At 38.4% G+C, this 67,567-nt stretch overlaps 1 protein-coding gene and 1 pseudogene across 2 annotated transcripts; both read left to right on the top strand.

Annotated features, from left to right (window-relative positions):
• Positions 1-27,514: 27,514 nt before the first annotated feature.
• Positions 27,515-40,244, top strand: LOC129519783 (guanylate-binding protein 7-like; annotated as a pseudogene).
• Positions 40,245-54,867: 14,623 nt separating this feature from the next.
• LOC129519056 (guanylate-binding protein 4-like) lies at positions 54,868-65,944 on the top strand. 2 transcript variants are annotated; one of them, XM_055339199.1, is made up of 6 exons: positions 54,868-54,946; positions 60,315-60,403; positions 61,542-61,626; positions 61,989-62,179; positions 63,150-63,329; positions 64,898-65,944. In XM_055339199.1, exons 2-5 carry the CDS (start codon positions 60,329-60,331, stop codon positions 63,321-63,323), a joined length of 525 nt encoding a protein of 174 aa, XP_055195174.1. In that variant the 5' UTR covers positions 54,868-54,946; positions 60,315-60,328; the 3' UTR covers positions 63,324-63,329; positions 64,898-65,944. The 2 variants fall into 2 exon arrangements, with proteins under 2 accessions (XP_055195174.1, XP_055195173.1); XM_055339198.1 differs by having other exon boundaries at positions 60,315-60,531.
• The last annotated feature ends 1,623 nt before the right edge of the window (positions 65,945-67,567 follow it).

Raw genomic sequence — 67,567 nt, 5'->3', positions numbered from 1 at the left:
ATATAATGAAACTTTCCTCCCATGTTTTCTTCTAAGAGTTTATACAGTGTTAGCTTTTATATTTAGATCTTTAATGCATTTGAGTTGATTTTTGATTATGGTGGAAGTTAAAGTCCCAACTTCATTCTTCAGCATTGTGAATATCCTTTTCCCAGTACCATTTGTTGGAAAGACTGCCTTTTCTGCTGAACAGTATTGGTACTCTTGTCAAAAATAATTTTACCATATATGGGATGGTTTATTTCTAGACTCTCCATTCTATTCTATTTGTCTATATGTCTATCTTTAGGCTAGTACCACACTGTTTTGATTATTACTGCTTTGTAGTAAGTCTTAAAATCAGAAAGTATACTATCTCCAACTGTCTCAAGATTTTTTGCTCTATTTGTGATCCCTTGAAATTCTATATGCATTTTGGGATAAATTTTTCTATTCTGCAAAAAACATCATAGGGATTTTGATAGCGATTGCATTAAAAAGAGAATTATGCAAAACAAGAATAGACTTAGGGACCTCAGTGACTCCATCAAATGTAATAACATTTGTATTAAAGGAGAACCAGAAGAAGAGAGAGCAAGGGGGGCAGACAATTTATTTGAAAAATAATAGCTGAAAATTTCCCTAATCTGGAGAAGGAAACATATCTAGAGCCAAGAGACAAAGATTATCCCCAATAAAATCAACAAAAGCATATCCATACCAAAATATACCATAATTAAAATGACAAAACATAGGGATAAAGAAAAAATATTAAAGGCACCTGGTTGGCTAAATTGGTTAAGCATTTGACTTCAGCTCAGGTCATGATCTCATTATCCTGAGATTGAGCCCCGCATTGGATTCCATGCTCAGTGGGGAGTCTGCTTGTCTTTCTGTCCCTCTCCCCACTCGTAATCTCTCTCTCTCTCCCTCTATCTGTCTGTCTCAAATAAATAAATAAGATCTTTAAAAAATAAAAATATAAAAAATTTTATAAAATAAACAATATTAAAACAATAAGACAAAGAAGACAGTTACATACAAAGTAACCCCTCATAAGGCTATCAGTGGATTTTTCAGCAGAAACTTTCTAAGTCAGAAAGGAGTGGCATGATATATTCAAAGTGCTAAATGGGAAAAATCTGCAGCCAAGAATACTCTATCCAGCAAGGCTATTATTCAAAATAGAAGGAGAGATAAAGAGTTTTCCAGACAAACAAAAACTAAAGTAGTTCATGACCACTAAACTAACCTTGCGTGAAATATTAAAAGGGACTCCTTGGGTGGAAAGGAAAGATCAAAAGTGGCAGTATAAAAGTATGAAACACAAATGCAGTAAAAAATGAATATTTCCGTAAAAAAAATCAGTCAAGAAACTCACAAAATAAAAGGTTGTATGATATGACACCATGTATCTAAAATTTGAGGAGGAAAGGAATAAAGAATGGATTGAAACTTAACCATAAACTTAATGTAGACTTCTATATGCAGGAGATGTTATATATAAACCTAATGGTAACCACAAGTCAAAAGCCACTAACAAATATGCAAAGAAAAAAGAGAAATAAATCCAAATAAATCACTAAAGAAAGCCAGCAAACCACGAAAGCAAGAAAGAAAAGAAAGGATCAGAGAAAAATCTTTAACCACAAAACAAGTAATAATATGGCAATAAACATTAATAACTATTTTGAATGTAAATGGATGAAATGCTCAAATCAAAAGCTATAGGGTGACAGAATGGATAAAAAAAAACAAGACTCATCTATATGGCGCCTACAAGAGACTCAGACCTAAAGACATCTCCAGATTGAAAGTGAGAGGATGGAGAAAGATTTATCATGCGAATGAATGTGAAAAGAAAGGTGGAGTAGTGATACTTATATCAGACAAAATAAACTTTAAAACAAAGAATGTAACAATAGACAAATAAGGACACTAAATAATTATGGGGACAATCCAATAAGCAGATTTAACAATTGTAAATATGCACCCAACTTGGGAGCACCCAAGTACATAAAGCAGCTAATAACAAACACAAAACAATAACAATGTGCTAATAGTAGGGGCCTTTAACATGACACTTATGACAATGGACATATCATCTAAACATAAAATCAACAAGGAAACAATGGCTTTGAATGACACACTGGACTAAATAGCTTTGACAGATATATTTAGGACATTCCATCCTAAAATAGAATATACATTATTTTCAAGTGCACATGGAATATTCTCCAGAATAGGATCACACATTAAGCCATAAAACAAGCCTCAACAAATGCAAGAAAATAAAAGTCATGTCTTGTATTTTTCTGGCCCAATGCCATGAAATTAGAAGTCAGTCACAAGAACAAATCTATAAAGAGCACAAATACATGGAGGTTAAATAACATGTTACTAACAATGAATGGGTCAACCAAGAAATAAAACAAGAAATAAAAACATCCAGGGACACAAATGAAAATGAAAACACTAGGGTTCAAGGCTTTTAGGATGTAAGTAAAAGTGGTTCTAAGAGGGAAGTGTATAGCAATACAGGCCTAATTCAAGAAGTAGAAACATCTTGCATAAACAACTTACATTTATACCTAAAGGAGCCAGAAAAAGAATAATGAACAAAACCTAAAACTAGTAGAAGGAAGAACAGAGAAAAGAATAAAGATTAGAGTGGAGGGATCCCTGGGTGGTGCAGCCGTTTAGCGCCTGCCTTTGGCCCAGGGCGCGATCCTGGAGACCCAGGATCGAATCCCACGTCAGGCTCCTGGTGAATGGAGCCTGCTTCTCCCTCTGCCTGTGTCTCTGCCTCTCCCTCTCTCTCTCTCTGTGACTATCATAAATAAATAAATTAATTAAAAAAAAGATTAGAGTGGAAATAAGTGAGAGACTAAAAAAAAAAAATCAATGAAACCAGGAGCTAATTCTTTGGAAAAAATCAATAAAATTGATAAATCTCTAGCCAGACTTGTCAAGAAAAAAAGAAAGAGCCCAAATAAATTCACAAATGACAGAGGAGAACTAACAACCAACACCACAGAAATACAAACAATTATAAAAGAATATTATGAAAAACTATGTGTCAACAAATTGGACAACCTAGAAGAAATGGATAAATTCCTAGAAACATATAAACTATCAAAAATGAAGCAGAAGAAATTGAAAAATTCTTAGAGAAAGAAATTACTTTTATTAGAAATCTCTTCAGTTAAATATCCAATTTGATTTATATTCTACAAAGTGCTAGAATGTGAACATAATTCAGTGAGATTTTCACTTTATGAAAAAGATTATCTTTCCTCCAGTTTCCAATAGCATGTTCCTCATCTCTGTCTGAGTTCTCACCAAAATCACCCTTTCAGTTCTCTTCACGGCAATATTGGCACTTTCTAGCAGATACGTCAAAACTCTTCCCGCCTCTATCCATTACCCAGTTCCAAAGCTGATATCACATTTTTAGGTATTTTTTAAAGTAGCACCTCCCTTTCTGATACCCAATTCTTTCTTGGGAGGACACAGCATTCAATCCATGCCATTAAGAGCAGGTGATGAGGAATCTTAACAAACTAACTTGGCAAGATTATTATTGAAGTTGGGATAGGGACATCTGGGTGGCTCAGTCAGTTGAGTGTCCCGATTCTTGATCTCAGTTCAGGTCTTGATTTCAGGGTCATGGGTTCATGCCTCCCATAACAGTTGGGCTAGGCAAGACTAGGACAAGGACCAAGGTCAAGGCCTGGTTGAGAAAAGGAGAGAGCTCAGAGAGACCCCACTATAGACTGGTGAAGAAAGAAGTCTTTGTCCTTGGGTAAAAACTACATGTATTTTCTACTCACCTTGGTTGTGAACCTAAAATTCATTTAAAAAATAGTCATAGGCAATTAAATTAAATTTTTTTTCAAAAAAATTTAAAACATGGGCAAAATTCTTGAACAGATGCTTTGCAAAAGAAAATATATGAATGGCTAACAAGAATATGAAAAAATATTCACATATTTATGTAAGTTAAACTACCATGAACTAGCATTATGTACCCAACAGAATGGCTAAAATTGGAAAGACTACCAAATGTTGGTGAGGTTGTGGGGCAATTAGAACTGTTATATACTGTTGGTAGAAGTGTAACATGCTATGTCTACTTGGAAAAAGTTATGACAGTTTCTTTTAAACTAAACATACATTTACCCTATAACTCAACAATTTAATTCATAGCTATTTACCCAAGAGAAATAAAAATATACATGCACAGAAAAAATATTATAAGGAAATAAGTTATTTTTTTAAGTGGGACTGGACAAGAGAACCAATATGCTCCTGGTAGAACCTGGCAAAATACTCATTAAGACTCAAAGAATTCCATAAGATATTGATATGGAAGAAAAGAAAGCAGCTCACAGCTAACATAACTAAGTGCACAATACAAAGATGTACCATGAATACAAAGAAGCAAAAACAGAAGAAATCAAGTAGAGACCTAGAATTATCAAAAGCATATTAAGAGTGCCTGGGTGGCTCAGTTAAGTGTCTGCCTTTACTCAGATTATGGTCCCAGGATCATGGGATCGAGCCCCACATCGGGCTTTCTGCTCAGCGGGAGCCTACTTCTCCCTCTCCTCCTGCCCCTCCCCCATTTTTGCACATGCTCTCTCTCTCAAATAAAATGAATAAAATCTTTTTTTAAAAAGTACATTAAAAAAACCTAAGTTCTCTATGCTTAAAGAAATAAAAGACAGGGGCACCTGAGTGGCTTGTCAGTTAAGTGTCTGACTCTTGATTTTGGTGCAGGTCATCATCTTGGGGCCGTGGGTTCCAGCCCTGGGTTGGGCTCCATGCTCAGAGGGCAGTCTGCTTGAGATTCTTTCTCTCTTTCCCCCTGCCCCACCCCCACTCTCTTTTGAATAAGTTTAAAGATCTTATAAAAAATGAAATAAAAGGCAAACTTTAAAATATCTGCAGGAAATGCTGAACTACAAGATTACATAATATATTTGAAAATTAGCTTATAGAAATTCCAAGGCAAAAATTAGAATAATTTTTCTGAAAAACTCAAAAGATGAGTTTAGAAGCAGATTAGACCCAAATGAAGAGAAACTGATTGAGCTGATGTATATATATATCAGGAAAAGCAATTTAGGAGTGAAAGACAGGTTGGTAATAGAGAGGACAGAGAAGGTGGTGTCATCAATACATAATCAGGAGTAGTATCTAAGGAAAGAGCAATGGGACAGAGGCAATATTTGAAGACATAATGTCAGAGAATTTTCCAGAAATTTAAGAACCAACCATGTGCAAATGAAGAATTGAATCAAGGTAGAAAAAAATAGTAAATCTACATCTGGGTATTCAGAGGAAAATTACAGTATACAAATGAGAATGTCTTAAAAACATCTACAGAGGAAATACCTGTTTATGGCAAAGAAGGACAGGGCAAAAGCACGGGAGAAAGTGCAAAGTAGAGAAATAATTATTAACCTAAATGTATGAAGAAAATATAATTTTCAAAAATGGCTGCAAAATTTATATTTGGAGAAGAGTTTACCGTTAGCAGATAGACTCTAAAGGAAGTTCTAAATATTTTACTTTAGGCAGAAGTAAAGAGATCCCAAACAGAAAGTCTGAAATGCAAAAGCAAACGAAAATCCAAGACTGCGGTAGATACATGAAATAATAAATACTGACTTCATAAAACATTTGTAATAATGCACTCTGGGATTGAAAAAGAGAAGATGGAAGTAAAAAATAACTCAGGAAGAGTGGGAATATAGATCAAGTGTTCTAAAATCTTTGAATATTTCTGGAGGAAAACAAAGGAGAATAATTTTGAGTGTGTTAATTTAAGTATGAATACTGTCATTTATAATGTAACCAATTAAAGAACTGAGAAAGTTTTAAATTTCCATAGTAGGAAATGTAAAAACAATTTAAACACATTTGAATAATTCAGAAAAAAGTAACAGACCAAAAACATCAGAGAATATTTTTAAAACATGATGAACAAATTTGATCTAATGAATTAATGTAGAACCCTGCACCTAACAACAGTAGACTACTCATTCTTTTGAGGCACACTGGGAACCTTCATTCAAAGGAGAATAATACTAAACCACATATACTAAACCACAAAGTAGGATTTGTAATGTCTTAAATCAAATTCCCTGGAAGGAGAACCTCAGAGAGATTCTTGTGCAAGTGATTTATTGAGGGAGTGCTTTCAGAATAAACAGACTGAGGGAAGGAGAGAGCAAGAAAATAGAAACTAGAACAGGCTGCAGTGTCAGGTGGAAATTAGCTCTGAGATCTCTACAGCACAAACAATGCCAGGGTTGGTCCCTCCTTGAAGCAAAGGGTCAGACATCTGTGGGCCATCCATCGTGGGCAGAGCAGTTCCCATCCAGTCCAGCAAAATTCTCCAGACAAGAAGGCCAACCAACCCAGTTGTGCCAATGAAATGTATCTCCAGACATTGCCAAATATCACGTGGGGGCAAAATCATCACTGTTGGGAGCTACTGAGCTGGAATAATTAAAACCATTTCTATTCAATCACATTCCAGTCTCATAATAAGTATTCCTTGGTCTAAGCAGCCATAGGGCTGGAGAAAAATGTGGAAGGAGGGGCCACTTGACAATGTCTGAAGAAGAAGTCTTCTCTACCTTAAAATATGTTTAAATTGCCTGACTCTGTGAAGAAAATAGAAGTAATGTAATCCAAGTCACTGATTCCTGCTGTACTTCTTCAGGTCTTTGTTTTTTGTTGCTTTATCAGTGGGTGAGGAAGTGTGCCCTCCTTCACTAAATTCTTTTCAGTATTTTGTCCTGTTATTTTTTTTAAAGATTTTATTTATTCATGAGAGACACAGAGAGAGGCTGAGACATAGGCAGAGGGAGAAGGAGGCTCCCCACAGGAAGCCCAATGTGGGACTTGACCCCAGGACCCCAGGACCCCAGGATCATGACTTGAACCAAAAGCAGACACTCAACCATGAGCCACCAGGTGCCCCTGGTCCTGTTATTTTTTTTTTTAATTCAGAATGATGTTAAGTAAATAACTGATCTCAAAATAAAATCCCAAACTCTCAGTAATAATACAAAAGAAATCTAAGCAAAATCCCTAAATTTCTTGGGTTTTGTATAATACATTTGTCCCTTGGACAGAGTGGTTTTTCTGAGTCACAGAACAAAGCAACCCTAACATAAGTGATAGTGATCATGATGATGACGGCAACAAATACAATGCTGACAAGAGCTCACCTTTATCGATTCAAGTTTTATATACAGACTATGGATTTTTCATATTTTTTACAAGGTTACAATGCAGAGAGAAAAATTTATTGTGTAGTCCTGACTGACATCAAAGCAGGCACTTTTAAACATCTAGTCATTCAATGAATATGTGCTGCCCAATGCCCATGTGCAGGACACTGTAAAAGGCACTGGAGAGGGCATTGAGGATCCCGTGGTTAGCACAATAGCCATAGTCCCTGTGCTTGTACTTATGCATTTTTTTTAGTTCAGGAATAAGATATTAAAACAAGTCATACAAACAATTGTCATATTCTAATTTCTGAGAAGCTCTGTAAAGAATAATACAGGATGCCTCGAGGTAAGTTTAGAAAGGAGCCCCAATTTAGATTAGTCAGAGAGCCACTTACCCTGACAAAATGAGAGTTAAGATGCATTAAAAAATTTAAAAAAAAATTTTTTTGTTTTCATTGAGGTTTGACTTGCCAACATATAGTATAACACCCAGTGCTTGTCCCATCAGGTGCCCTCCTCAGTGTCTGCCTCCCCGTCCACTACCCTTTGTTCATTTCCCAGAGTTAGGAGTTTCTCATGGTTTGTCTCCTTCTCTAATTTTCCCCACTCAGTTCCCCTCTTTTCCCCTATAATCCCTTTCACTATTTTTTATATTCCCCGTATGAGTGAAACCATATAATGATTGTCCTTCTCCGATTGACTTACTTCACTCAGCATAATACCCTCCAGTTCCATCCACGTCGAAGCAAATGGTGGGTATTTGTCGTTTCTAATGGCTGAGTAATATTCCATTGTATACATGTACCACAGCTTCTATATCCATTCATCTTTCGATGGACACCGAGGCTCCTTCCACAGTTTGGCTATTGTGGACATTGCTGCTAGAAACATCAGGGTGCAAGTGTCCCGGCGTTTCACTGCATCTCTGTCTTTGGGGTAAATACCCAGTAGTGCAATTGCTGGGTCATAGGGTAGCTCTATTTTTAACTCTTTGAGGAACCTCCACACAGTTTTCCACAGTGGCTGGACCAGTTCCCACCAACAGTGCAAGATGGTTCCCCTTTCTCCACATCCTCTCCAACATTTGTTGGTTCCTGTCTTGTTAATTTTCACCATTCTCACTGCTGTGAGGTGGTATCTCATTGTGGTTTTGATTTGTATTTCCCTGATGGCCAGTGGTGTGGAGCATTTTCTCACGTGCTTCTTGGCCATGTGTATGTCTTCCTTGGTAAAATGTCTGTTCATGTCTTCTGCCCATTTCATGTTAGATTGTTTGTTTCTTTGCTGTTGAGTTTAATAAGTTCTTTATAGATCTTGGAAACTAGCCCTTTATCTGATAGGTCATTTGCAAATATCTTCTCCCATTCTGTAGGTTGTCTTTGAGTTTTGTTGACTGTTTCTTTGCTGTGCAGAAGCTTTTTATCTTGATGAAGTCCCAATAGTTCATTTTTGTTTTTGTTTCCCTTGCCTTCATAGATGTGTCCTGCAAGAAGTTGCTGTGGCCAAGTTCAAAAAGGGAGTTGCCTGTGTTCTCCTCTAGGATTTTGATGGATTTTTGTCTCACATTTAGATCTTTCATCCATTTTGAGTTTATCTTTGTATGGTGTAAGAGAATGGTCTAGTTTCATTCTTCTGCACGTGGCTGTCCAATTTTCCCAGCACCATTTATTGAAGAGACTGTCTTTTTTCCAGTGGATAGTCTTTCCTCCTTTGTCGAATATTAGTTGACCATAAAGTTGAGGGTCCACTTCTGGATTCTCTATTCTGTTCCATCGATCTATGTGTCTGTTTTTGTGCCAGTACCACACTGTCTTGATGACCACAGCTTTCTAGTACAACCTGAAATCTGGCATTGTGATGCCCCCAGGTATGGTTTTCTTTTTTAATATTCCCCTGGCTATTCGGGGTCTTTTCTGATTCCACACAAATCTTAAAATAATTTGTTCCAGCTCTCTGAAGACAATCCATGGTATTTTGATAGGGATTGCATTAAATGTGTACATTGCCCTGGGTAGCATTGACATTTTCACATTATTATTTCCAATCCATGAGCATATTTTTCCATCTCTTTGTGTCTTCCTCAATTTCTTTCAGAAGTGTTCTGTAGTTTTTAGGGTATAGATCCTTTACCTCTTTGGTTAGGTTTATTCCTAGGTATCTTATGGTTTGGAATGTAATTGTAAATGGGATTGACTCCTTAATTTCTCTTTATTCAATCTCATTGTTAGTGTATAGAAATCTCACTGATTTCTTTGCATTGATTTTGTATCCTGCCACATTGCTGAATTGCTGTATGAGCTCTGGCAATCTTGGGGTGGAGTCTTGGGTTTTCTATGTACAGTATCATGTAAGATGCATTTTTATTAAGAACACTATTAGGGAAGGATGCCTAGGTGGCTCAGTGGTTGAGTGTCTGCCTTCGGCCTAGGTCGTGATTCTAGGGTCCTTGGATGGAGTCCCACATTAGGTTCCCTCAGGGAGCCTGGTCTCCTTCTGCCTGTGTCTCTGCCTCTCTCTCTCTGTCTCTCATGAATAAATAAATAATATCTTTTTGTTTAAAAAAAAAAAAGAATGCTATTAGGGAAGAAATGAGGGAAGGCAGTTTCAAGCAGAAGGAGGATTTGCGTATAAAATTCCTAACTGCAGAAGAACTGGGTGTGTTCAGTACCCAAGTGAAAGTCTATGTGCCAAAGCTGAGGGAATATGTGATGGAAAGAGGAGCCAGCAGCAGCCAGACTACGGGATCCTGTGGCTCTTATATGACAACCGCAAACTTTTATGAAAAGTGATATGACTTATTTCTTACAAAACTCGCTGTGATGACTGGGTGAGAATGAACTGGAGCCTGCCAACAGTGATGATTCCTGGCCATGCTGTCAGCCCTAAAAACAGGTTTCTTAAAACTACTAGCCTCCTTGTAAAAGATTTAAAATGGCAAGTGTCATACACTTGCTTAAAAAAAAAAAACAAAAAAACAAAAATCACAAGAGGCACCGGAATTCTTACCCTGAATTTTTCCCCCTTGCTCCCTCCAAATTGCCCACACTTCCAGTCACTATTCCCCCCCGCCGAGCTTTTGTAAAAGATAATTGACATGTAACATTGTGTAAGTTGAAGGTGGACAGTAATTAGGTTTTTAAAATGATCTAATATAAAGGTTTTTTACCCAGAAAAATAATCTCTTAGGTCAGTTAAGGCACGTCGAAATGGCATTTCCTGTAAACATAGTTCAGATTGCAACTGAAAGTAAAGAAGAGCCACTTTCAAACAGACTTATTTCCAGGAAATCAGGCACCTTTCTTATGAGCAAAACAAGAGACTATTTTTGATTATCTAAATGCATAGCCAAATGTGTTAGAAGTGTTCAGTTAAACCACTGTCCCGAATGTACTTTTACCCGTTCTCCTTAGACACCACATTCTTCCACTAGGGACCACCTGCTTTTCACCTACTGGAAAAAATTCATGGACTGTACAACTGCTGCTTGGCTGAGAACTTCACCAAAACCCCAGAGTGGTGTAATTCAAAAATGTGTATTCAATTTAAGCTTGCATGGATCTCTCCTGCTGTGATACATTTTGCTACAGTTTCCAAAGCAAAGGTATCTGGGCCCTATTTGAACTCAGAATCTTCAACACACAGCCTCCTTCTTTCTTATAGGAGAACAGATACCAGGATAACATAAAAAGAGGAGACAAAGATTTATTAAACACCCGATCTTCTAGATAGAGAGGCAAATGTGCATTGTAAAAATTCATTGAGCTGCCTACTGAAGCAGAGGGGGTGAATACAAGGAGGTGAAACCCACACAATAAAAAATGGTGCTAAATTGCTTTGTTAGAGAAATTTTGATTGTTCCTAAAAGGTAGAGAGTATGTGAAAGAAGATATTAGGCAGAGGAAAGCAGAGCCAGTAGAGTAGAAAGGGGCTGGGCTTTAGTGGAATGAAATGTTCATGGTTTTCTTCAAAGCTGTGATGAACAAAGAAATCTTAGGAAAAAAAGATGTCTTCCCTCATTTTTAGTAAAATCTATTACACTCACATGAACTTTATGGATAGCCTTGCATTTGGCAGTAGGGTTATAGGAGGTGTTACAAGCAGCTCTATCTCTGATTGAATTACTATCTAAAAAGTGAGAAGTCAGTTTCTCCAAGATAGCAAAAATTATGCTGCCAAGAATCAGACATTACCCAGTGTGATCTTCCAAATGTTACAGGAAAATAAAGGGCATCACTCCTTAATATGCTTTCCCCTTTGGGAGTCTGTAATTTGAGGCAGTATGAATTACATTAATGGGTTTTTATTAGGGTAAATGATCTTAGCAAGAGTGAAGTTCACCATGAACTAGCAAACAAAAAAGAGCTCTAAAGGAAAGGGAATGGAAGTCCATGTCCATGTGAATGAAAAACAATAAAGTTTAGAAGATATTAAAAGGATTATTTTCATGTCCTCTGGGTTTGGAAATAAAACACAAAAGGACTATCCACAAATAAAAAGTTGAGGGGTCCCTGGGTGGCTCAGTTGGTTAAATGTCTGACTCTTTCTGACTCAGGTCTTGATCTCAGGGTCATGAGATCGTGCCCAGCTTGGAGTCTGCTTGAGATTCTCTCTTTCCCCTCCCTCTGCCCCTCATCCTGTTCTCTCTCTCTGTCTCTCTCTCTCTCTCTCTCTCTCACACACACACACACACACACACACACACACACACACTTTCTGTCTCTAAAATAAATAAAATCTAAGAAAAAATAAAGCAATCATCAAGTCAAAGGAAAAAAGACACATAACCCATTAGAAATATATGCAAGACAAATAGCTAAATAAATAATAGATGTGACTCAACCCCCTACTTATCACTAATTGTCAAAGAAAAGCAAATTAAACCTACAATTAAAACTATGAACTCATGAACATGACTAAAATTTTAAAGTCTGGCATTTCTACATGATGGTGAGGCTATGGATCACCGGAAATTTATACATTGCTGGTGAGAGTATAAATTGGAATATTTATATTGAAAAGTTATTGGATATTATCTACCATAAAATGAACAAATGAACACCACAGGATCAATTAATCTCAGTCTTAGATTTATGCCCAACTGAAATGCATATGTATGTGCTGAGTGCCATAAATGACACCCCAAGTTCTCATCAATGGTAAAATGGATAACACAACTGTGGTATATTCATCAAATGGAATACTAAACTGCAAAACATATGAATAAATTATTACTGAAATCAACAACTTGAACGAATTATAAATCATAATGTTGAAGAAGCTAACATAAAACAAATCATCCTGCATAATTCAATTTATGTAGAGATACAAACAGGCAATAGTAATCTATGGTGCTAGAAGTCAGATTAAAGTTTCTGTATTAGTAATCTATTACTACACACAAATTTTCCAAAACAACATTTATCATTTCAGAGTTTCTGTAGCCCAAGAATTGAGGCATTAGTCTGGTCCTCTGCTTCTAGGTCTCTCACTAGCTGCAATCAGGGTGCTCCTTGGGACTGTAGTTATCTCAAGGTTTGACTAAGGAAGGAACACCTTTCCAAGCTCAGTCATGTGGTTGTCAGTAAAATTCATTTCATCATGGGTTGTTGGACCAAAGGCTACATTTTCACACTGACTTCTGCCTGGAGACTAATTTCAGTCCTTGCCATTTGGGCCTGTACACTACAGCAACTTGCTTCATCAAAGTGAGCAAGACAAGAAGACAAGACAGAGAGTACAAGTGATATGGAAATCAGTCCTTTGTAACCTAATCATGAAAGTGATACTCCATCACTTTTGCCATATTCTATTTGTTAGGGTAGAGTTAAAGATAACTAAGTTAAGCCCACACTCAGGAGAGGATTACATAAGGGTCTGAACACGAGAAGGCAGAGATTATTGTAAAAAACTGCCCACCAGTCTCCTATGGAAGAAAGGAAGGAGTTGAAATTTGGGAGGTGCCATGACAAGGCTTTTTGGGAATATTTGGTAATAATCTATTGCTGGAATTTGCTTATGGTTGAAGGGCATACCTACTTTTTGAAAATTATCTACAGCAAGAATATAATTCAGTTATCTTTATTTATATTTATGATTTACAAATTAATCTTTTAAAAAAGAAAATCATTTGCCCTAGAATAGAATGTAGCAAGACAAGAGTGAATATACCTGGCAAGTTTAAAGTCTAGTATCAAGACATGAAAACATGGAAACAATACTTTCACAAAATACAAGATTAACTGGGGAAGGACTAGCCATGTAAGGAAAGATACCAGTATGGAGCTGCTGAATTCGTGGGATGAGAACCTGACTGCAGAAATAAATGGAGCCCTTATGGTCATACTATTGATCAGAGAGCATGCTGTTGGCATAAGAGAATCAAATAAAGTCCCAGTAGTTATTAATCAATGTTTTAAAGGGTTTATTCTGGCAGTGAAGTGGCTGCAAAGCATGGCAAGGTGAAACAGATCATCCAGTTTTCAAATTCTGACTCTACCACTTACTTATTGTACTTTTGGGGAAAGCATTCAGCCTTTCTGAACTTCATCTACATTTGCAAAGTGTGTATAATATTCCCTAACTTGCAAAGTTCTTGTAAATACCAGTGAGGTCAGGTATGGTATTCAACACACTATAGAACTTAGCACATGGTAGATACTCCATACATAATAAGTATTGTTTCAATTTTATTTTTATGATTTTTATGAGATTGATAATACCCAGCATTTCATCATTGACATCATCAGATAATTGAAAAAAGATGGAGAAAGTGCTCTTCTGTTTACCAACTAGCCTACATTTTGGGCCATAGAAAAGTACAGAAGTCCCACCAGACCTCAGCTGGTGTACATGTGCTTTGGATAACCCTGAGGCATAAAATAGATTTGTGATTTTACTTCTCCTGAGAGGTTGTTCTGGTTGTGCATGCTACCACAATATCTAAATCCACTATTCAGACCATCCTGTGTCTGGTGTAATAGAAGACTGAGCATCTGTTGTGAACCAGAAACCCTTGAAAGGTTCTTTTTTTAAAAAATACTTTTATTTATTTATTCATGAGAGACACACACACAGAGAGGCAGATACATAGGCAGAGACAGAAGCAGGCTCCTCACAGGGAGCCTGATGTGGGACTCGATCCCAGAATTCCGGGCTCACTCCCTGAGCCAAAGACAGATGCTCAACCACTGAGCCACCCAGGCATCCCAAAGGTTCTAACAAGATTTCTCAGGCTGTGGTGGTTTGTGGTTATGGTAGGACTGTGTCATACTAGATAATCCTGCTTGATTAACTGCTTGGAAAGATCCTTGGTGAGTGAAATCCAGAGGAAAGAGACTCCAAATTTCTTATTAAAGAAATCTTTCAATTCCAATTCTCACCAGCAAAACTGCAAACTTAACTTCCTCTGTTCCCAGAAAGAATGACTACCACTCTTTCTCTCTTTTTTTTCTTTTTACTCCTCTTCAAGGCAAAAGTATATTGTCTCTATTTCTTCTTTTCACTTTTTTTTCTTCCCACCTCTTATTTTAGTTAACTGCTCTTTGGCTTTAAACCACAACACTCCACTAAACTGCTCTTGTTCTATTTGCCAATGACCTCCATTTTGTCTGATTAAACGGATGTTTCCTAGTATCCATCTTGGTCCCCTGCCTGGCATCGTATCTCATAGGTGACTTACCCCTGCTCCTTTCCTTCCTTGGCCTCTGTGGCACCACATTCCTCAGGGTTTCTTCTCAACTTCTCTTCAGTCTCTTTGCCAGTCTCGAACTTTTCTTCCAGGCATCTAAATTGTGAATCCTTCTGGGACTTGGCCCTGGGATCTTTATTCTCCTCTATTTATATCCTCTTTTGAAGTGATCTCACCTAATCCTCAGACTTTTAATGCTACCTTTATTCTGATAACTCTCACATGGATATTTCCTGCCTTAATACTCTTGAAATTTATAAATCAAATAACACTTGATTTTTTTCTTTTGAAAGTTATGTTCACAATAAAAGAATTGATCAACTCCACTCCTACACCTACAATGCTTCCTGCGTCTTCACCCACATACTCCTTCCCTTTAAGGCTCTGCACAAATGTCAATCCTTAAAGTCAATGTATACATTTTAATATGATTCAGATAAATATGGCAAGAAGGTTTTGGGGGGAAGTAGAAAAACTAACTTTAAGGCAGATATGTAAAAACTAAAAGCAACTATATCCGATGCAATTCTGGAAGAAAAATGGTAAATGATATTGGGGGAGACTTACTGTAATCATATGTTAAAACATCCCAACAATTACCACACTGGTACTGACCTCTGAATAATTTTAAATTGATAAAAGACTTGAAAGCCTAAAAATAGACTCAAATTTATCCTGAAACTCAGTAAATGGTGAAAGAATATAGATTTTTCAGTAAATGGTATTTGGACTCAAGGTAGCCATGTGCAAAACAGTTAGAGATTCCCTTATGCCTTTTACAAAATAAATTTCAGATGGATCAAATTGAAACATAAAAAATTCAACTAAAAACCTAGATAATATATCTGAGATTTAAAAAATAATACTTTAGGGTCACGTGGGTGGCTCAGTCAGTTAGGCATCCAGCTTTTGACTTCAACTCAGATCATAATCTCAGGATCATGAGATTGAGCCCCCTGTTGGACTCCATGCTGGGCTTGGAGCCCACTTATATTCTCTCTCTTCCCTTCCATTCATATGCTCTAAATAAAATAAATAACAGTGCTGTAATAAAAGACCCTTTTTATTTTTTAATTTTTTTGAGATTTATTTATTTATTTTAGAGGCAGATAGAGAGAGCAAGTAGGGGAGGGGCAGAGGAAGAGGAAGAGAGAATCCTCAAGCCAACTCCACACTGAGTGCTGAGCCTGGCTTAGAGTTCCATCGCAGCACCCTGAGATCATGACCTGAGCTGAAACCTAGAGTCGACTACTTAACTGATTGAGTCACCCAGGTGCCCCAAGGAGGCCCTTTTTAAATGTCACATAAAAGAAAGACAAATTAAAAAAAATAATAAATTTACCTACATGAAAATAATGAAATTATTTATTTAAAATATATAAGCAAAACAAAAGACAAATGACAAGATGGAAAAAAACTGCAATTTATATCAGACAAGGAGATAATTTCTTCATGCTATAAGGAGCCCTTCATATAACAGTGAGAAAAAAACAACCCCATGAAACACTAGGCAAAAACAGTAGAAGAAAATAAAGCTGTAAGAGTGATAAGGAGATGTGCAAATTAAAACCATACTATCTGTTTTGCTTCTACAAGCAGCAAGAAATGACACGTCTGTTGGGATGTCAGGTTGGCAAGGGTTTGGGGAAACAGGCCATCTCATTTGCTAGTGACAGTACAAACTGCCATAATTATATATCATAACTTTAAATGCATAAAAACCTCTGACCCAGCAAGTTCATTTTTAAGACTATCTTGCAGATAAATTTGCCCAAGCAGACAATGAGAGACGTCCTAGGGTATGTGTTGCAGCACTGTGGTAATAACAAAGACTGAAACAACTCTCAAGTCCATCTACCAGGTACTCATAATGTAAACCACGGGACATATGTATAATGGAACAGTCTACAGTTACTAAGATAAAAAGAGAAACACTTCTAACCACCATGAGATAATCTCCAAGATTTATCATAAAGTTAAAAAACAAATGATGAAAAAACTGCACAATTTAAATTATCTAGGACACCTGGATGGCTTAGTAGTTGAGTATCTATCTGCCTTTGGCTCAGGTCATGACTCTGGGGTCCTGGGGTCCTGGGATCGAGTCCTGCATCAGGCTCTCTGTAGGGAGTCTGCTACTCCCTCTGCCTATGTCTCTGCCTCACCTTCTGTGTCTCTCATGAATAAAAAAATAAAATCTTAAATTATCACATGGATAAAATAAAAACTTGCTCCAATTCCAATCTACTATTGTTACGAAGTTTTGCCTCCTTATTTGCTCACCAGAATAAAGTATCTTTTCTTTTGTTCTGCAATCATATCAAACACCAGGTTCTGTCTAAACCATAGAAGCCCCTACAATCCCTCATGTCAGGCAGCTTTCCTGTCTGATCTAATTTAATATAAATAATTCCAGTGTACCCAGTTGAGCCCTAATCTGTGATGGTTTGGGAAGTAGTCAGTGCTTATTAAGTATTAATTAATTAGTACTTCTCTAATAAAATACCAATGGCCAATTGAATCACAATACATGATCATCGAAATTACATAGCAAATATTACTTGAAAGAAGTGACATAATTTTTCAAAATGGATACTCTATTATTATACATGCGTACTTCTGTGATAAAAATAATTCACATTTATTGAAGATAAATTTATAAAGCACACAAAACTATAAAAATAAACTTTAGTCCCTTCAATGACCTAGATTTATAAGTATTTTTTAAAAAATAGACTTCAACTGTATGTGCCACAAATTAAATTATTCTAACCAACTTTTCCAAGTTCATCTGCATGAAATAAATAACTAGTTTATCTGGAAAGGAATCTGGAGGACAGACAAGAAATTCAGTTTGCAAAGTTTACATAAACATTCAGTTGCTCCTGGAACTATTTTTGGTTGCCTGACATAAAGACTTTACTAGTCACCAGAAAAGAAAGCCGATTTCTCAGCATTAGTCTGATTTCAAAGCAGCCCTGCCCTAATTTCACTTTCAGTCTGCTTACATTAACAGAAAACAAAGTATTAGATTTTGTCCTGAAATTAACACCAGGGGCAGCCCTGGTGGCTCGGCGGTTTAGCGCCGCCTTCAGCCCAGGGTGTGATCCTGGAGACCTGGAATCGAGTCCCACGCCAGGATCCCTGCATGGGGCCTGCTTCTCCCTCTGCCTGTGTCTCTGCCTCTCTCTCTCTCTCTCTCTCTGATGAATAAATAAATAAAATCTTTTTTAAAAAAAGAAAATAGGGATCCCTGGGTGGCGCAGCGGTTTGGCGCCTGCCTTTGGCTCGGGGCGCGATCCTGGAGACCCGGGATCGAATCCCACATCGAGCTCCCGGTGCATGGAGCCTGCTTCTCCCTCTGCCTGTGTCTCTGCCTCTCTCTCTCTCTCTGTGACTATCATAAGTAAATAAAAAAAAATTTTTTAAAAAAGAAAATAAAGAATGAAATTAACACCAGAATTTTGCATACATGGGGAAGGTAAGGATAAACTTCAGACCTTATCATTTACGAAATATGAATCCGGCTGAAGGAAAGTTAGGGAGGGTGAGAGGAGAAACCAGTAGATTTTGCTAAGTTCTCAGTTTCTCACAGAGTTCCATCGGGCCTCCAACTCTACTGACATGCTGGTCATCTTCTCAGCCTATATTCCTGATAGCTTGGATAAGAATCTGAATTTTAGATCAGGCATTAAATCATTCATATTTACCACAAAAGTGCCAGGATTGTTAACTGTGACATAAAAGAGGCAACAGTTCTTTACTTTCTTTTCTTCCTTCCTCCTTCCCTCCTTCTCTCATTCTCTCTCTCCTCTCTCCCTCTCTTCTCCTCATCTCCCCTTCTCTTTCTTTCTTTCTTTGTTTCTTTCTTTCTTTCTTCTTTCTTTCTCTCTCCTCTTTGTTTTTGAGGCAGAGCATTTATAATGAAGTGTCTTAAGTAGCTTTTTTTTATTAGTGTAAGAACTTTTGCAGTACTTTTTAAGCCTTCAAATTAAAGCATGACATAGAAAGAGAAAAGTGCTCAGCTCAGAAGTATAATATAGCAGGTGAAACACACAAGATAAATCCACTCCTGTAATTATTACTTAGGTTAAAAATAAAGAGTACTCCCCGTATCCCAAAAACTTCTTGTGCTTCCACTCAACAACCCCTCCATCTGCTCAAGGATACCCACTCTCCTTACTTTCACATCAGAGACTAAGTTTGTTCATTAGTGAATTTTATATAAATGGAATCAAACAGAATGTATTCTATTGTATCCTGTTATTTATTCAACATTATGACTGTGAGAGTAATCCACGTTATTAGGTTTAGCTAAAGTTTGATTATTTTCATTACAATAAGACATTCTGTTGTACAAATGGGTTTATTTAGCTATTTCACTGTGGACAGATATTTGTTTTTTTTCAATTTGGAGCTGTTATACATATTGCCGCTATGATCATTTTTTTAAAAAAAAGATTTTTATTTATTTATTCATGAGAGACACACACAGAGAGAGGCAGAGACATAGGCAGAGAGAGAAGCAGGTTCCCTGCAGAAAGCCCGATGGGGGACTTGATCCCAGGACCTGAGGATCACAACCTGAGCCAAAGGCAGACACTCAAGCACTGAGCCACCCAGATGCCCCTGCTATGGTCATTCTATATATGTTCTTTATGCACATGTACTCACATATCTGCTAGCCATACATTTAGGAGTGAAATGGCCAGGTCATAGGAAACCTTTTGTCAGCTTAAGTAAATGATTCCAAACAGCTTTCCTGAGTGCACTTTAAATCATCTTGAATTTTCAAGAAGAGTGTTACAAAACTGAAATAATTTGTACATGTTTAATAAGTCTACCTTTTCATAGTGGCAGGTAAATTAAACAAATACACTTCATATTGGCTCAGAAGTGATATAACTATGACAGCTAGCAAAATGCGTGAAATAAATTGTGTTCTAAATAGAAGTTTCTGATTCAACAGGCTTTGTATAATATCCCAAGAAGCAGGACAAGCAAGATGGCTGGAAAGGAGAGACGGGAAGAAAATAAGAAAAAGTAAGGTAAAGAGATTGATTTTAAAAAAGAAAGAAAGAAAAGATGCTGATCATGCAAAATTTTGGTGACATGTACTAGACACATAAACTCAGCAAAAATTGGCCATCAAGGTATAGATAACAGTTCTCCTTGGTTACAAGGACTTGATGCCTTTCTTCAGGTTTGGACACTGTTTCTACAGTTTGGGAAGGATATTTCCTGGGTAGCTGGGCCTCACACTGACCTGACTCTGGCATTCTGGTTGGGGTTGCAGCACTTCAAGTTACACAGAGGAACTCATTTCCTACTCCTTGCTCCCTCTCTGCCTACATTTTAGATATGGAGTGTCATACTTTACATCATTTTTATTTTTAGTCCCTTGACTTTTATGGATGTAGTTATTTTGACAGCTTTTGTACTTCCTACTTTTCTTTTTTTAATATATTTATTCATGAGATACACAGAGAGAGGCAGAGACATAGGCAGAGAGAGGAAAAGCAAGCTCCATGCAAGCAGCCGGATGCAAGACTCGATCCTGGGACTCCAGAATCACACCCTGGGCCAAAGGCAGATGCTCAACCCCTGAGCCACCCAGACATCCCTCCTACTTTTCTTTAAGTTATGATTTTTCCTTTCCACTCAGAGAGGCCCTTTAACATTTCTTGTAAGTATGGTTTAGTGATCATGAATTCTTTTAACTTTTGTCTGTTTGGAAAACTCTTTCTCCTTCTATTCTGCATAATACTCTGCTAAGTAAACTACTCTTTGTTGTAGATTTTTTCCTTTCAGCACTCTGAATCATGCCCCTCACTTCTGACCTGCAGAATTTGTGCTGAAAAATCAGCTGATAGCTTTATGGTATTTCCCTTGCATGTATCTCTTTTCTTTTCTCTTGCTGCTTTTAAAATTCTTTATCACTACTTTGTGCCATTTTAATTATTGTGTTTCTTGGTGTGGACCTCCTTGGGTTGGTTTTGTTGGGGGATCTCTGTGCTTCCTGGATCTGAATTTCCTTTTCCCTCCCCAGATTTGGGAAGTTTTCAGCTATTATTTCTAAAAATAAATATTCTGTCCCCTTTTCTCTTTCTTCTCTTTCTGAGATCCTTAGAATGTGAATGTTATTAGGCTGATGGTGTCATTTAGTTCCCTTAGTCTATTCTTATTTTACATAGCTTTTCTTTTTTTCTCCCTCACCTACACAGCTTGATTACTTTCCGTTACTCTTTCTTCCAGTTGCTGACTGGTTCTGCTGCTTCCTGTAGTCTGCTATTTATTCCATCTAGTAGATTTTTAATTTCATTTATTGTGTTCTTCATCTCTGATTGGTTCTTTTTTTTATCTCTTTGTAAGGGTCTCACAGATGTCCTCCACTCTTTCCTCAAGTTCAGTGAGTTTCTTTATGGTCATTACTTTAAATTCTCTACCAGGAATGTTACTTATCTCTGTTTTACTTAGGTCTCTTGCTGTGATTCTGTCCTATTCTTTCATTTGGAACACACTCATCTGTTTCTTCATTTCATGTAACTTCCTGTGTTTCTCTGTTTTAGGAAAGTCAGCTATGTCTCCTGCTCTTGAAAGTAGTGCCCTTATGAGTAAGAGGTCCTGTGCGCCCTGCAGTCCAGTGTCCCTCATTTGCTGAAACTTGGTGCTTCAGGAGTGTCTCCTATGTCTGTCATGTGTGCCCTACTGTTGTGCCTGAGCCACTTTTTCCCTCAGTCCAGCCATCTCTAGTGGCTCTCTTTGACTGTTGTGGGCAGTGTTTGGTCCCTGTATTATTAGTGGACCAGTCTGAGGCTCCCTTGAGCTTGAGTTGAGTCAGACCAGGAGTTTGCCAGAGATGCACTTGCAGCAAACTTCAGGATTTGTTCCTTGTGTTGTCCCAAGAAGCTTCCCTTGGTGGGTGGGGCCTGTAGTCAGATGAACTGTCTGCCCCAAACCCACTGCTGGGATCATAGTCTGACTCATGTATGTAATTACCTTCTCCTCTTCCCAATGTATGAATGAATCACTTTGGAGTGGCTGGCTCCTGTTGGGGCTCCTTGCACACCACCAGGCTCATGGCCCCAGTTTGGATGGGCTCTGGCCTGGCTAAGAGCAAATCAGAGGGGGTAGATCCATTACATGTAAGGGGGCAGGGTATGCGATTTTAGCAAGCTTAGCACATTGATCTCTGTGAGATATGCCACTGCCATCAAGACCAAGCTGGTGGGTTGGAGGGCATGGATCTGCAATGGGCACAGGTAGGGAGATGTAATGGTAGCAAGGTTGCCTTGATCCTCAGGGTGAGGGCCTGCCGTGCTGGGTATGAGGCAGGCCTGGCTGGAGGGGGCAGATCATATAAATACGAGGAGCAGGGTGTTGGTATGAGGCAGTTAGGGAGTGAGTGTTGGTGCCAAGCTGCTTTGTGCAGGTGGCCATCAGTTTATGCTGCAGGGTGAGAGAGGGAAATGGTACTTCTTCTCAGAGAAATCTCCCACAGATCTCTGTCCCTTTGGGAAATGCTCTGATTTTAGCAAATAACTCTCCTTCCTGTGTGCCCCAGGTGTTTTTCAAACTGCTGCTTCTATGCTGCATCTCTCTGGGCTGTTTGTTGTATCGTCTCTTTCAGGGTGGGGACTCAATTTCCTCTCACCCTCCTAATTCTCCCAGAACTGAGTCCACTTATTTTTTAAAATCTTCTGGTTATAAGAACTCACAAAATTTGGACCCTCTGGTTTTCAAAGCCAAATATTATGGGGATGAGCACACATATGGTCAATAAAAACTTTAGTGAGATGACCAGTAATTCTAATTTGAGTTCACTTTTACTCCTGCTAATAGCAAAATAATTATTAGTTACTATGTGGGGCGCTTTAAATATATTAACTCATTAATTCTCATGACAAGGCTACAAAATTGGTTCTATTATTATTACTATTTTATAGATGAGAAAACCAAGTCAGAAAGAAGTTAGGTAAATTATTCAAGGTTATAAAATCATAAAATGCAAAAATGCAATTTGAAAAGAGCTTGGCTCCAAACCTATGCTAATATGAACAATACTACACTATTTCTCTATGGTCACCATATCCTACTGAATAGTCTATGATTCTATGGTTCTATTTTAAAAGATTCTCTGGTTGCCTCCTCCATCAAAAAAGAAAAAAAAGATGTATAAAAAGATCTGTTTTACTCTTTTACTTAGCACATGGCCATTCACCTAAAAACTATATTTCCTATATTGCAGCCAGGAATGTCAGGTGTTTCAATTTTCACAAATAAAATATGAGTACACATGGAATATACCATATTCTGGCTTGGGCCATGAAATACTGAATAAGTATTCTGACATTCTCTTTTCCTGTCTCATGGTCTAGAGTCCAGATATGTGCCTCAGAAACCTTGAAAGTTTGGATGGTAATGTGAAATACTTTTTTATATTTGTAAATATTATATCTCAGAGTCTTGTTTTAAAGCAATATAGGTGTTACCTCCATTAGTGTAAAGACAAGCAAAATGAATAGAGATCTTTAAATTTCCTGTGGGAAATCTTAAAAGAGGAAGAGGTTAAGAAAGAGCAAGGAAACTCTGAACTGAAATTTCAAATGTACAAGGAACAATTCCTTTATTTGGGGGAGGGAATAGAAAGGTACAACTTAATCAAAACTTATGATGATCTAAGATTTCAAGTGACTATCATTTCTATCAATAGTGCTCTTTTTTATTCACTTAGACTATAGGCACCACATAGACTCATGAGGAGAAGCTCCATATGTGTCAACAATAATGACATTTGCTATCTGATATGAACTGAGCAATATGAATATGAATATTGTCCACAATGTTCAGAAGCAGATGTATATGTGTGAACAGTAGGGGAGAAGCAGTTGTTTAAATGTGGGGAGCCAGTCTCCCAAAGAGCAGATATGAAAAATTTTAAGGAGAGTATTTGGTTGTTATCTTTGTTCATCTGTTTTCTGTTTTATAAAAACATTGATTATTTATCAGATTGAATATTTTAAAAAGAACAAGCAAAACAATTGCAACTTCTCTGACTAAAGGACTATCCAAGAAATCCCTCCTAAGAGATAAGGTATTGAAATAATTGGAATACATCCTTTATCATGTGTGGCACGGATGTTGAAGTCAGTGGGGAGAGGTGCATGAAGAAATGTTTGTGTGAAACTCTTCCAGGGTCAGAGTTGGAGGGAAGATAGGCAAGCAGATGATCTTCAGTTTACTGAGGCCTGAGCGGGGAGAAAATGTGGATTTTTCAACCCCTTTTCACCCATAGACATTCTGCAGTCCAGTAATATCCACATAACTGTCCTAAGTAGTTCAGAACAGCAAGTATTACTTTTATTTTTGACTCTGGTATTCTTCTCAGTTTCCCTGAGTATGTGATGATCACATCCAGGTTTAATTCTGCTTCAGGAAGAGCCTGGTGCCCCTATTGACTTTGTTGAACATAGATAGCCTCAATACCAGTATTGGATTGTTTATCACAGGACTTACAAATAAAAGTAAAAAAAAAAAAAAAGAACTTTTAAACAAAATTTTCATCTTTAATCCATACTTTGCTGGATCTTTTCTATTACTCATATATAATCAACAGTTGACCTAACTTTAGATGAACCTAAATCTAGCTGTTAAAATTTCTAAAAATCTTTGAAGGCGAGGACTATCTTGCTCATATCTGAACCTCAGAGTTGAGAACAATATCTAAGCATAATAGGTGCTCATCAAATATCTGATGAGCAGTAGAATAAAGATAATACGTAGGGCTGGATGTCATAAAATGTGAGATGAACTGAATTCCTTGATGAGTTGTTTAAAAAGGAAGATCTGCCTAGAAACAATTTAGTGGTTGTGGGGTGAATGACAGACACTGCAGAAATAACAGCATATGCTTAGTTTATACTAGCATACTATAAACCTGCTATGTGATAATCAATATATAGTACACCATACTTCATTTATAAGGGACTTATAGGATAAAAACATTTAAGTAAGAAAGTTAATTTCAAATAGGTTTTGACCAAGTGTAGTGAGAGATAAAGAGACCTGTGTTTACCCCTGGATTCTGCATCTTACTATACAATTTTTGGCAAGTCTGTCAGCCTCAGTCTACTCTATTTATCCACAAAGGAAGAATAAGTATCTTTAACCTTTAGGGTTCTTGCAAAAGTCAAGAAGATCATGTGATTAAGACATCTAGACCAGGGCTGGACACAGTAAGGGATTCAATAAATATTAAGCAGCATTAGAATGCTATTATATAAGTAAATCTTTGGAGACAGGTAATACTCCATGAGTGACCACTAGCAAATAAGGCCATGATAAAGAAAGAGCTATGCCATCTGCTGGTGCTAATCTTTGAATTGAGATGACATAGGGTGTCCCATCCCCCACTAGGTTCCACATGCAGGATGACCCTGTGTCAAGGGATGACTTGTGGTATAGTAGGCTCTTTAGAGACTTTTTTTTTTTTTTTTGATTTATTGGAGCCTGGCTCCCATGTCTGGAGAAAAACAAAATTCAGCAGTGGTCAGTGAATTAGGAATCATTAAAGAATCTCTACAAGATTCTCAGCTATCTCACTGAGACATTAATTTGCATTTTCTTCACTATAAATAAGAGTTCTTTTCATGTTTATTTGCTATTTTGTTTTCCTGTGATACCCCTGTAGATGTCTCTCTTGAGTAGTTTGTCTTTTTCACCTTGATTTGTAAGAATTTTTTATATGTGTTTTAGATATGAGTTTTTTATTGGTTAGGTGATTGAAAATGTCATTTATTCTGTGACTATCTTTTAATAATTTTAAGAATGTTTTCCATGAAGGACATACCTAGTTTTGATATAGTCTAACTTAATATTTTACTTTAGGGAGGTGGTGGTAGGGTGTGTGTTTGTTCTGTAAGAATTATTTTTCTCAGATATCTAAGGTCACGGCTTTATTTATATATGTTTATATATAGATATATGTTTATATAGATAGTTATTTCCCCCATTCCTGTGATTAAATTGTATTGGGAAATTGTACCTACCTCTAAATATATATTTCAGACCCATATTTCATACCACCTGGAAATATCAATTCTCAGTGAGTTACAGTTCTAAAAGTAAAAGGTAAAATAATAAATATTTTAGAAAATAACACAAGTAACACAATGACTCTGGATGACAGAAAAATTCTTAGAGAACACACATATCACCACTATAATAATTACAAATAATAACATTTTTCTTTGATTATTTTTAATTTTTATACTGTTTTCCTCATTTGATGTGCACACTGATTTGGATAGACCATCCCATACTATGAAGCCACCTTTACTTTGAAAATGTCTTTGTTTTGCCTTCTTTCTGGAAACATCTTTACTGGGTGGAGAATTCTGGTTGCACATTCTTTTTCATTCATACTTTAGACAGGTCATTCCACTTTCTTCCTACTTGCATAGATTCTAGGAAGAAGTCTTTTGACATTCCTATTTTTGGCCTTCTGTGGTAGTGCTTCTTTTTTCACTAGATGTCTTTAAGATTTTCTTTGAATAAGTGGATTTCATGGATTTGACTATAGTGTGTATAGGGGTGTTTTTTTTCTTGTTATTTATTCTGCACGGGGTTGGTTCTCTAAACCTCTGGATGTGTGGATTTTTGTCCTTCATTAATTTTGGAAAAATTATATATCACTTTCTTATCCTGCTATACTTTTTGCTATTCTGATTACATGTATATTAAATATTTTGATATTGTTATATGGAAAGTCTTTTGGGTATCTTTAAAAGATAATCCTCCCTCCCACACACACTCCCTTCCAAATTTTTAAAAAGATTTATTTATTTATCTTTAGAGAGAGAAAGAGTGAGGGGGAGGGGCAGTGGGAGAGCGAAGCCTCAAGCAGACTGACAGCTGAGTGCAGAGCCCAGCATGGGGCTTGATCTGAGAATCCTGAGGCCATGACCTGAGTCAAAATCCAGAATCAGCCACTTAACTGACTGAGCCACCCAGAAGCTCCTCCCCTCCAAATTTTAAAGTCTCCACACTTTATATGAACTCTCTAACACCAAAGAAATAGTAAAGGAAAACACTGAACCAGGAATAACTTTTTTATCTTTATAAATGGGACCTAAAGAGGCTTTAGAGTGAGCCTGTTTAACCGTTGAGACCTGAAACCTAAAGTCAAAAATCTGAAATATCTTTTAAATCACTTACATATTACTTGAGTGGACCAGCCTTGCCAAGTGTCGCAAATGTATAAAGGGGGTACTTCTTGAAGTGTGGCCCAATAATAGTGCACTTCTTCATGCCAAAACACATTTGGCGGTCCATGGAGGGGCCATACCAGCTGACTGTTGTGAGGGTGTTTTCCAGGTTGGATCTCTGGGACAAGAATGAGATGCTTTTTCACATCAGGCCCATTTATAAGTCACTGAACCACTGAAGTCAGGGCAGTGTCTATGAAAGGTGCCCCTGGAAGAAACAGTGACTGGGTGCCTGGAGCTGGACTTCAGGGAGTGGTTGTAGCCATTATCAGTGATGTGGCACAAGGCTAAGTCTTACCTCATTTAAGGGTGGATGCACCCTAGGCACGATGGATTTGAAAAGACTAGAGAAGGGTTACAATGAACCAGTCAGAGCCTCTCCTCTCAGAAGGTGGCATGAGGGAAACTGGATTTTTATATATTCATATGTAATCCTAGCATTCTAGTATTTAGGAGGTCCTACCAAAGGCTCTGTCTTCCCTTAAATACTCATCCTACAAATAAAAAGTCTCTGAAATTTCAGTTTTCCTTTTCAGCTCTAAGTTCTCCATTCAGGAAGAACAAATTGGGGTACATCTCTCTAGTGATGTAATCTAACTCCAGCTTGTGAGGAAAGTCATATATTTACATAGCCAATCCACCAAATAATTTCCATGCCTTACATTTTGTATAATTCTGAAAACCTAGCCCTTTATTCTATTTCTATACCTAGCAATATCCAAGGTGCTGTTAGTTTTGTTTTTATTGTTTTGTCACAGCAGGTTTCTCCAATCCTAAAATTCCCCAAGCCTATAAATCTTATCCCTTAAAGGTCATTATTCCTTTGTACCTATATTTCTCTCAGTTGAAAAACTGCTCTCAACAGAATTCTAAAACTAAAACTGCTTCTAGTTTGTACTTCTCTGAAAGAGCTGGCACAGCTGCAGCTTTTTGGTCTTCCACCAAGCTTTGTGTACAGGATATTAAAATGAGACTCCTCCTGTCTGGGAATTTCCACTAAACCCCAAAGTAGAGTATACTTAGTGCCAAATAAACACACTTTCTAAAAAAAGATGCTAGATCATTTTTTCTGGAGTTAATAAATATGAAAAAACTTCATTTCAGTTAAACCAAGTCTCATTAACCTCCTTCAGTTTAAGAAATCATGTTAATAATTCTTCCTTTATCACTATTATATTTTTGTGACTTAGACTTACGGAATATGTGTTTTTCATATATTTTTTTCTTGTAACAACTTCCCTGTATGTTGTTGAAAAATACATTTGGAATAATATTAAAAGTAAGTCAATGGTATACATTAAAATATAAAAATAACAATAAAATATTGATTAAAAGGTTAAAAGAACTAACTAGCCTTATATTCTTCATCTCTGGAGTCACAGTTTTATATTAGAGTATCATAGAACAAAATAAAAGCAAAAATGGGAGAGACAGACACACATAGAGACAAGGAGCTTTTTTGATCCAGCTGGTGAAGAAGGACCCTTCCTTGGGGCTTGGGGCAGTACCCAACCCTCATCCTGCATCAATCTTGGTGCCATAAGAACATGGTCACTATACTTATCCCAGTGTGGGTTCAATTCTAGAAATTCCTGTTTAATTTTAGGTCCTGTAAGAAAGCTGTCTCTGATACTGCCACATACTTTTAGAGCTATGATGGAATTTTCAGCTTGAAATTCTAATTCTTACTAGTAAAATTGCAACCCAATTTTTTTCTGTTCCCAATTCCTATTCCTATTGTTCCTGTTTCCTACAGACGGAAAACCCCTCATATTTGTGTTCTTAAAGCCATCTTTTCTAGCCTGCCACACATGGAGCTCTTGCAGTTATGTCTCCCACATCATATTTTGTTTGCTCTATTGGAATATTCTTATTAACTAACCAACATGCTTCATGATTCTATTTTATAATATGAACTCATGGCAATCCAGGTAGAGGTTGTATTTTTCTAGCTGTTCTTGTACTAGAAAACAAACTAAACTCAAAGCTAGCAGAGGGAAATAAGTAATAAGAATTAGAGACAAATGAAATAGAGAATAGAATAACCATAGAGAAAGAATCGCAGTCTGCTGTGTACATGTGTTTTCAGAAGGCTCATAGCAATTAGAGCCTCGCCTGTGGCAGGATATGATAATGCAATAACTTAAGATCTATCATTTTTGAGTAGAAGTGATGAGTCCTTAAAGGAGGTGCCTATCCTTCTCTCTCTTCTCCAATTTGCTCTTACTACAGATTTGATGGCACATTGCATAAGTGGCTAAGAGTCCTAGGCCCCAATCTTTTGTGAAACACATCTACTCTGCCAGTTTTGGACTACTGATCCTAGAATTTATGTAGTAGAGTAGCATATTTAATACAATGAGTAGTATATTTGTTTATGATCCTTTTTTTCAGTTTCTCACAACTAAATCTAATTCTAACTGATATGGTTACTCTAGTATTACTTTGAGGGCAGGGCCATAGGTCATAAATGTGTTTACCCAAGGAAACAGGCAGTTTCAGGTACATAATAATCATTCAATATATTTCAATAAATAAAAACATATTGATAGGACTGGATATCAAAGAATGAAAATGTGAAAGCATAGCATTCAAAAAATACTAGGTGATGTGGAGCTCTTGAGGAGACACTGGCCATGCAAAGAAAGAGACTGGTCTAGGAATTGCTGGTTTATAGAATGAGAAATAAGAGAACCCATCTTGTCATACTAAATCCATTAGAGGACGTGTTATTGGTATAGGAGAGTCAATAGGAAGCCCCTGTATATTATTGATTAAAGAGCACATGGAGTAATCCATGTTGCTGAGAAGGATAATTTTGCGAGGTAAGTGGCTGCAAAGCATAGCGTAATGAAACAGACTTTGCTGGTTTCAAATCCTGGATCTACTACTTATTCATACATAAATTTGAGCAAATCTCTCAGTCTTTCTGAACTTCACTTACTACATGTGCAAAATGGGTATAATAAGCCCAAACTTGCAAGGGTCTTATAAACACAAGTGAGGTCAGGTATGTCAATGCATGTGTCACAGAGCTCAGCGCAATGTAGATTCTCAATACATGATAAGCATTGCTTGAATTTTATTTTTATTATGGAAATAAAAATTTGAAGGCTGCTAATACCTGCTATTCCTTCACTATCATCATCAGGGATTATTGTGGGGGAAGCTCTCTGTGGTCTGCTAATGCTCTCCTCCATTTTATATCATATAAAAATACAAAGGTCCCACCAGCCCCCTGCTGATGTACACATATTTTGATTAACCCTGAGGCAGAAAATCAGTTTGTGATCCTATTTCTACAGAGAGCTTTGGGGTTTTCAGGTTCCCAGGCATATATAAGCCATCATGGTTGTTCCCACATGTTGGTGGAGAACAAGAATGAACAGCTGTTGGTGAACTGGAAAGCATTAAAGATTCTTTCAGGATTTCTCAACCTGTGGTGGTTGTGGCTAGCACTGGGTTGCCTCATATAGGCAAGTCCTACTTGATGTACTGCTTTGCAAGAGAAAAGCTTGGGGAGTAAAGTCTTATAGCAGAGGCTATTTGCTCAATTTCAAGTGAAATCTGTTTCTAACCACTTCTCCAGGGCTACATGAAAGGAGAGTCCAAATTTCTTACAAAACACACGTTCTAATTCTTATTAGCAAATTGCAACCCAATTGTTTTCTGTTCCCAATTCCTACTCCTGTTGTTCCTGTTTCGTATAGAGGGAAAATTCCTCATATTAGTGTCCTTTTTTTTTTTTTTTAGATTTTATTTATTCATGCAAGACACACACACAGAGAGAGGCAGAGATACAGGCAGAGGGAGAAGCAGGCTCCATGCAGGGAGACCAATGTGGGACTCGATCCTGGGTCTCCAGGATCAGGCCCTGGACCAAAGGTGACGCTAAACTGCTGAGCCACCAGAGCTGCCCCTCATATTAGTGTTCTTAAAGCCATCTTTTCTAGCCTGCCACACGTGGAGTTTTTGCAGTTATGTCTTTCATATCATGTTTTGTTTGCTGTATTGGAGTATTCTTATTAACTAACCAACATGCTTCAATAACTATCATCTTAAAGATTCTCCCTGGACTCCACATCTCATTATGACTATCACCCCATATTTTGTTTTTACTCCTCTTCATGCAAAAATATATAGCCTCAATTTCCTTTTTCTACCTCTGTCTTCAATGAATTCCTCTCTAGTTTTAACCCAACACTTTACTGAATGCTCTTGTTATACTTACCAATGACATCCATTTTCCCTGATTCAGTGTTTCTTTGCATCCATCTTACTCCCCTGCTTCTTCCTGCTCCTTGAAATTCTTTCCTTCCTTGCCTCACCACACTACTCTGACTTTCTTCTATCTCTGTGGTTAGCTCATCCAGTCTTTCTACCAGACTCTGACTTTTCATCCAATCAACTGAATTGTAAGTCTCTCTAGGATGTGGCCCTGGGTTCTTTTCTCTCTTCCATTTATACCCTCTCAAAATGATCTCATCCAGTCTTTGGATGTTCAATGTCACTTTTATTCTGATACCTCTCGAATTGATATTTCTTGCCTAGATATCTCTTCTGAAATTCAGATGCATAGATCAAATAACCATCTGAATTTTTTTTTTGCTTTTTTGCAAGCTGTCCACTTAAAGTTATCATGTTCAAAAAAAATAAAGTTATCATGTTCACAGTATAAGTCTTGATCACTCCTAAACTCAAATTAAATCAAGTAAAACAAAGCAAAACAAAAGCATACTTCTTGCTTTCTCGTTCATCTTCTTCTCAGTATGTATCACCAACCTGAAGGTCGCAAGACTCAAAACTTACATTCCTCACTTAGTTTACCTCCTACATCCAGTTCCTACATACATCAGTCCTCTTGTTACTCTTGCTTAACATATCTTAAAGCTGTCTCTTTCTCTCTGTTTTTATTCTACCATCCTGGACTGGGTCCCATCCTCTTTTGCCTGAAATACTTTTATTTGTCCTGATGTCCTTCTCACTTCCACTCTGACCCTCTCTAGTAAATTCCCTTCAAAACAACCATAGTGACCATTAATCTAGTTGCTTTTAATACCCTCCTTAAACCTGCATTATACTTACATAAGATCCATACTCCTCAAACGCACACTGTGACCACTCTTTCTTATTTCTCTAAATTAATCTTTTGTATTTTCTCCACCACGGTCATACCACAGCCACATCAGCCTCCTTTTTATCCTTGCAAATTGCAATCCCTTTCCTATCTCCAGGTCTTTGCATTCATGGTTCACTCTGCCTGCAATGCTTGCTGCTCCTTCACCCAGTTGCTCCTTTCTTTCAAGGCCTTACACAAATGTCAGTTTTCAAAGAGGTCTTCCCTGACCATTTTGTCTCAGGTTGCCCCTCCACATAAACTTAACACAATATGAACATATTTATTTATATCTTTACTTATTTTTTTCTTCTATTAAAATCTGTAGAGGAAGAAATCCTACCTGATTCTTTGTTGCCAATTTCCAGCAACAAGGACAGTATGTGTAACATAGTAGGCACACAATAATTGCTTCTTTACCTGAATTTAAAAAAAAAAAAAGGCAAATCGGAATGTTTATCTATGAGCTCACTGGCTTTAGCTAGCTTTCATGAAAATTCTAGTTAGAGCAAAGTACCTTAGTGTTGCAGAATACCCTATAGAATAGCATGTCCAGATCCTATAAAGTTAATAACTATGGTTTAATGTAAAGAGCATCTGATGCTGGGCATGTACAAATCATCATAAGAAAAACAGAGGTCACCTTACTGAGTTCCGTGGGAAAAAATGACAATACAGAAACAGTATCAACCATCCTTCCATCTTTCTACACTTCTATCCTGGTTCTATGCAGGTACCTCAGAAATTCTCTTCCTGTCAAGCATAGAAAACATAAGGGGGAATGTTCCTTTTAGAAAATATTTTAACTTCTGCTGAGATCCCTTGAATTAGTTGATTCACAGCATCCTCAAAACAAGTAAGGAGTGAGATGCAGTCACAGCCTTTTATGGAGGCTTCTAAAAGTATGTTTTGTTATGTTTTATTTTGTTTTACCCATTCCTTTCTCCCCATACTCCTTCCATTAAGACCAGATTTCACCTGCCTGGCATTAGCTCATTATACACTAGTAGTCTTAACACTTATCAGTTATATAATTCCAAAGAACAGGTTATTTCCCTCTGCTTTAGTCACTGCTGTATCTTCTGACCCTTGAACATATCCCCAGTGCCAGGAATGTAATAAGTACTTAGTAAATAATTATTGAATAAATTATCTTGTTTATTCCTCAATTTTAAGGTCTTGACCTAATTATAATGCCATCAGCTAGCTTAACTTCTTTAGGGAGTCATGAATGTTGAACAGTAAAAAATCAAATCAAAACTATAATGAGATATTCCCTCACACCTGTCAGAATGGCTAAAATAAAAAAAAAAAAACACAAGAAACAGGTGTTGGTGAGGGTGTGGAGAAAAAGAAACCCCTGTGCACCACTGGTGGGAATGCAAGGTAGTGCAGCCACTGTGGAAAAAGTATGGAGGTTCCTCAAAAATTACCAGATGATCTAGTTATTCCACTACCAGGTATTTACTCAAAGAAAATGAAAACACTAATTTGAAAAGATGTATACACCCCTACGTTTACTGAAGCTATTTACAATAGCCAAGATATAGAAGCAATTCGAGCATCCACTGATAGATAAAGAAAATGTGGCATTTAAGGAACAAATGAATATTTTTTTAATGTCTTGAAAACAAACAAAAAGCCCAGACTCTCAAATATAGAGGAAAAAATGTGGTTGCAAGAAGGGAGGTGGGAAAGCGGGTAAAATAGGTGAAGGAGATTGGGAGTACACTAATCATGATGAGCACTAGTAATGTATAGAACTGTTGAATCATTATATTCTACACTTGAAACTAATGTAGCACTGTATGTTATTTATACTTGAATTAAAAAAGAAAATTTAAAAAATTCCTCTCCAGTGATACATCATTCATATGAGTTTAATTTGCCATTTGTATAAATATGTAAAAAGAAGTTCTGAGTTTAGAATACTTGAAAGATCGGAAATCCCCACTCATAAAAACCTTGAGCTGCCTTGTCCCAAGAGTGTACTTACTGTAACTCTGTTTTCTCTCTTCCTCAGGTTAGAATCCCAAAGCTAAAAATTCCAACATACCCAGGGAGTATATCAAATGTTATATTTACCACCTCCCCAAAACAGAATTGTTTTGTCTTTGACCAGCCAAAACACAAAAAGGAAATTCTAGCCCATACTGAGGATATTCTGGAAAATCAACTGGATCCTGAATTCCAGAAACAATCAAATAATTTCTGTTCTTCTATCTTTACCCATGCAAGGGCTAGGACCCTCAGGAAAGAAGTCAAGGTCACTGAGAATAGTGAGTGTCCTTGTCCAAAATCATATTTCTCTGTGACCTGATATGTGCTAACTATAATATGCACTCTTCAGCAGCTTTGTATCAATTTATATATGTGTATACTTATATATATTCATACCCCAGACAGAAATGATTATGTGTTTTAGTAATTATCTCTGATCATAGGATTAACAAATCCCTTTCCAAAACCCCAAACATTGTCACTGATATCTGCAATTCCCATATATAAGAACCCAACACTAACTAGACTGGGTGGATCGTCTTCCCAGAGGAAGTCCTATATAATGTGTTTTTCTCCAAGGGACTATTTTGGAGTTCAAACCTGTCCAAAATAAATATTAGCTTTTGAGTCCCTGAAAATCCACCGAAATCTCAAGAATTAGAAATAATATTATGTGAATTACCCTGGGTGTCTACCTGGGTGGTCTCTTTTACTCTTTTTTTTTTTTAAAGATTTTATTTATTTATTAATGAGAGAGAGAGAGGCAGAGACACAGGCAGAGGGAGAAGCAGGCTCCATGCAGGGAGCCCGAACTGAGACTCAATTCCGGGACTCCAGGATCACACCCTGGGCCGAAGGCAGGTGCTAAACCGCTGAGCCACCCAGGGATTCCCCTCTTTTAATCTTAATTTGTGTTAATGTGAAATAATTTTTCCCAGATTTCCCTGATTATGTTAGATGAAGGTAGGTATTCATCTTTTTTTCACCCGATGTTATGACCTGGAGAAAAATACAATAACGAGTAAATGAAGTGAAAATGAAAATAAAGGTGATGATAATAGAAGTAAGTAGGTGTGTGTGACTTTAGAACTATAATCTCAGATTTAAAAAATTAAAGAAAGAAAAGCTGGGGGGGGTTTATAACTAACTTTGTGTACAACATCTTGAGAATTTTAATAATCCATTGTTGTCTATTAGATACAATCTGTGGCATTCTGTTATTGTCATGTGACCCCTGATCGGTAGTTCGATTATTTTCTTTAAATATCCTTGCAATGGATCAGTACTGACAACACACCTTTTCAGAACACTGTTTGTGGCCATAGCTAATGTATTTCATTTGTATGTTACTTTAGTTGTCATGAATACTTATAAATTTATTTCCAAAGTGCAAAAGTTTAGATGTGTAAAGCTACACATCTAATAAATGAAATTAAAAAAAAATTAAAAATAAAAAAAAATAGGGCAAGTGGGTGGCTCAGTATTTTAAGAGACTGATCTTGGTTTCAGCTCAGGTCATGATCTCAGAGACCTGGGATCAAACTCCACATGGGGCTCCCCACTCAGTGCAGAGTCTGCTAAAGTTTCTCTCTCCTTCTCCCTCTGCCCATACCTTCGGCCCAGCTCACACATGCTCTCTCTCTCTCTCAATCTCTCATAAATAAATAAATAAACAAACAAACAAATAAATAAATATTAAAACAATAATAAAAGAACTGTAATCTCAGAATCTTGGTTCTTGTTGAGTAAGAAATTGATATTTATCCCTGTTTTCTGCTTTATTTATGCTGAGGACTCTGGTGGTGACCTATGTGGATGCCATCAATCATGGAGCAGTGCCTTGCTTGGAGAATGCAGTGACAACTCTGGCTTTGTGTGAGAACTCAGTGGCCATGCAGAAGGCAGCTGACCACTACAGCGAGCAGATGGCCTAGCGACTGAGGCTCCCCACAGACATGCTCAAGGAGCTGCTGATGTGCATGCAGACTGTGAGGGGTAGTTGTTGGAGTCCTCGTGGAGCACTCTTCTGGGGATGATCAACAGGAGTTCCAGAAGAAGCTTGTGGTACTTTTTCTTAGCATTCATCCTTCCTGATCCTTGCGTTTCTAAAATGATGCCTGAAGTTGTACATACACAATCTATAGCTCATCTCCTACTTAGGGTAAAGTAGTGTGGATCCTCATGATAGAATTTTAGAGAACTCTATTTCCATCTTCTCCCTCAAAGCCTGAGAAATTTATTTAGGATCTTTCTGATCTCTCAAGCAAAACCAGCACTGATTTCTCCTTTAGTGAACAGTGGCATGGTTTCTGAACTCCCTCAAGTCACTCCTGAGCTACAACCTCTCTAGGTGTACTCACTCTTATTCCCAGACACTTAATTTCCTGGGACAGACCCTCTTAGCAAGTTGTTCTTTATGTTTATTTGTGTCATTATATTATTGAAGATAGAATCACAGGATGCTACAGCTTCTAAGAACTATAGAGAATAGATCACACAACTTCAACATTTCATAGATGAGGAACCCAAGACCCAGAGAGGTTTGGAAGCTTTAGCAAGGTCTTGCAGAGAGTTTTCAGAGTTGGCAGTAAATCTCTTGGTTCTAGTTGTATGCTTCTGCTGCTTCACTAGGATGCTTTTCTTAAGAGGACTGCCGTTAGTCCACCCACCTAGTAGATTTCTTTGGAATTTGACCTCTTCTGTTCCTTTCTTCTGGTGATATCCCTATATATTTCCCTTGCAGGAAATCATAAGGATAAGAAGGAGGATCTCTTGCTGTAGAACAAAGAGGCATCTGTTAAATAGTGCCAAGCTAAATTGGATCAGCTTCCGAAGGCCCTAACAGAAAGTATTTCAGCAGGAACTTTCTCTGTTCCTGGAGGGCACAAGCTCTACAGGCAAGCAAAGGAAAGGACTGAATGGAACTATTCGCAGGTGCCCAGGAAAGGAGTGAGGGCAAGGAATAAGGTGAGCATGCGGAGCCTACAGAATAGAGTCAAAGGGGTCTCCAGATAATCTTAAAGCACAGCACCAGTTGTGGGTGATAAGAGCATGGGGATATCACGACAGATTGTGTGAACTTTTAAGGTCCACTATTTGCTATTTACTCCTCAGAAGAGTGGAAATGCCTATTCTCCCAAAAAAGAGTATGGATTTCTGAAATCCACGAGAGACAGAATGGAAATTATTTATTTCTTCATCCAATTATATGACAGTCATTATGCCAATGGCTGAGGATTTATGATGTAAAGTTAGAATGCTTGCACTCAAGGCTGATCAAAGAAAGAGTCAAATAAATACACTATTGCACAGAGAGTGATAACCTGTGATCCTGGGCTGCACTGGTGGTAGTAATAAATGTAATAATAATACACTACTGTATATACTGAACTGTTAAGCCCTCTCTCTGGATGTTTTAATTTAGTCCTTGAAAAAATGTTATGAAGCATCTACTCTTATTACCCTCATTTTACAGATATGAACCCAAAGGCAGACACAGGTTAAATAATTTGCCAAAAGTTACACATCTAGGGCAGCCCCTGTGGCGCAGCGGTTTAGTGCCACCTGCAGCCTGGGGTGTGATCCTGGAGTCCTGGGATCGAGTCCCACATCGGGCTCCCTGCATGGAGCCTGCTTCTCCCTCTGCGTTGTGTCTCTGCCTCTCTCTCTTTCTGTGTCTCTATGAATAAATAAATAAAATATTAAAGAAAAGAAAGTTCTTTCTTTAAAAAAAAAAAAGTTACACATCTAGCAGATAGCAGGGGAGAACATCAGCATGGATTCGAGTCTGCATTTGCTATGGGACATATAGTCCAGGAAAACTTCCCCAAAGAGAAGGGGGATGTAAACTTTGAAGTATTTGTATGTGCTGTTCAGGTCGAGATGTTATCCAAAGGGAAGAGCCCGAGGGAAACATGCAAATATACGAATGCATCAGAGATCACGGGTTTGTACAGACGCACGTAATACTGACTGGTTGTGGCCTGTGGGAGTGGAGGGAAGGGGCCCGGGGGGATGGCCTGGAGGGAGATATAGAGGGTCTCTGGTCACGCTAAGAAAGTTGGACACTTTGTAGGGGGCTCATGGAGTATTTTATGTCATAAGTAAAAATGACATGGATGGTCTTGTTTGTATGGAACAAATCACCTCAGTGGAAATCTAGGTCCTTTGTTCCTTCTTGATTCCTTAGGCAAATGAGATATGTTAGAGCTTTTTGCAGTCATACATGGCAATAAAGAAATCCATTCTGCAGGCAGATAAAGCCCTTACTTGTGGGGATAAGGCCATAGCAAGCAAGGGGCAGCAGGACTCTATCCTTGGGTGGGTAAGCTCCTGCATTGCCCTCTGATAGCCCAACCAAAGATCTTTCCAAAAATGATGAGCTTCCCCTTCTTCTATAGGATGCACCCTCTTTAAACCTGAAAATAACAAGCAGAGTTGTAACTGTATATCAGCCAGTCAAGGCCTTTCCCATCATATTCTCAAACCTGCTCTTCATGATGTGACCACCCTTTCCTTCAAATGTGATTTTGTCTCTGATCTCAAGAGGGTAATGCTCAGGCCTGAGCTTTTACTTTTTTCTCTTTCCAAAATCTGCATAGGGCTTTGGAGCAAGCCAGGAAGGAGGCAGCAAAGAAGGAACAGGCATGGCTAAGAGAGAAACAGTGGAAGCAGCAATAGCAGACAGAGGCTTGAGAAAGAAGCCTCAAGGAAAGCAACAGCCAACTAAGCAAGAAACTGGAGAGAGAAACAGACAGTGATCTGAGGGTACAGACAAGGATATGGGAACACAAGCTCAATCAATACAAGCCTTGCAGGAAACACAATTCCTGGTGGCCACTGCCCTGGCACATCAGGAGGGAATGGATGAAAGTTAAAGCAAAATGGGAAAGAGAAGCATTACTGCCATTGCTTGCATTTGATCCACTAAAATTATTGTTTCCTGGCTTTTCAAGAGGTCTTTGAATCAAGCTCCACATGAGACCCTGGAGAGTCCAGGATAACCTTGGCCCTTCCAAAGCTATATCAATAACCTCTCCAAGTCGCCATGCTGGTGAGATTCTAGAATGCTCTCATAGAGCCCAAATTAAACAGGGTTTCATGGATTATCAAGTAGATAATCCAACCAGGTTTTGTTTTGTTTGTTTGTTTGTTTGTTTGTTTGTTTAGAGAGAGAGAGTAGGAGTGGGGAGTATTCAGGGATGGAGGGCAATCAGAGAGGGAAAGAGAATCTTAAGCAGGCTCTAAGTCCATGGGGGACTTGGAGCCCAACTCGGCGGTTGATCTCACAACCCCGAGATCATGACCTGAGCCAAAATCAAGAGTGGGATACTGAACTGACTGAGCCACCCAGACACCCCAAAAAGGTGTCTTTAATATAAGCAGCAACAGGGCGCTTTACCAAGATCACTGTCAATTGTCAGAAACCCTACTACCACCAAAGACACTGACATGGATCTGTGCTGACTTAAAACTATCAGATATGCCCAGGCTTAGAAATACAGGGAATGGATACCTTCTAAACTTGCTGCATAGCTTGCCTAAGTCATTGCATGGCACCAGGAGAATTCTCTCCTTTCCCATTTAGAAGTGTTGGCATCAGAATTTAAAAAAAAATTATTGTAAGTATTTATTTTATTTTATTTTTTGTATATTTTTTATTGGAGTTTGATTTGCCAACATATAGTATAACCCCCAGTGCTCATCCTGTCAAGTGCCCCCCTCAGTGCCCATCACCCAGTCACCCTATCCCCCCGCCCACCTCCCTTTCCACTACCCCTTGTTAGTTTCCCAGATTTAGGAGTCTCTCATGTTTGTCACCCTCTCTGATATTTCCCATTCATTTTCCCTCCTTTCCCCTTGATCAGCTTATAAGTTTCCATTATTTCTATGATACAGGTGACCATGCTATCCCAAGTGGGACTGAAGATAAGTTCACATGAACTAATGGCTCCCTCCCAACATGCAGGTGGGGTTGGAACATAGTATTGCACTTGTCCCCATGCCTGGCTCAACACCCTAGCAAAGTGCTCATGGTGTGTGCATATTGGGAAGGTTGGAAACTTCCTCTGACTGCCCAGGTCAAACCCAGAAGATATCTCTGCTTCAGATATTATCCTCTGGCGATCTCCTAAGAAAGAACAGCTTTATCGTAAAATAGAGACAATTTACAAAGCTCTTAAATATAAAATGTGACTCTTGAAAAAAACGTAGATTTTCAAAAGTTTACTTGTTCCTTTCCCCACAACCCTTTGCCTTAGGATCCCAAAGGATTTGTTTAATGAAGGATTTAGGAAGAAATCTGAGATGAGTGCAGAAATAAATCATCTCAGAAATTTAATTGAGATTACTAGAGAGGATAAAACTCCCTGGATTCCACAGAACCTGGACACACTTGTCACTGAAGCAACCGCAGGTCTGCCTGTTTCTGCAATACTTGTTGGTCAGGGTCTGAAGAACCTGAGCTCACTGTTTCACTAGGATTAACTTTTCTCTCACAAAACTAAAGAATGTGGACACATGCTCCACCCTATTTTTGACATGTATGCTTTTTAAAAGTTGCACTCAGGAATATGTTAAACATAAAAAAGTGCCTATTAGAGAATATATCAGTGCCTTACACACATTAGATAGATCAATTGCCAGTTTTATTAGTTTGAAGGGAAATAACTTTTTATAATATACAGTGGCAAACTTTAGCCTACAGGCCACATCTGTCTTGCTGCCTGTTTGTTTGTTTATTTTTAAAGATTTTATTTATTTATTCATGAGAGACACAGAGAGAGGGAGAGAGGCAGAGACACAGGCAGAGGGAAAAGCAGGCTCCATGCAGGGAGCCCAACCTGGGACTCGATCCTGGGACTCCAGGGTCACGCCCTGAGCCAAAGGCGGTGCTAAACTGCTGAGCCACCTGGGCTGCCCACTGCCTGTCTTTTTGAATAAAGTTTTATTGGAACAGCACCATACTTAATCAGTTACATACTGTCTGCAGCTGCTTTAATGCCACAACAGCAGAGTTGAGTAGTCACAACAAATATTGTATGACTAACAAAACCTAGAATATTTCCTTTTGGGTCCTTTACAGAACAAATTTGCCAACTGCTTGTTTAGGAAAATAGGCCAAATTTGCAATATAAGTAAAAAAATTACCTTGGAAAAAAACCTATCAAGAATGCTTCTGAAATCAAAAAAGAAGAAAAGAATATACATAACCATATATACATGTATATTTCAAGTCAATTCTCCCCTAATTCATTTATAAATTTAATGTGTTCTGACGTTAAAACAAAATAAAAGAAAAAAAAAAGAAGGTGTTTTGGTGAAGATAGGTAGGCTACCATCTTTATACAGGTTTAAATGGAAATGCTCACAATGCTTTAAAAAATTGTCAGGGTAAATCAGAAGAAGAATAAAGAAGAACCAGATCTACTTCATATGAAAACCTCCTCTAGAGCTGCAGTAATTACACCAGTGTAGCACCAGCTCCTAACGAGGCACACAAAGCTGCAGAACAGTTTTCCTCATCCAGAGATAGAAACAAATACTTTCAGGAACTATTTATCTTAAAGGCTTTCAAATCTGTGGGAAATAATGAACTGTCCAATAAATTGTCAAGGCAACTTACTAGCCACTTACAGAAAACAGAGAGATTAGATCTCATATTTATTATAGCGAGGTAAATTCCAGATGTACTCTAGATTTAAACATGAAGATTGAAACCATAAAATTTGGAAATCTGAAATCTTTAAAAAAAAAATATTGTTTGGGTGTGTTGGGTGGGGGTGGAGTGCGGAAAAAAAATAAAAAAAAAATCTTGAAATGTGGAGTTCTTTCTAAGCATGATGTAAAACCCAGAAGACACAAAACATATACAAAAGTACACAAAACTGAAATAAATCGTTTATGTCAAGATAAGTCAAAAGACAAACAGCACTCTGAAAATGTTTTCAACTTGTATTTTTCTGTGATATATAAGAGAGAAAATTCAGTGTCCCCTTCCCTGATATATGTGGACTAAAAAAGACCCCAATCTCTCTCTGTTCCTGTTGTCTGTTTGAAAATATGAAATGCAAAGACTATCAGTGACTATATTTTTAATAAAGTGAAGAGACTATCTTGAGGCAAAAGAATCACTTCATTTGTAAATAAAGACAGTTTTGCTTCCTTTTAAAAAAATCTTTATGCCATTTTTCCCCTTGCCTTATTGCACTGATGAGGACTTCTAATATTACCTGAGGATCTCTTATGTTAGGTTTAATCAAAGTGGTGAGAGAAAAATCCATTTTTTCTCCTGATAGATGGAAAATATTCAATAGTTCACTGTGGTGTGAACTGAATATTCATTTCAGGTTTTCATAGATACCATTTATCCATCTTAGAAAGTGTTCTTTTCCAATTTTGCCTACGGGTTTTCATGCTTTCTCAGTTATGTGCCAACTTAGTAAAATATTTTTTCTCCATCTGTTTTCTTCCCTATTCTCTTAATTTTGTGAATTGCATCTGTTGATTTTTGGATGAAAAATCAATCTTGTTTTCTAGGGAAAACTCCACTTGGTCATGATTCCCTCAATTTATATTGCTGTTTTCAAACTGCAAATGTTTTGTTAAGGATTTTCATATGTATGTGCTTCAGAGGCTTGATGTCTAATTTTATTTCCTTGTAATGTTCTTGTCATAATTAGGGGTCAGGTTTATGCTGGCCCCATAAAATGGCTTATGAAATGTTTGCAGCATTTTTCTGAAAAAGATAGCATACAATTAATTTTATTTTTCCTTCAAAATTTTATAATGTTCACCAATAAATCTATCTGTTCACTGATCTGAGTTCACTTTGTCAAACTTTTTCTTGACAAGTATTTAATTCTGAAATTAATTTTAGTTAATATACAGCTATTCAAATGCTTTTTCTTTTTGCATCAATTTTGTTAAGCTGGAGTTTTCAAGGAATCTATTTATCTAGGTTACCAACTGTATTGGCATAAAGATGTTCATGAAATTTCTCTATTAGGTTCACAGTGATGCAGGATATCTCATGATATGTTCACTTTTATTCCTAATATTGGTGATTTGTGTTTTCTCCATTTTTTATTGACCATTCTAAGCTCTAAATTATAATTCTTAACTATTCTGAGTTTGTGTTTTCAAATAAGAAAATTTTAGGTTCTTTTAAATTGTCCTCTGTCTCCATATTTTCTGTTTTATAATTTTCTTCCTTCTATATGCATTGTATTTAATTTCCTCTTATTCCTTAGGACATAAGTTGATCAGTGATTTTAATTCTTTTATATTTCATGAAGTCTTAAAGTTACAAATTTCTCTGTAATAACTGATTGAATTATATTCCTCAAATATTGATATACTTTATTTTAAAAGTATTTTCTAATTAACCTTTGTGATTTTACTTTTACATCTAAAGTTATATAGGCTTCCTTACTTAATTTCCAAATATTTGGTATTTCATAGATTTTTAAAAAGATTTTATTTATTTATTTGAGAGTGAGCACGAGCAGGGTGAGGGGAAGAGAAAGAAGCAGACTCCCCACTAAGCTGAGAGCCCAATGAGGGGCTCAATCCCGGGACTCTGGGATCATGACCTGAGCTGAAGGCAGATGCTTAACCAACAAAGCCACTGAGGTGCGTCATTTCATGGATTTTTGAAGTTAATTGTTAATCTAATTTTCTTATGTCAGGGAATTTCTTATGAAGTTAATTTTTAATTTAATTTTCTTATGTATACTGTATGATTTTAATCCTTTAAAAGTTATTGAGAGTTGTTTTATATTCCAAAATATGATTTATCATCATGAAATGTATGTTTATTCTTCAGTTTGACCAATGCAATACTAACCAAGGTCATTAAACACATAAAAGCCAATATATTTGGAGCAAATATCATAATGCCTGTTTCTTGCTTGCTTGACATTCACAGGGCATGAAGTTGTTTGCTGTGAAGGAAGTACTGGGGAATGGATGTAAGAGGGAAAGTATTAGTTTCTATTGCCATGTTTACAAACTCTATTTCTTACTCCATAGCTCCTGTCCAAGACATTCTAGTCCAGGCTTTTAAAGCAGCAGAATGACTGCTATATTCCACTTTCCAGGATAAGGGTCAAAGCATGCCAAGATATAGTATTTTTGTGTGATCACAAATATAGTATATTTGTGATTTTGCTGAATACTTCCAAAAGACACGGTATGCTTTTGCACACACGTGCTGCTTCTTATATTTATTTATCTTGTTTTGTGAGAATTGGGAAGGGGAGAAGGGAGACGTTAGAAGTTTCTTTTACTTTCTGTCCATTAGTCTCCAAGCACTGCCTAGCAAGGAGTGAAGAACTGAGGAACATACATGGATTTCATGATGATAAATCATATTTTGGAACAAAAATAGGCCCTAAGGACAAACGTCGCAAAGCAACTCCTGAAAAACATCATCTAGCTACATCTTTTAGGTAATTGCTTTTTCGTGGACACTTGGTGGCAGTACTTTGATGATACTGTTGTGGTTCCTGGAAAATGATAGGGGAGGCAGATACAGGGCAGTGGTCCCAGCTGTGCTTATGGGAAGGAGGTGACTGGTGGCAAGAGCTGGGTCTTCCTTCAGTGAAGACTGGCAAACATTTATCACCTTTGTTTCCAGCTGTAGGCCTGTGAAGTCATTTCCTGTAAAACAGGAAAAGATCTTTCTCTGTCCTTGATACTACTACACTAAACCTATTTTTCAAATGGTTGAATTCAACTTCTGGAATGACACTGAGTTTCACAGACCCACTCCCCAGCAAAACAATCATGCTGGCACAAATTGTTTAAAAAGCAGCTATTGAAAGTCTCTGGAAACTGCCCTAGGGACATAGAGCAAATAATTGAGAATTTTTACTAAGTTTGGAAAGAACAGTGAGGGTCCATAGCACATGAGCCACTATTCACACTCTCTCCACACCTCTCCCAGCTCAGCAGGATAGAATCTCCACTTTCGGTAGATGTGGCCAGGAAAGCAAGGATCTCTCTACCCTCAGCTTCCAGTCAAGGGACAACAGAGCACACTGAGAGGGGCTGAACACCAGCATTTTCATCACCTGCAGCTCTAAATTGCAAAGGCTAATTTCCTGGTGAGTGCAGTCAAAAAGTGAGGGGCTCCCTTCCTCTCCCTGTTCCCCATTCATTGGGTGGAAGACCTATGGCAGGTGAAGCAGGGAGAGAATACTGGAGTCCTGATCACACCTGCATAGCTTACTCACAGGGCAGAGGTTCCACTTCAGGAGAGCAATGTGAGAAAACAGGAAGTTACTGCCCTTGCCCAGCATGCTGCTTTAAAGTAAAGGTGTTACTCAGAAGGAAGTGGGCCACTTCTCCCCACTACACCACAGCTCAGAGATTTTGCCTAGAGGGAGGGAAGTTATAATAAAAAAGACTGTGAAGCTCTCCCCCAGAAGAACTGACTTTATTTGGAACCAACTGTAGGGGAGTCTAAGCCTAAGGACAAAACCAATGGTAATCTGGGGGGTAATCAATTAAGAAATTATATACTTCTCTTAATTAAAAGCAACAAGCTTAATTAAAAGAAACATAGGCCAGTTAGTTCATCAGAGAGAACCAGGAAAAAAAAAGTTAAGAGCCCTCCTGCAGTCAGAACCCCAAAAACTGGCCTCAAAAATCGTTCTTACCTAAGTTTAATTGAATCAGACTGGAGCAATTATTCCCCCAGGACACTGTCAAAAAACTATAGAACAATCAGCTGGAAGGGTGCCCCAGGTAGCAGTATTTTTAAACAACCCATGCTCCTGCTCAGTGACCATAATGCTCAGCTAGTTCTGGGAAACACTAGACAAAACCAGAACAGCGGCCTCCCAGTGTCTCCCAATGCAAAAGCCTGTATGACTCTTCTCAGTACAGTTAAAATATGCTGACTTCTAACTACATCCCTTGGACACATATGCTAGAATGGTGATGTGTAAGTTTGAGTTCACAGTTCTTAGCCTGAACCCACACAGCATAAGGAAAATTCTCATGTTTTCCTACCTGGAAGAGTTTCTATCAGATTTCTATATCAGGTTAGAAGTTCTCATTTTTCTTTTAACATATGTGAGAACTAATGCCATTCAGACTACAAGTTCTCTCCCAGTAGCATCATTTTGGCTAAATCATCTTACAGATACTGTCCTCTGACCTAACATAACAGCCAAGTATTTACCCTCATAATGGGTGAACATCAGGAAAGGGGTGGTAACCTTCTTGTTTTCTAGATTAAACCAAGCTTCCTCTTGCAAGCATCCTCCTTGTTCTAATGAGAGAAACTCCTTTCAAAAGGAAAATACAGACAATATAACAAATTGTTATTATAAAATCTTATTCATGAAAGAATGAGGATGTTTAGCAGTTAAACTTTTATTAGCCTATCTCCTTAGTTTTAGATCCATGTGGACAGGCTTACATCTAACAAAAATAGAATTCTGAGTGTGCCTCTGGGGTCTGCATTTAGAAATAAAGCAATAGAATACACTTGAAAACAGAATCAAATGCATTTGGGAATGTAGTCTATGTTAATCCTCCTTCATTCTGGTTCCCCAATGTTAAAAACTTAGACTTCTATCACCAAGCAAAATTTAATGTTTTTGAATTTCATATAAAAGAACTTAATGTACTCTTTTCTGACTTCTTTGCTCAACATTCTGTTTGTGACAGTTATTCTTTTTTAATTTTTTTAAGGATTTTATTTATTCATGAGAGACACAGAGAAAGAGAGGCAGAGACATAGACAGAGGGAGAAACAGGCTCCATGCAGGAAACCTGATGTGGGACTCGATCCCAGGACCCCGGGATCCTGCCCCGAGCCAAAGGCAGATGCTCAACCTCTGGGCCACCCGGGCGTCCCTTATTTTTTTAAGAGAGAGAGAGAGACAGTATAGCAGGGCAGGGTAGGGGAGACAGAGAGAGAATCTCAAGCAGGCCCCATGCCCAGTGTGGAACCCAATGCGGGCCTTAATCTCACGTCCCTAAAATCACAACCTGAGTCTAAATCAAAAGTCAGACGCTTAGCTGACTGAGCCACCTAGGTGCCCCTGTGACCAGTTATCCTTATTGTGTGCAGCAGGAATTTATTTATTCTTTTAAAGCACTACAAAATGTTTCTCAGCCTTGGCACTCTTGATTTGGGGCTGGATAACTTTTTTTTTTTTTTTTTGGATAACTTTTTATTGTGAGAGCTGCCTTGTGATTAGAGGATGTTTAGCAGCAACCCTGGCCTGTAATTATCTGATGCCAGTTGCACCTGTTCTGCTAACCAATCCGGCTGCAAGATTCAATTATGACTCCAGACTTTGCCAAAGATCACCACTGGGGCAAAATCATCACCACTGGGTACTACTGAGCTGGCATAAATAAAACCATCTCTATTCAATCACATCTTGGTCTCATAATAGGTATTCCAAGGTCTAAGCAGCCATAAGGGCTGGATGAAAGCATAGAAGGAGGGGCCACTTGACAAAAGGAAGAGGTCTTCTTTGTTTCAAATTATGTTCAATTTACTGAGTCTTGATAGAGAAGATAATGGTAACATGAGCCAACTCACTAACTCATGCCATAAATCCTCCCGGTCTCTGTTTTTTTGTTGATTTATCAATGGGTAAAAATGTTTACCCAATTTTATCAAATTTTAAAATATTTTGATGTGAAGTATTTTTAATACTTTGACATTCAAAATGTCTAGTTCAAAATATTGCCAAATGTCAAAGGTTCTTGTAATTCTCCTTTTTACCTTCTTAGGATAATATTAAGTAATTGAACTCCGAATGAAATCCAAAACTTCCATTTCACTGGAACTATATAACAAATCTAAGGAAGGCCTCTAAACTTACTGCCTCTGGTACAACATATTTATCTCATAAAGATAAGATTAATCTTTGGATTAATGAATCATTGATTGCAAAGTTAAGATGATGATGATGATGACAATGAGAAGGATGACAAGAATGTCAACACCAAATAGGTTAGTAATACAAGCTCACATACATGAAGTCATTTATGAGCATTATGGGATGGATTTTCCATAGTTTATCTCCTGAGATCAAAAAGCCAGGAGGCTATGAATCAAACTCAATCATAGTCCTTACTAACACCAAAGCAGGCGCCTCTAAACATGATTGCATCTAGCCCTTCAATAAATATATAGAGACCATTTCCTGCACAGTGTAGGCGGGATCAAGGAGTTTGTACTTAGCAAAACAGCCTTGGTGTCTATGTTCAAGCAGTTTTTCATCTAGAAATAAAACATAACCAAATTGTTATACCAACAAATGAGGCTTTGAACTTCTGACAAGCACTGTAGAATAATATTGCAGGGCACCAAAAGTACATGTGGAAAGGAGCCCCGATATAGATTAATCAGTCAGTGATCCTTCCCCAAGGAAAGGAGAAAATACAGACAATATTACAAATTGTTAATATGAAATCTTAACAGATAATAGAATCTCTAGAGTCTACAGAGCACAGAATTTGTAAGAGCACAACTAGGAGAGATACGAGAGAAGTGAGTTTCAGGCAGAAGACTGTGCCTATTTGCTTACTGGGGAAGAGACTTCTGTATTTGGTACCTGAAAAACGACCCATGTGGTGAAGGAGAGATAGTCCTCACACATTCAGAGGTGGGCTGGCAGGAACCAGACTGGAGGATCTCCCAGGCCTGCTATGGAGACTAACCCCATCCTAACTGCAATCAGAAGCTTTTTTTATTTTATTTATTTTATTTTTTTTATTTATGATAGTCACACACACACACACACACACACACACACACACACACACACACACAGAGAGGCAGAGACATAGGCAGAGGGAGAAGCAGGTTCCATGCACCGGGAGCCCGACGTGGGATTCGATCCCGGGTCTCCAGGATCGCGCCCTGGGCCAAAGGCAGGCGCCAAACCGCTGCGCCACCCAGGGATCCCCCAATCAGAAGCTTTTAAGATTTTGTGTGGAAAAGAGACATGACTTAATTGGTAGTTTTTAATCCCGCTGCGGGGATCCCTGCGTGGCGCAGCGGTTTGGCGCCTGCCTTTGGCCCAGGGCGCGATCCTGGAGACCCGGGATCGAATCCCACATCGGGCTCCCGGTGCATGGAACCTGCTTCTCCCTCTGCCTGTGTCTCTGCCTCTCTCTCTCTCTCTCTCTCTGAATATAATAAATAAATAAATAAATAAATAAATAAATAAATAAATAAATAAATAAATAAAAATTAAAAACTGCTGCAATGACTGAATGGAGAATGAATTGGATATAGCCCAGTGAGGATTCCTGGCTGTATCAGTAGCCCTGACAATAAATTATTCCACAGCTTCCTGAAATGACCAGTTTATTTGTACAAAGATTTAAAACGCTGAAGGCTATCTACGTGCTTGCTCCTGACAAACAAACTTTTTCCTTCCCAATTGTATATACTTCCAGTCATTGTTATTTCTTGTTTTTTTTTTTTTTATTTTTAACTATACAGTTCAGTAGCTTATACACATTCTCATGTAACAGATTTCCAGAACTTTTAAATCTGGCAACATTGAAACTACATCCATTAAAAAACTTCTATTTCCTCCTCCCCCAAACCTCTGGGAACCATTCTGTTTTCTCTTCCTATAAATTTGATGAGTCATTATGTTTTTAAGCAAGGTTTCTTATTGTGTAATTTATAGTATGTTTTCTTTTCTCCCAAAATCAAACATTCAAATTCTATTTATTTATTTTTAAAGATTTTATTTATTGGGATCCCTGGGTGGCGCAGCGGTTTGGCGCCTGCCTTTGGCCCAGGGCGTGATCCTGGAGACCCGGGATTGAATCCCACATCGGGCTCCCGGTGCATGGAGCCTGCTTCTCCCTCTGCCTGTGTCTTTGCCTCTCTCTCTCTGTGACTATCATAAATAAATAAAAAATAAATTAAAAAAATAAAAATAAAAGATTTTATTTATTTATTTGTGAGAAACACAGAGAGAGAGAGGCAGAGACACAGGCAGAGGGAGAAGCAGGCTCCCTGCAGGGAGCCGGATGAGGGACTCGATCCCGGGACCCTGGGATCACAACCTGAACCAAAGGCAGATGCTCAATCACTGAGCCACCCAGGTGCCCCTTGAAATTTTATTTTTGTTAGCTTGGAGCTTTTTTATTCAAGAGACCTTTGTTCTATACCTTTTCTGCCCCTCCTCCTAAAACAAACTGAACTTTTTCCACCCTCCCTTTCCTCATCCACGCACTTCTCTTACATACACCCATATACAGACTTAGACACAACATGCTGCTTAGTCACTATTTCACTGGGGAAACTCCAAGGAGTCAGACAGAAAGCTGGCACAATGGAAGCCATCTGTTTGTTGTTGCTACCCGGGAGCTGCACCTAAACTCTGCCCTTGTTAGCAACTTCTCACAGACTTTCCTGTCCACTGTAATCCCTTAAACACTTTGAACTAGATAGTCATATGTTTCAAATAAACTCATATAAAGGTTTTGAGCCAGAAAAACAATCTCTGAGGTCATTCAAGTTCACTCACACAGTCCTTCCTACAATTGTAACCGAGGTTGAAACTGAAAGCAATGAAGAGCTATTCTCAGAACAGGTTCAATTCTAGAAAATCACTTGCTTTTCCATTAGGAAATAATATGCACATGATTTTTAAATCTCCTCTGTAGGATCTTACAGGCCTTCTATGGATACAGTCCACTATTCCAGCTGCAATCAGAAGCTTTTAAGATTTTGTGCAGAAAAGTGACACGACTTAATTGGTCTTAGTAGACTGCATAAAAGTGTTCAAGGACAACTGAACTACTGTCCCCAAGGGGCCTTTGCAGGCTCTCTCTAGGCACTTCCTTCCACTGGGATCCCCCATTGCATTTCATGATTTAGAAAAATGTGATGGAATGGGTGGCTACTACTTGTTACAAAATGTCACCAAAGCTCCAGAGCCCTCAAAATGTCTCTTCAGTTTCAGCTCCAGGTCTCTGTCTACCTGTAGAATATCGTGCCCCAGTGTTCCCAAAGCAAGGGTGTCTGCGCACCATTTGTGAAACTCACAATTTACATATGGCCTCCTCCTCTCTCTCAGCAGACTAACTACTGGGATAATAGAATCAGTGTGTAAAACAAAGGTTATTGTAACATCTTCCCAAATTCTTGACATAGAGGAAAATGTGTACATTCATAAAAATACTTAGGGGGGCACCGAGGTGGCTCAGTTGGTTGGGTGTCTGCCTACAGCTCAGGTCATGATCTCTGGGTCCTGGGATCAGCCCAGTGTTGGGCTCCCTGCTCAGCAGGGTGTCTATTTCTCCCTCTCCCTCTGCCATTCCCCTTGTTTGTGCTCTCCTTCTGTCAAATAAATAAATCTTAAAGAAATAAAAAATAAAAATACTTTGAAGTGCTTCCTGTAACACAGGAGGAGACTACCAAGTTGTAAGTCTCAACAGAAAGCTAAATAGTGAAAAATGACTGCTAACTTGCTTTGCCAGCCTATCTTATTTCCTCCTCAAGCAGGTCGTTGGTAGAGAAAAGAAAACAGAAAAGGTGGAGGAGAGAGAGGACCCACCAGAGTCAAAAGGGTTTGGGCCTTGGAGGACTGGAAGGCTTGTCTTTCTCCACAAAACTGATGGCAAAGATAGCTGAGACAATATCCTGGGAGTTTGTGAAACCAGTGGGGCTTGGAGCCTGGTGCTTTAAAAGTCAGCTAACTCAGCACCAGGTGAGTCTGGGGTGGGGGTGGGGGTACTGAGAGCCAGGTGGCACCCAGGGACACAATCCCTGGGCAAAGGGGAAAGAGATCTGTTCTGATTTGAGAGAGTGCTGGGGGACTTCTCCAAGAAAACAGGAAACTGGCAGATGACATTTTCCTCCCCCGCCCCACAGCATGAACAGAGAGCTAGGTGCCGGAGGTGGGGCTGTGGTGGCAACTGTAGTCTAGGCCCAGGGCTCAGGGCCAATTTTGTTAGAGCCGAGGGCTGCCCCCCTCTCCCCACCTAACCACCACCCCCACCCCCGACCCCTCCCTGGCCACTGTGTGCTCAGCTGCTCTCACATGTAGCACCCAAGGACTAAGCCCCACACCCAGCCATGCACCCCCATCCACTGTTGTGGGCCATGCCCGGATGCTGGATTCACAGCCACAGCCTTGCAAGGCTGCCACACCACACCCAGCCTGGGGACCCCAACCATCGTGTGCTGCGCCCAGCCAGGCCCCAGGACCCTGGCATGCAGCCCCCACCCCAGGCAGCACTTCAGGGGATCCAGCACAGGACTAGAGGCCTAATACAATTTTTCCTAACACCACTGTCCCAAAATATATAAAGAACATATACAACTCAATACCCAAAAAATAAATAATCCAATTAAAAAAATACTCCAATTTAAAAAGACATGAACAGACAATTCTCCAAAAAAGACATCATGATGGTCAACAGACACATGAAAAGATAGTCATCATCACTGACCATCAGGAACATGAAAATCAAAACTATAATGAGAGGGGCACCTGGGTGGCTCAGTCAGTTAGGTATCCAATTCGATTCTAGCTTAGGTCATGATCTCAGGATCCTGGAATGAACCCCATGTCAGACTCCATGCTCAGGGGGGAGTCTGCTTGAAGATTCGCTTGATCCCTCTCTTTTTGCCCCTCCCCCAACTCACACATGCTCTCTCAAATAAATGAATATATTTTAAAAAGCATTAAAAAAATACTACATGAGCTACATACCGTCAGGCCATCTAAATCTCAAGTTTATTTGGGTGGCTACAGGACAAAACAGAGTTTCACGAGCAGGTGGCCTAATCCCCATATTATCAAACTCTGTTACACTGATGACTCTCTCTCCACCAGATCCACTGTGCTTTGAGGCATTCTCTGAGACCCCTTGAATTTCACTTGTAGTACCCTGGTAGGAATGAGCCCCAGGGGCTCAGAGTGGCCCCATAACACATCCTTGGATTTGTTTACTTACTTTCCTTCCTTCACTCTTTCCTATATTCACCTAGCTGAATGTGAGTGAGGCCTTACAGATTGCAGAAATAATGCTTTCTGAAACTGGGTGTTGGCTCAAGACGTTTACGTATAAGTTCTTTTCTTTTTTTTTTTTTTTTTTTTTTTAAGTAGTGTTGAACTCAGGACCCTGAGATCAAGACCTGAGCTGAGATCCAGTCGGATGCTTAACCACTGGAGCCACCGAGGCACCCCAAGTATAAATTCTAACCTAGCACTGGCTCATCAATAAGCTCTGTTGCCTCAGAGGTGACTTTTTGGAAGTCTATCTCAAAAACTAACTGAAAAATATTTTTATATATAACCGAACAGAGCCATGAGTAGTCACATATGGCAAGGGCATCAGACAATACAGAATTAGTCCAGGGAAGTCAGTAAACAAAGTATAAAACCATCAACAATCTCTTGAGGGGATGATGGAATCCATAGTTACAACATTATATTATTTGTAATGTCTTGTTTTCAAAACAAGTTAGGAGGCATGCAAAGAAACAGAAAAATTGGCCTAATCATAGGAAAATAAGTTAATAGAAACTATCTCTTGGGCCATGAGCAGACAAATATCTCATTTAACAGGCAAATATATCAAAGCATCTATTATGAGTATGCTAAAGAACTAAAGGTAACTATGGTTTAAGAATCAAAGAGGGTTAAAATGATTCATGACATAGAAAATATCAATAACAAGAAGTTACTGAAAGAACAAAACAAATTCCACAGTGAAATAGTAGAACTGGAATACAGTATAGTGGCTCAAAAACAGATTTTAACTGGCAAAGGGAAGATCTGTGAACTGAAGATAAATCAATAGAGAGAATCCATTTTGAAGAATAGAAAAGAAGACAAAATTAGGAGCGCAGAGACTGTGAGGCACCATCAGGTGTGCCAATATAGGCAGGGTGGACATCTCATCAGTAGATGAAAGGCAGAAAATGTTAGAAAAAAAATAAATGAAAAAATAATAATGCAAAAGATGCATATTTATGAGAAACATCAATCAAGAAGTTCTATGAATTCCAAGATATAAAAGTATAACAGAATGCACACCTACATACATCATAGTCCTAAAAGAGGACCCAGTTTGGGGAAATACCCAAACTGCCTACATTTTGACCTCAGTCTGTACTTTTCAACTGATTAAGTACTCTTAAGACCAGCAAGACCCTATGTGGTGTCCTCCTTGAAATAAGTCCCTTTCTGTTTCACCACTGCTGGCCTCTCTGCCTTTGGGTTTTGTCAATGACAAGTGGCTAGACCCAGTCTGCTTGGGACCCCTGAAGCCAGGTACCCTTGTGCCCTTGGACTCTACTAACAGTCCACTTGTGCACAGACAAGCTGGGGACAAAATAAAGAAGGCTAGTTAGGGCGATATTTACTAAGGTCTAACTGCAGAGTGACTGGGATCCACTAACTGCCCTCTATACCTTATCAGGCTCTGGTGGCTTTGTTCCCACACACCTTCTCCAAATATTTAACACACCATGAAGTTCTTTTACTATCACAGTTTCCTCCTCCATTTCATTTCTCAACTTCCTCAATTTGTTTTCAGTTTCTGGGGGCAGAGAAAACAGAAAACGGGTGAGTTGAGAGGCAGCTGGAAGCTCATTCTTGAACAGACCAGCAGGTCTGCAACTACGGAGCAGGTATGTTCAGTTCTAAACTTTCTTTTGCATGCACTTTAGGTTCGGGCTTTAAGCCCTAATTTCTGAGATAAAAAGGGGAACTGAGAATAGGAATGCAATAGATAAATCTAAATAGGGAAGATATAAAACCTTGTATTTGTGATTTCCACTTAATGTTGTTTACATATTCTTGCTCTAAAATCTACATATTCTAAAAATCTATGTTTTAAAAAATATGAATTATAGAGGAAGCTTAAGACTACAATGAAATCCTACCTTCTATTCATTTAGATGCACCCTGTGGTGATATTTTGTGATATTTGCATTCTCTTTCTAAACAGATATAGAAGTTTTTCTGTTTACATTCTTATTCTGATTATTATTTGGGGGAATAAGTAACAGAGGCCATGACTCTTCCTCACTAAATACTCTAGCACATTTATCTAATACTAAATACTCTAGATGTCCTTCTACTTTCTTTGGACCCACTTCCTTCCCCCACGGCTGCTCCTTTCTCTCCCCTGGCTACTGTTTCCAACACTCTCATAAGTCTGTGTTCTGTAAGGACATTCCTGGCCATCCTACTAGTATTTGCAGTGAATTCTCTGAGTATTTAACATAGCGAACCTCTTCCTTCTTCTGGAGGCTCACTCTGTCTGCATTGCCTCTGAAACCCCTTGCTCTCCCAGGACTATCACCCCGGAAAGATCCGCCAGGCTTTCTTCTTTTGTATTCTTAGGCTGAATTAAATCATTTCAACACATAATTCAATTAACCCCTATCACTCACATATATCTCTTTCCTCAGAATTATTTCAGTTTAACAAATCTACTATGTGCCCAACATGGGGACTGAACAGAGAACAGAACAGACAGGACACCTTTCTCTTCAAGCTTAGACCTTAGTGAAGATAATTATAATGGAGATAAACCGTAGAGTATAATCCTTGTTGTACCGTCTGTTGTCTCCCTAGTTTGAGATGGTTATTGGGAAATACTGTTAACTCTCCCCTTATTCCATTCTAATCTATCTCCCCTTTCTCTTATACTAATAGGACTCCTGCTTACTTGCCACGCACACAGTTTCCCAGAATAATGATGGCAATTCCAGCCTCTCTTGTGGTTGTGTACAGGAATATGAAGAATCTAAGAAGCAATCTGGTTTATGTAGATAAGATGAATTAGTAAAGGAGAGGCCTATCTTCCCTTTGTCTGTTCTATGCTTAGAATACAAGTATGAGGGGCACCTGGGTGGCTCAGTGGTTGAGCATCTGCCTGCGGCTCAGGTTGTGACCCCAGGGTCCTGGGATTGAGTCCCATATCGGACTCCCAGCGTGAAGCCCGCTTCTCCCTCTGCCTGCGTCTCTGCCTCTCTCTGTGTATCTCTCATGAATAAATACATAAAATCTTTTTAAAAAAATACAAATATGGCAACACACCATCTCACACCATGGACCACCCCTTAAGATGACTGAGCATATGATAAAAAGGTTCTGAAGCCTCAATCCTTATGAAACAAAAGCACACACCATCTCTAGATTACTAGCCCCAAAATTTATGAGAGAGAAATCAATGTACATTGTTTAGGAGACTTTTTTTCTAATTGTCACAGCTAATCCTAATCCTGATACAGTTATTTATTTTTTAATAATAAATTTATTTTTATTGGTGTTCAATTTGCCAACATACAGAATAACACCCAGTGCTCATCCCGTCAAGTGCCCCCCTAAGTGCCCGCCACCCAGTCACCCCCACCCCCCGCCCTCCTCCCCTTCTACCACGCCTAGTTCGTTTCCCAGAGTTAGGAGTCTCTCATGTTCTGTCTCCCTTTCTGATATTTCCTACCCATTTCTTCTCCCTTCCCCTCTATTCCCTTTCACTATTATTTATATTCCCCAAATGAATGAGACCATATAATGTTTGTCCTTCTCCGATTGACTTATTTCACTCAGCATAATACCCTCCAGTTCCATCTACGTCGAAGCAAATGGCGGGTATTTGTCATTTCTAATGGCTGAGTAATATTCCATTGTATACATAGACCACATCTTCTTTATCCATTCATCTTTCGATGTACACCGAGGCTCCTTCCACAGTTTGGCTATTGCTTCCACAGTGGACATTGCTGCTAGAAACATCGGGGTGCAGGTGTCCCGGCATTTCATTGCACCTGTGATACAGTTATTTTAGAAGACTTTGAGGGCAGGGGCCACAGCTTATTTATCTTTCTATCCAAGCACACAAGTACAATTTGTAGCACATAATGGATATTCAACCAATGTGTCTAAGTGGGGGAAAAAAAAAAGCCACAATAATGGGACTGGATATCAAGGAATAAAAATATGAAAAGATATCTTTCATAAACCTGAGGTGAACTGGAGCCCCTAGTGAAGTACTAGCTGTGTGAGGAGAGAGCCAGGTCTGGAAACTGCTGAGTGGTTTGTAGGATGACAACCTGACTCTATGGAAATAAGAGGAGCCCAATGGGTCATGATAATACATTAGAGAGAGTGTTTTGGGGATAGGAGAATCAATAGAAATCCCCTAGAAGTTAGTGATCATCATACTGAAGTATGTGTAACCAGTGTTTTTGAGGAAAATTATCTTGCTGGTAATTGAGTGCAAAATATAGAACAGTAAAAACAGACTTTCCAGGTTTCCAAACGTGGGTCTACAATCTATTCAGTACGTGCCGTGGAAAAATACCTTACCTAGACCTTCTGAGCCCCACTGATCTCATTTGCAAAGTAAGTATAATAAGCCTACTTTGCCGGTTCTTGTAAATATCAATGAGAGCAAAACATTGCAGGCTGGTGATACCCAGTATTTCATCCCTAGCTTCATCAGAGATTTGGAGAATAATGAAGGGAGCACTCTGCAATGGCCACTCTGCATTTTGTGCCGTGGAAAAGTACAGAAGTACTAATGTATGCATCCTCTGGTTAACTCTGAGGCCAAAGAGAATGACTTTGTGCTCTTATTTTACTGTGAGACTCTTCTGGGTTTGCAAGTTTCCGCTGCATCTGAGGAGACATCCTGTATAATAAATGCTCCTCTCAGAGCTTATATATAAAAATAAAAATATAAACATATATACATATTCCAGAGAAAACTAAATTTCTGACAATTTGTTCCTTAAAGTAGGCAGAATTTTATTTATTATTTTTTGAGAGAGAGAGAGGGAGAGAGAGAGAGTGAGCACAAGTGGAAGAGGGGCAGAAGGAGAGGGAGGGAGAGAATCTTAAACAGGCTCCATGCCCAGTGCAGAGCGTGACATGGGGCTCGATTCCACGACCCTGAAATCATGATCTGAGCCAAAACCAAGAGTCAGACGCTTTACCAACTGAGCTACCCAGGTCCCCAGTAGGTGGAATTTTAATAGGAATAAATATAATCTCATTTACTCTGCCTCAGTTGTTCACCTCTTATCTAATTTTATTAAATTTTTTTATTTTTGATATAATCTTCTTTACCCTGCCTCAGTTGTTCACTTCTTATCTATTTTTATTTTTATTGATACAACATTGTGTAAGTTTTAAGGAGTAAAATGAGTTGCTTTGATATATTTTTTTTATTTTTATTTATTTATTTATTTATTTATTTATTTATTTATTTATTTATTTATTTATTTTACGATAGTCATACAGAGAGAGAGAGAGAGAGAGGCAGAGACACAGGCAGAGGGAGAAGCAGGCTCCATGCACTGGGAGCCTGACGTGGGATTCGATCCCAGGTCTCCAGGATCGCGCCCTGGGCCAAAGGCAGGCGCCAAACCGCTGCACCACCCAGGGATCCCGCTTTGATATATTTATATATTGCAATGTGATTAGTACCTTAGCCTTAGCTAACAAGCTAACATGTTATTTAATTATCATATTTATGTATATGTGTATGTAAGTGCTGGCAACAGTTAAGATCTAGTCTCTTAGCGGGGTAGCCCAGGTGGCTCAGTGGTTTAGCTCCACCTTCAGCCCAGGGCCTGATCCTGGAGACTCATGATGGAGTCCCACGTCGGGCTCCCTGCATGGAATCTGCTTCTCCCTCTGCCTGTGTCTCTGACTCTCTCTCTCTCTCTCTCTCATGAATAAATAAATAAAATCTTAAAAAAAAAAAAAAGATCTAGTCTCTTAGAAGCTTTTAAGTTTAAAATCTGGTATTGTCTATAATCACTATCCTGAGGATCTCCAGCCCTTATTCACTTACTACTTGCGAGCTTACACCCTTATAAACCACAAACCTTCAATTCTTCCAACTCCTAGCCCCCATTCTACTATTTTTATAAGTTCAATTTCTTTTTAGATTCCACAAATAAGTGATAGTATATAGTATTTGACTTATGTCACTTAGCATAATGCCCTCAAGGTCCATAGATGTTGTCACAAATAGCATTTCCTTATTTCTCATGCCTGAACAAAGGATTCCACTGTATATACGTACACAAGTTCTTTATCCATTCATCTATCACTTAGGTTGCTTCCGTATCTTGGCTAATGTCAGTTATGTTGCAACAACATCAAAGGGTAGATATCCCTGGAGATCCTGATTTCAATTCTTCTGGATAAATAGACCCAAGTGGGATTGTTGGATTATATGGTAGTTCTATTTTTTATTTTATAGAAATTCCATACTGTTTTCCACAGTGGCTGAACTAATTTAAAATGTACCTTCCTACCATCCATGTACAAGGATTCTCTTATCTCCATATCCTTGCTAATAATTATCTGTCTTCTTAATAATAGCCATCCTAACAGGTGTGAGGTGATATCTCATTGTGGTATGTATGTATGTATGTATGTATGTATGTATTTTAAAGATTCTATTTATTTATTCATGAAAGACACACAGAAAGGCAGAGATGCGGGCAGACGGAGAAGCAGGCTCCAGGCAGGGAGCCTGATGTGGGACTCGATCCTGAGACCACGGATCATGCCCTGAGCCAGGGGCAGGCGCTCAACCGCTGAGCCACCCAGGTGTCCCACATTGTGGTTTTAAGATATCCCTGGTTTCCCTGATGATTAGGGATGTTAAGTATCTTTTCATACATTGTTGGCCATCTAGATGTCTTCTTGGAAAAATATCTGTTTAGTTCTACTGATTTTATAATCAATTGTTTTTTGGTTTTTGGGGTTTTTTTTTGTTATTGACTTGTATGACTGTCTATTGTGTTCTTAATATGCTTTGTTGAGAAAGATATCAAAGATATTCAAAGATATCGGAGCATGTTAACTGAAGGAAGATAGTTAAAATTTTTAACTGCAGTGATTGGAAGGAAAACACTAATTTAGTAGGTGGAGATGGGATTGATGAAAAGTTTCAAACTGTTTCATTTTAGAATTGTACTTTCTGATTTTTGAATCTCATTGATCCCCTAAATTTCTTGCCTCATTCAGGGCTGAGGATTCTGATGGTGACCTCTACGGATGCCTCCAACAGTGGAACGGTTCCTTGTCTAGACAATGTGGTGATACACCTGTCTACTGTGAGAAAATAGTGACTCTGCAGAGTTAAATTCCCACAAAAATGGTCCTGGCACTACCATATCAGGATAGTGAGGCAATCTTCACAGCGGAGTCCTCCCAATATGAGGAATTACAGCAGTACTACATGGTACTTGGTCTTTATACTTGATCCTTCATGTTACTCACTCTACCTTGAAGCTACCTGAGTGGCCATAGATTAGCTAGCATTCATGGTGGAAGGATTCTGATTCTTCTAAGAGAGTTATAAAGGACACTCCTACTCTATCTTATCTCCTTCTCCTCCAAACTCAGACACATTATCTGAAGCAAAGTCCGTACAGACACTCAGATGACCTCCTTGACTAAATGTTGGCAGTTTCCCTGTTGGTTGGAACATGCTTAGGTTATTTTGAGATTGCTACTTTTTTTTGGGCACTCCCTACCATTCACAACAACCCAAGTTTCTCTGAGAAGATTCCATTACCAGATCATTCTTCATTTTTATTTTGCTTTTAGCTGTATTAACTGTTAACATGCCTTGTAGATAGAATCACAGGATGCTACAACTGAAAGGAGCCATTGAGATTATATAATGGAAACTCAGCATGTCACCAGGAAGGCTCAGGGAGTTCAGAAACTTACCAATAGTCTCAATGAGGTATTTCTTTCTGAGATGGTAGTAATTCAAATTTAACAGTAATTCACATAATATAAATTTCATGCATTTAAAAAGTATAGTTGACAAAAATGTACAAATGTAAATATATAATTTCTTTCACATGGGGAAGGTAGTCTAGGAAACCGTCCTGGAAGAAGAGTGTGACATAAATTTTGAAAGATTTGTCTGTACTGTCCAGGGTGGGAGGTTACTGAAGCCACAAGCAGAAAAAAAAAACTGCACATGAACAATATGAAAGCACCTGAGGTTGTGTTTATAAAACTGCACATTCTTCTGACTGGGGGAACCTAGCATGAGTGGTGTATGCAATACTGGCAGAGGAAGCTAGAGGCATACTGAGATGACCAGGATCTTGAAATATTCATTCGTAGGTGGGAGAAGGAACTAGGGAATGTTCATCAGTTTTTTTTTCTCAGAATATTTTAATGGAAGTTCAGGTTTGACCTGCTTGATATATCTTTCTCCTTTGTGATCCCCAGGACTTGCTGCAGATAAAGAATGAACTAGAAGAAAGCTGTATAAAGAAAGATAAGCTTCTCCGTGATGTACAACAAGCCTTAGCAGGTATGAGGAGGGCTCAGCACATGATGGGGTGGGAGGTTCCTGCCATGCCATCTGAATGCTCCACCAGGAAAATGTTCCTGAAGCAAGGAGCTTCCTCTCCTTCTGTGGAATGCAACACTCTGCTAAATCTGAAAATACTAAGGCAAAGTGTGGTTGTTCATCAGCCAGGTGGTCAGGACCTTTCCTACCACGTTCTATACCTGCCCTTGAAATGTGGCCATTAGTTAAATTCAGAGATTTTCATCGCGTCTTTCAAGACAGTTTGATGTCTGAGAAAATGGGGTGTTGTGGGACAGGGGGCTGCAGCTTTTATGCTTAACCTTTGTTATCCTTCCTCTCTGAATGAAATCTTCCTGGAGCAGAAGAGCAGGCCAAAAGAGAGGCAGCTGAGAAGGAAAAGCAGCTTCTTGAGGAAAAGTGTAAACAGCTGCAGAAAAGGGTAGAGGTTCTAGAAAAATGTTTCGAGGAATATATGATCCAAATGAAAGAGCAGATAAAGAGAGAAAGAGAAGTCCTTCTGAAAGAGCAGAATAAGAGGATTGAGAGGATTGAGGTAAGCCTGGCCTGGGATTGGGCATGGACTACAGAACAAAGCCCTAGAACAGCAGGAAGGGTGCGTTGAAAGTTAGAGGGAAGTCAGAGAGAGCAGCACCACTGTTGTGTACTGGATTTCATTCACTACAAACCCTGTTTTGTAATGACTTGCGTCGAGGCACTAGAGTTGTGTTCACATTGAGTTTCTGGAGGGTCCAGTAAGAACTTGGTAGTTCCAAGCATTTATAGAATATAAATAACCTTCCCAGAACTTATGCTGCTATTCTGAGGGATTCCTGGAGGATCTCACAGAGCAATATTGAATGGGAGGATCTCACAGAGCATCCGGGTTTAGCACGTGGATGTCCTAACTGGGTGTCTGTAATAGAAGTAGCAATTGGTTCACTTTCCCAAGATTACTGCCAGTTTTCAGGCAACCTACTCACCCAATGACCCTAAGATAATCCTTGCTGACCTAAAACTATCAGATATGTACATACTCAGAAACGAGGGAGACAGCTCCTACCCTGTAGCTATCTCCAAGTGAGAATGGCCTGCCCAAGTCAGCACATAGCAAAGGAGTTCTCTCTTCTCCCATCTACAAGTGTCTATATCAGAGTTCTAATACAGCTTAGAAGTTACCATTCTTTCTAAGATGTGGGTGAGCATTTGTACCATTCAGATCAAAGGCTCTCTCTCAAATAGCATAATTTTGGCTAAACGGAGTATCTTACAACAGTTGTCCTCATGCCTATTTAGCACCTCGCAAAACCCTAGTGATGGATAAATATAAGTAAGGTTGTTCTTTGCTTCTTCTCATTTCCCAACACTAAAGCAGGAGATATTCCTGATATAAATGATCTAAGAAGAGAGAATACTTTAAAAAGGAAAATGCAGCTAATTTTATAAATTGTTACTATAAAACCTTATTCCTGAAGGTTTGGGGTTTTTAAATATTTTCCTTTTATTAATATGTCGCACAATTTTAGGCCCAAATAAAAAACATGACTGATAATTGGAAAAGCGCTAAAAACTACCCCACTCCAGTGGTAATGGCAGATGACAGTGAAGAAGATATTCCGCAGCCTTCATGGTGGTCTAAAATTTGTAAGCTGATAAAAGAGTTGTGTTCACGAATTGTCAAGTTTTTATCTTGTGGATAATTTCAGGTAATATTTACAAGTTTTCTTACCAGCTTTTTGAAATGGCTTATTTTTACATGTATGCACCCTTTCTGTTTTTTAGCAAAATTTTAATAGAAAAAAATATAAGTGCTTATTATAAGGCATCAATGCCTGGCAAACAAAAGATATAGTAAATGTGACGGAGAGTTAATTTAAATGGACATAAAAATAATGGATTTGAAGACAAAGAGGAGGTCAAATCTTTAATATCCTGGAAAAGAAACACATTAGAATACATTTATCAAAAAATGCTTCTGAAAGTTGCACATGAGTAATTACACAAATGGATATCCATAATGTCTTCTTGAGTAGATGGGTCAGTTGCATATAGAAATTAATTCTTAGTTCATGTATAAATTTTATGTGTTCTGAGTTAAAATTTCAGAAAGGCTAATTATAAAATTTAAATGGAGCTGATCAAAAATATTAAAAAGCCAAGACAATTCAGAAGTACAATGAAATTTTTAGAAATGAAATCATTAGAACAGTGTGTCAATTGAGCATAAAGACATAACAACAGAACACACTGTGTAATCTAAAAGGGGAACCCCATCACATGTAGGAACTAACTATATTAAATTGTATAATATCTACTGCAAATTGTATCTAGTATTTATTAAGTTTTAATAAATGTCCAATCTGGCCCGAAGGTTTAATTTTAAGGCATACATGCACTCTCATACATACACAGTCAGAAAAATTATATATTTATAAGATATCCACTGATTATAATTTTAAAGATTGGAACTACTTATACATCCATCTATACGGGAGTGGTAATATAAGTTCTAGCACACTTGCACAAGGGAATATTATATAGCCAGAAGATTGAGAAACAGAGCACTATTTGTAATGACACAGAACAATTTACTAGATATATTGAACTGTGGAAAAAGTGTGGAGCAAACCAATAGAAATACTGCACTATTTATGCAAAAAATTGGAACTCACATATACTTGTATGTATACACTTAAAAAATCTCTGGAGTAACATGAGGAACTAGTAATGTTGGTTCCTTCTACAAGAAGCTAGGTTTCTGAGATTAGGGATGAGAGGAGTACTAATTTTATTTTGTATAAACTTTTGTTTCTAGAAATCGTACAAGGAGTGTGCAATTCTTGTTCAGAGGATAAAAAAAAGAAAAAACAAACATATGATGGTAGTGATGGTGGTGGTGGTGATGATGATGATGATGGTAATAAGGAATTTTGCATCCTTAGAAAACCATCAGTGAGTTCAGAAGAGACTCTGCTGGAAAATGAGGTCCAATACTGGAAAAAACAAAACATGTATCTTAATCTTGTTTGTATTACAGAGTTGATTTCTACTTCCTTAAATTCTTTGAAAAACAAGGTATAAAGCATGATGTGATTCTGAAATTTCAGCTGGCCCTTCACTTTCCAGTTGCAAATTACAGTTTTAGGTGTTAGTCGTATAGGTGCCTAGAGTGTATTTTTGCTGTTTTTGAACTTCCCTTTCAGCTAATGTTTGTTTCTGTTATAATGAACTACTTCTAGTTGCACAAACTTGACATGTTACCCCTTTATTCTAGATACCTGTGCACAGTATTTGGACTTCTTCAAGCAACCTCTCTTACAGACCCTCACTTTTATTTTGCAGACTGGTTTCTCCTTGAAATCTTAGAGTTCCCAAATCCCCCAAACTGGGCAGGGTGCCTCTTCTTTGTGCTTTCATTGTACCTATAGCATGATTTTGAAAATGTGAATTATCCAATTACTCTGTCTTGCTGATGATGCCTTGCCACCAGAGACTAGTTTATCTTTATCATTGTTTCTTAGCTTCTATTTCCATGTCCAGCACTTGATTAGTACCTGGAAAATGTTAGTTGAATAAAGTTCCCCACTTTCTACATCCTCATGATGACAGATGCTTCAGAGGACTCTTAAAACAAAGGGTGTAGTTTTTGACATGGAGAACAAAGGCAAAAGGAAATGTAGATAAAATTAAACCTCCTTATAACTTGTAGCCCACTGACAAACACTTGAGACAGGTAGAGTAGGACAGTCCTCCAGGAACTCCCAAATGTCTTAATGTAATGCTTTGCTGGTGGCAAAATGCAATCTTAGCTTGACAATAGCCAGGCCTCCAGAATCCTGTGATGTTAGGAGTTAGTTGGACAGTGAAGTAGTTAGGGCCAAGGGCCCCAACAAGAAAAGATGGAGTCAGGACAGCTAAAATAAAGCAGCACTAACATCCTGTTTTGCAGCTTAGACAGGACCATGCTAGCATTCTGTTTTGAAGCCTTTGCAGAAATGACTTCTGCAAAACATCCTAAGATAAAACAAGTCACCACAAGCATTCATCACCATCCTAGGCAAGAGGTACTTAAGACCTAAGCCCCCAGAAGTCAGCCAACAAAAGACCATCAGCACGTGGACATTAACCTGATAAGTAGACAGATACACAACCAAAGCCCTGATTGTCCCGACTTAGCACACCCCCATTGTTTAAGATAGTTCTGCTAAAGAGCTCATAAAATCCCCTAAACTTAGAAACCCCACGGGCAACCCCCTCAGGTCCTCTTCCCCTTTGAGAGCTTTGTGCTATTGCTCAATAAATTTTGCTTTGTTGGCCATCACTCTTTGGTCTACTTCGTCATTCTTCTAAGCAGAGTGACCCAGACCACAGGCACTAGAGTAACAGAAATCCTGCAACAGTTAAGTCTTCTTTAACATATGAAAATCCTTTTGGAAACTTCCTTTGTCCTTACCCCTCCCAACTTAAAAGTATACAATCAATCACCACTCCTCACATTCCCAGTACAGTTCTGCCCATTGGTCTTGTCCCCATGCTTTAATAAAACCACCTTTTTTGCACCAAAAATGTCTCAAGAATTCTTTCTTGACTGTTCGTTCCTGAACCCCACATCAAATCACATCAGTTTTAAGATCCTACTATAAAATGGGTGGAATGGGTCAGCTATTGCTAGAAAGCAGGGCTGTGAGGACATGCATACTAATTGAGACCTGCCATAATGTTCTTCCTGAGAGAAGGGCTGATTCACCATGTATTCAGTTCGAGTTCCTATGACAACCACTCACCAGTGATACCACTCACTTTTGATTCACAGGTCAGTTATGAGGTTTATATTTTAAAAGAAAATATGAAAAGATGCTCAACATCACTCATCACCAGGCAAATGCAAATCAAAACTACAATGAGATATCATCTCACACTTGTCTGTCATAATGGCTAAAAGTAACAACACAGGAAACAACAGATGTTGGCAAGGAAGTAGGGAAAAAGGAGCCCTTGTCCACTGTTAGTAGGAATGCAAATTGAAGCAGCCACTATGGAAAATAGTATGGAGGTCCACAAAAAATTAAAAATAGAACTATCATATGATCCAGTAACCACACACTGGGTATTTATCCCCAAAATATGAAAACACTAATTCAAAGGGATACATGTACCTCTGTGTTTATTGCAGCATTTTCTGCAACAGCCAAACTATGGAAACAGCCCATGTGTCCATCGATAGATGAATGAATAATGAAGATGTGTGTGTGTATGTGCGTGTATAGTGGGATATTATTCATCCATAAAAAAGAACAAAATCTTGCCATTTACAATAACAGAGATGGACTTTGAGAGTATAATGCTAAGCAAAATAAGTCAGAGAAAGACAAATACTATTTGTTCTCACTCATATGATCTCACTCATTTGTGGAATTTAAGAAATAAAACAAACAAGCAAAGGAGAAAAAAAGAGAGACAAACCAAGACTCAAACTCTTTTTTTTTAATTTTTATTTATTTATGATAGTCAGAGAGAGAGAGAGAGAGAGAGAGAGAGAGAGAGAGAGGCAGAGACACAGGCAGAGGGAGAAGCAGGCTCCATGCACCGGGAGCCCGACGTGGGATTCGATCCCGGGTCTCCAGGATCGTGCCCTGGGCCAAAGGCAGGCGCCAAACCGCTGCGCCACCCAGGGATCCCTCAAACTCTTAACTATAGAGGACAAACTGATGGTACCTGGAGAGGAGGGGAGAGGGGTGGGGGGGTGGAGATGAGTGAAGTAGGTGATGAGGAATTAAAGAATACATTTATCACAATGAAAGGGAAGGAAAGAAAAACAAACAGAAAATAAGATTTTACAAAAATATGAGTTCCTCAGGAAAAAATATATTTTAAAAGAAAATCTCTTCATCATGGAAAATTCTCATATCCATCTTGGTCCTTCAGTTGGATAAGGTTCGATTTC

Source organism: Nyctereutes procyonoides, unplaced genomic scaffold, assembly GCF_905146905.1.
Source record: "Nyctereutes procyonoides isolate TBG_1078 unplaced genomic scaffold, NYPRO_anot_genome, whole genome shotgun sequence".
Taxonomy (NCBI): domain Eukaryota; kingdom Metazoa; phylum Chordata; class Mammalia; order Carnivora; family Canidae; genus Nyctereutes; species Nyctereutes procyonoides.
Note: the sequence above shows the minus strand (reverse complement) of the source record. Positions and strands in the feature narration are given on the sequence as shown.

Excerpts from the sequence above, each read along its gene's own strand:
- LOC129519056 (XM_055339198.1), top strand. The coding sequence starts at position 60,445 with ATGGTCCTGGCACTACCATATCAGGATAGTGAGGCAATCTTCACAGCG. Across the intron at positions 61,627-61,988 it reads TGTACAACAAGCCTTAGCAG|AAGAGCAGGCCAAAAGAGAG; the intron begins GTATGAGGAGGG and ends TTCCTGGAGCAG. Across the intron at positions 62,180-63,149 it reads AGAGGATTGAGAGGATTGAG|GCCCAAATAAAAAACATGAC; the intron begins GTAAGCCTGGCC and ends GCACAATTTTAG.